This window comes from Macaca nemestrina, chromosome 5 (genome assembly GCF_043159975.1).
Source record: "Macaca nemestrina isolate mMacNem1 chromosome 5, mMacNem.hap1, whole genome shotgun sequence".
NCBI lineage: Eukaryota > Metazoa > Chordata > Mammalia > Primates > Cercopithecidae > Macaca > Macaca nemestrina.
In genome coordinates this window covers 171,732,480-171,804,568 of record NC_092129.1, presented here as the reverse complement: position 1 = coordinate 171,804,568, position 72,089 = coordinate 171,732,480, and the positions used below count along the sequence as shown (strand labels likewise).

The following is a 72,089-nucleotide window of genomic DNA, read 5'->3' as shown; positions in this document are numbered from 1 at the left end:
CTACGGGAAGCATATATCCTGGAGTGACACCAAAAGCAACGTGTCCCAGGTGCTGAACAGAACTTGGAGAGACGAGCTCCCCACCCTCAAGAAGTTTCCATTCTCCATGGAACACTGATAACTCCCTCCTGAGACTGTTGCAGGCAATTTAATTGACAAAACAAGAGGAGGCTCAATGAGTGGTGCAAACTACCCAAGGATGAACGGGAAGAAGGAGGAGAAGGAGAAAGGTGAGTGTTTATTACCATCTCAATCAAGACCTATTGATAGTTAAGTTTCTATGCTCTACTTAGAAATCCTGAGTTCTTAATGATACAGGGGCTAGAAAGAAACAATTTAGGCAGTTAGTGAAGGAAAGAGAGTCCTCAGCAAAGTTTCCCTTTTAATAAAAAGCAGCACCCAAATGATTTCTTTTCTAACAAAGAGCAGCCTGAAAAATCAAGCTGCAGACACAGATAAGCAAGCTAGAAGCTTGCACAGGTTAATGCCTGCAGCTGTGCCAATAGAAAATGGCTACCTAGGAGCCAGGCGTATCCAACATGGAGGCTTCATCTTCCCTTTCCTTTGTCACCACTTGTGCAATAAGGGAATAGGTAACGTGGCACTGGTCAGGTAGAGAAGACGCTTGCAAAATAAAAGATTAGGGTGGGATGGCCAGTTTCTTTGCGTGTTATGTAAATGGCACACCTGGTCCAACCAATCTCTTGCACGCTATGTAAGTCAGACACCACCTCCTCAAGCTCATGTATAAAACCAACCGCATCTTGCTGTGAACCTGGACCCCTTCCTCTGCACAAGGGAGCTTTCCTCTTTCTTTCGCCTATTAAACTTCCTGTCTTAAACTCACTCCTTGTGTGTCCACATCCTCGATTTCCTTGGTGTAAGATGATGAACCTCGGGTATTTACCTCAGACAATGCCGCCGCTTCACTAGTTTGTGTGCAATTTTACAAAGCTCTGCAAAAAAAAAAAAAAAAAAAAAAAAATTCAACTGATTAGAACCAAATCTAGGAATTGTAGTTCATCAGACAATAGTAAGAAAAAGATTTCTGTCTGTTTGGTTCTATTCTACCAAGATTGATTAAGTGACAGATTCTGTACCAATGTTGAAGGTATGGAAATAAATGAGACTGCCTATTTTTAGGAAGTTTAAGTCTATTGGAGAACATTATCATGAACAAACAGAATTACTAACAGACTAAAAGAGATACATGCTAAATATAGGTATGATGAGATAAAAATTTCAACCAGCAGAATTCTTTTTGGAAAAATACTTTTGTAAAGCAAAATATAAAAAATATCAGGATCGGTTGGGCACGGTGGCTCACGCCTATAATCCCAGCACTTTGGGAGTCTGAGGCAGGTGGATCACGAGGTCAGGAGTTCAAGACCAGTCTGGCCAATATGGTGAAACCCTGTCTCTATTAAAAATACAAAAATTAGCCTGGCGTGGTGGCGTGTGCCTGTAGTCCCAGCTACTCAGGAGGCTGAGGCAGGAGAATCGTTTGAACCCGGGAGGCAGAGGTTGTGGTGAGCCAAGATCATGCCATTACACTCCAGCCTGGGCAACAAGAGTGGGGGAAAAAAAAAAAGAAAATCTCAGGATCTCCAAACTCCTTAAGCAAAAGGAAGGTTTAGCCTGGAGGTTGAGTCATACAAGAGTTCAAATAAATAGCTGTTACTAGCATTCCTCATTAGCCAGGTCTCTGACATCTGCAAAGGACTGCCCCTGCAGATCATTCATAGGGAAATTCTTTTCTGGCCTCCCATAAACAAGGGCATGCCAATTGTAACTTTAGGTCTGCAATCTAAGTCTAGCTCCTAAAACTAACATATGATAATATAGAATACAGGCCTGTCTTCCCAGGTGCAGAACAAAGAGAAGACAAGAAACCTCCTGATTCCTCCTTTACTCCCTTTTTTCTCTGCAAACATTCACCTTATCTTACACAAAATGTAGATTTATTGGGCACTGACTAAAATCTCCATAGAATGTAATCATTCCCCTTACTGCCTGCTTGCCCCCACTTCCTACATGCCTTCTTCCCTTTAAAATAAATGTATAAATACTATACCTCCTAAAAACCCCTTTGGAAAAATAGCCACAGATGTGTCTGTGGCCTGAGTTTTTTTCCAGATGTGCTATAAAGTTGGCTTAATAAACCTCATCTGATTGAGACTTTTGCCTCAGTCTCACTGAGGTTCTCACCTTGTTCAGACGAATGGTGTGAAGCAGGAAGGGAGAAGGCAAAACCACACTCAAGTAACAATGGATGTCTCCTACATTGCCTTAAGGGGAGAATAGATCTTGTTAATGAAAGGGAACTTCATTTTCTGAATACGATGGGGGATTTGATGCCGTGCTTTTTGAAAGCAGAAGCTGGGGCAGAGATGAACATCTTTGCGTAGCCGAGAGGAAAGCAATCTTAAGTTGATAAGAAGCAGGCATGCAGGAAGAAGAGAGATGTCTACCAAAGAGAGGATAAGGAGAGCATGACGGTCAAATGATGCCTCCGACAAGGTGTGCTGCCCTGATTGTGATATAGTCTCTCCCTCCTGTCCACATGAAGACATCTTCATAAAATAGGCAATGGTTGCTGTGGCTTTTGCGTATCTTTTTGAGGAATTGGAAGTTCTCTCTGGGTTGGTGGGAGGAGAGATTGAGCAAAACAGCCTGCATGGACTCCACACCACTAATTATTGCCAATATCATCAACTGTGTGCTGTGCAAACAAGCTCCTAGCAGGACTCTGCTCTTTCGCCCTGCTTCTCCAATGGTCTTTTCTCCACTGAGTAGCCTAAACAAGTTAAACCCTAAGTTGAATTGCATACACCTGCTCAAAACTCTTCAGTAGCGCTCCTTTCATTAAAAAAAAATTCACTTTCCTAGCCATGGTCAATAAGCCCCTACTTGATAGGTCCCTGGCTTCCTCTCTGAGCTCATCCCCTGCCACTCCCCTATTTCTTACTCTGCTGCAATCTCATTTTTCTCCTCTTTGTTGTTGAACACTTGAAGCCGTTTCTCATGACAGACATTTGCTTGCATTTACCGTTTGCTCTGCTGGGATGCTTTTCCTCCGGACGCCCACCTGACTCACTTTTCTTTCTAGCAAGTCTCTTCTCGAGTGGCATCTTCTTGGTGATCACATACCTGCTTCCCTCTTTCTTAAAGAGCACCCTCCACTCTCACTCCCTACTCCCTGACCGGTCCCTTTTCACAGCATTCATATGTTTGTTCGTCATCTGATTTTCCCATGCTGGAATGTAAATCCCATTGGAGCATGGGCTTTGCCAGTTGTGTCATGTTATATCTCCAGAGCCTACATTGGTCCCTGACACAAGGTAGGTAATTAATAAACACATATTGAATGAATGAGGTTGCCTAGGGAGTCTCACTCTTGTCGCCCAGGCTGGAGTGCAGTGGCATGATCTCGGCCCACTGCAACCTCCGCCTCCCGGGTTCAAGCTTTTCTCCTGCCTCAGCCTCCCAAGTAGCTGGGATTACAGGCGCCTGCCACTACGCCCAGGCTAATATTTTGTATTTTTAGTAGGGACAGGGTTTCACCATGTTGGACAGACTGGCCTCGAACTCCTAACCTCAGGTGATCCACCTACCTCGGCCTCCCAAAGTGCTGGGATTACAGGCATGAGCCACTGCCCCCAGCCTGATGTGTTTTGTTTTATTCAAGAATTCTTCATAAGGGAGGCAGTATGGAGAGAGTGGTTCTGGCCACTTCCCTGGGTCTGTATAATTGGACTCTGGAAAATGGAATTCCAAGTCAAGGGCATCCTGGGAAGGCTTGTGTGTGCACAGTCACCCATAAGGCCTGCCCGTCCTCCTGTGCTGTGGTGCTCAGATGGCTTCCTGTGCAGGTGACTGATTCAGGGCTCTTTTCGCTGGGGACCTAGAGAACAAATTGTTCTTGTGACAACTTAGGGAGCAGAGCAGAGAAGAGAGTGAGAAGACAGAGGAGAAAAGTAGTAGAGCTAAGAAAGGAGTATGAAACACATAAGTTTTTTTTTTGTTTTTTTGTTTTTTTGTTTTTTTTAAGCAGCCAGATGGAATAGAAATGGGGGAGGGTGGTGGGTGCAATGGCTCACGCCTGTAATCCCAGCACTTTGGGAGGCTGAGGAGGGCGGATCACCAGGTCAGGAGTTCAAGACCAGCCTGGTCAACATGGTGAAATCTGGTCTCTGCTAAAAAATAGGAAATATTAGCCAGGTGTGGTGGTGGACGCCTGTAATCTCGGCCACTCAGGAGGCTGAATCAGGAGAATTGCTTGAACCTAGGAGGCGGAGGTTGCAGTGAACCAAGATCACACCACTGCACTCCAGCCTGGGTGACAGAGCGAGACTCCGTCCCAAAAATAAAAAAAGAAAATGGGAGTTGGGGTAATTTTCACTCACTTCTCCACTAGAGGGATCCCCCTAACCCCCTTCTCTCTTGTTTCTTTTACTTGTGTCACCAATTATGAGAAGAAACAGAGCAGTTGCTTGGACCTTCTTGCTGGGTCAGAGATGCTTGGGCCACAACTTTAAATGTAGACATTGATGTATGTGACAATGATAATGCACATAGCTACTAACTGTTGAGTGCCTCCACTTCTAAAGCTCAGCCGAATGCCCTTATGTTATCTCCAGTCCTTACAACAGTGTCAGAAGTGGGGGATTATCCCATGTTAGGTATAAATAAATTGAGTCTTGGGAAGCACTAAATGAATCTGGATCTCTGTTGCTTGGAAACATTCATCTTTGGTATTTTCCCTCTCCCAGAAGCTCACGTACAGCCTTGAGCAGAGTCAATAGTTACTGTAAGCGATGAAGAATTGAAGGGAAGGTAGAAAAGCTTCAAGGACAAGATTTGAATTATCTTTGCCAATGTAGTAGTGTGCGACCCTGTACTTTAATCTGCCTGGCAGATTGAAGTTGAGGAAGAGGCGTCAGATAGCAACAAGATGGAGTCGTAGACATACATCATCCCCTACCTCACCTCGACCCCCATGTTAGAAGCACAATACTATGTGGTTAAAATGTGTGAACTATCAGACACAAGAGGACTTATTTCTCTGGGGGAATGAGGTTGGGGTGTTAGAGCTACATAGGAGGCCATGCAGCCAGCGCTGACGTCAGTTGATGGGAAACAAAGAGGGTTGAAGAAAATATCTCAAAATAAGGGGTTGGCAAGAAGCAAAGATCTGTTCTAAAACCAATTATTGATTATTCATCATGCTGTGGCCCAGAACAAAAAAAGGCAGGGGCTATAAAACTGCAAAAGAAATCTTAAAATCTCATTTTAATTTTGAATTTCCTCCAGAAAATGTGCTTGGATGGTTACTAAAAAGCAGCTACATGCATAAGTTCTATTTCACCCTCCTGTATTTTTCCTTTCCCTTCCTTAATGCAAAAATGGACAATCCTCACCACAACACTTTTTTCCCCATCAACTGACTAGAGGGAGCTGAGATTATTCTGAGCTTTATCTGTAGAATAATCAAGGATTGGTTGCAGTTTGGGGTGAGGGGAGCAGCCTACTCTCCAGTGTTTTGTGCAAGGCTGAAGGTGGTCTGCTAACAGGTGAGCACATAAAGAGCTTGCTAATTTGTCCATTAAAAGATTTGTCAACCAAACAGCCGCCACACAAGAACTGCCCTAGGCTTCAGAACCAAGAAGTCAAAACAAACATCGGCGGGGCCCATGGATTTGGGTCACTGAGATAAAAGGGAAAAAATTTATTTTGGTACTTGGCTTGTGTTATCCCATCCCAGGCTGTGGCTGTTGGCTTTGACTGCTAGGAAACCAAGCAGCCAGTCACAGTTCCTGGGCAAGTGGACCCAATCGTTTACTCGTCCCTTACTTCTTTTAAATCTCTGAACCATTCATCATTCGCCCCAACTGATTTCCTCTGTAACTCTAAAAGTTGGGTCTGAAAGGAGTTTAGAGTGACGCTGAAGAATCTCAGGTGCACTAGATTACCACTGACTTTGCTCTTACTTTGAATGTAAAAGAAATGCTGTTGTTAATGCAGCTGATAAACCCCTGGCAGGCTGGACTGAATAACCCAGAAACTCCTAACATCTAAGGTCTAACACTTTCACCTACTTGGGCTCTTATCTTACTGTCCCCACCTATTTATCCTCCATTCAGCAACAAGCTCCTTGAGACCTGGTATTCCAGCATCTAGCACAGTTCTTGGCAAACAGCAGGAGCTCAACAAATATTTAGTGAGTAAATGGAATGAGATTGGGTAGATTCCCATGATGTCACCCCATGAGGTTGCTCAAGTAGGCAGATTCTCTGAAGCATTCTAGAAGGGCGAATGAGAACCTTGGTGCAGGGACTGTATCTCATTCATCCCTGTATCCTGGAGCACACCGTTTGCTTAAGAATGAATGAAGGCCTGTCATTGCTCAAGGGATGGGAGTGGGTGGGTGATATCTTTTGGGATAGTCCCACCCCATCCTCAGTTTGCAAGGTACTCAGGATATCCTGCATCGGAATGTGTCAGAGAGGCCCAGCTGTTGCTAAAATCCTCCAGAGGGATCCGAATGGGGGCACTTTCCACAGACCATGCTCTTATTTCTAAGCTGCTGGCAACACAAGCAGACTTGAGGAGGTAGCCAGTGGGGCAAAAGTCCTAGGCTGTGTTAGCCAGTTGGGGGACAGAAATAACAGGAACAGGAGGAATGGCTTTAACAATCATACTTTATTATGACTGCAAGAAAACCACCCAGGAAACACATGCCCGACTGTTCATAACTCAAAAATAGGAAATGGACAAAACTTCCAGTAAGAGGAAGGATAAACGATTGGCTTAAAGGGAAACATAGGCCCAAGGCTCATAAACATGCCACGAGTTTACCTTACGTAAGATCATTTTATTTTATTTTTTTCGAGACAGAGTTTTGCTCTTGTCGCCCAGGCTGGAGTGCAATGGCACGATCTTGGCTCACTGCAACCTCTGCCTCCCGGGTTCAAGCGATTCTCCTGCCTCAGCCTCCAGAGTAACTGGGATTACAGGCTTGTGCCACCACGCCCGGCTTATTTTGTATTTTTGGTAGAGATGGGGTTTCTCCATGTTGATCAGGCTGGTCTCAAACTCCCGACCTCAGGTGATCCATTCATTAAAAACAAAATCAGTATGAACTTGAGAGTTAGATATGAAAACTAAAAACATATAAGAATTACAACAAAATATAAGATAATCTTTTCTTTCTGATCTCTTCAATGAGAAACCATTTGGAAGCACAAAAGCAAAAGCAGAAAGCTAATTAAAAACAGCATCTCCTATGTTTTATGTATAAAATATACAGAGAAAGTTTCATTTCCTTCTTTAAGCCTCCATCTCCATATTTTGAATCATAACATGTATGCCTCTTGAAATCAAGAATACAACAAAAACATCCTTTTAATAATTAAACCAAAGTGGAAAAAAAAGGTGTGTACCTATTCCATAACATCTCACATCATCACCCAGGCAATCATTGGAGTCACTAGGGTGCCGCTTTAGGTGCACTTTTTTTTTTTTAACATTGTTGTTTTTGCTTGCTATGAAATTTGCACCCTACCTTCAGAAGTTTACACACAAGACAGGGCATGGTGGCTTACGCCTGTGATCCCAGCACTTTGGGAGGCAAAGGCGGGTGGATCATGAGGTCAGGAGATCGAGACCATCCTGGCCAACATGATAAAACCCCGTCTCTACTAAAAATACAAAAATTAGCCGGGCGTGGTGGCACGCGCCTGTAATCCTAGCTACTCAGGAGGCTGATGCAGGAGAATTGCTTGAATCCAGGAGGCAGAGGTTGCAGTGAGCTGAGATCACGCCACTGCATTCCAGCCTGGGTGACAGAGCGAGACTCCGTCTCAAAAAAAAAAAAAAAAAGTTTGCATACAGCTGTAGGTAGAGGACTAAGGAAGGCCGAGCAGGTACACAGCACAATTTATTACCAATTTGCCACAATCTACCCCAGTTTGTCTGGTCCTGGGGTTCATCAAGGAATGATCTGCATTCTGAGATACTCCTTCTCCTCATGTTCACGTATTTGTGTCTTGAAAGAAATTCCTGCCTTTGTTGGACTCATCTGCCTCTTACATTTTACACTTGTGTATTTCTCTTTTTTCATTTGTTCTAAACTCGCAATGGATTCTGTCTACCCATATTCTCAACCCTGTGCCCCAACCCTGCGCGCGAGCACACACACACACACAATGCTTCATCTACCATTGTTACACCTGGTCCACCTATTGTACTTTTATACCTTCATTCTGTTTTCTCTGCTTGGATTTTTAATTTTTTTTTCTCTTTTCTTTATAGCAAACTCTGTTCCTTCTTTAAGCACCAACTCAAAAGCTCTTTTGTGCATGATCAAGCCTTTCCTGATGCCCTTGGTGAGAGGGGAGCTCCCCTCCCCTCAGCTCTGGCCACAGTGTATCCAGACACCCACTGTCCCATTGCAACATATGGGCTTGTTAGCTGTGCTGGCTCCTGGAGGGCTGAGGCCACGTCCAATGGCATGTCTAACTCAGCTTTGTATCCCCAACATCTTACACAGTACATAAAACAGAATAAACACTTTTTAAAATAAATGACTCAATGAATGACATTGTGAATGGTGAAACAAAAATCGGTTACTACATTTTTCCGTGAAATAGTCTTTAACTCTTCGAGGCAGAGTATTAAAACATCATTCCTTAGCAATTCTGTCTTTGAGAGAAATAATCCCCGCCCCAAATCATATTTGTTTTATGTCTCATTTTTCAACTTGTTGAATACTAGAATCTGATATGCTTAGCATCTGAAGCATAAGATTTACCATAGGAAAGGTCAGGGAAAATTCTAGCCTGTGGATTCTACTTCTTGTTTTTGTATATTTAAAGTTGCAGGTACATCAAGTTATTTGGAAGTGAATAATAAAACTTGAGAGGTTTCACTTATTTGCCTGAATTAGTGTATTTATTCCTATGATAATTATTATATTACTCCTTCAATTCCAAACAGCAACCAGAAAGCTCCCAGGCAAATATTATGCTTTTAGTAACTTATTTACTTCACCACAGAAATTGGCCCACTGTACGCCAATAGGCTGCTAGGTTTGCTTCCTTTCTAGAAGGCCCCATGTGAAGTCCCAACCAAGAATTTTTTGCAAGTTGAGGGCCATCGGAGGTGAAGGGCCAGTCTGAAAGGGTCAGTTTACCAGCTGGTGATCAATGTGTAACTTTGATCAAGGGTTATCCTGGACCACTCTGCTGAGTATATGTCATCTATTATCTCAGATTCATTTTTCACAGTAGCCTTGTAATACACTTATTATTATTTTTAATACATTAGTATTATTTCCAGGTAATGAATGAGAGCCTAAGAGAAGTTAAATCATGTGCTGTAGCCCACCTAAACTAGTACATGGAGAGACGGAACCAAAGCTTTGCGGAGTCCAAAGCCCTCGTTCTCTTCATTAGACCCTCTTATCTCATGAGAGTAGAAATTTGACAAGCCACAGGGAGTGATACTGGGTTTTCATCAGACCTTCAAGGCTCTTTAAAACACTGTACTTTACAATGAGAAAGCAAATCTTCTGGACTTCCAGGGTTTCCCTTTGGTAGACTGCTCAACTGAGCTTCTTAAGGGTTCCTCATTCTGACACCTGTCGGTAGGGACACATCTCAAAGGCTGGCCGAGCACATGAAGGAAGAGGTTTGAGCTGGTGCCCGTCTCATCCAAGGTCGCCTGCACTGGGAGGGGGGTGCAGACCTGTCCTATTCTCAGGGCTTTTGTTTCCTTTTCAACAGCCCAGATTTTTCAACCGACCCATTTTCAGAGCAGCAAAGACGGGAAGGCCAATTCTTCCTGTCTTTGCTGCTCTGAAAAGTACCTTATTTGTAGGTTTCTTTTTTTGTTTGCTTATCTGAGATAGAATAAAGAAAGGCCTCAGTTCAGACTTACCACCCAGTGAGTCAAAGGAGGTAAAGTGACCCCTTTCCTTGCAGAGCCTGGCTGAGGGCTGACTTCATCTCACATACCTACTGACAAACAAATAAACAAAGGAGGAGTTTTAAACTAGTAGCCATAACAAAAGTGCAAATAGAGAATTAGCTGGAAGCCAAGAAATCACTGGAAGCTGCTTCTGCTGTCACGCAACACTGCTGGCCTTAAACCTAGAAGACTCTAGAAACAGTCCTTGAAGCCACAGCAGGCAACTAAATCCCATCCACTCAGCACCAGGCCTGAAAGATGACCCTCAATACAGTGGGGAAGACGTCAGGGTTTACCTCCACACCTTCATCCCACGCCACTCACCTAAGCAGTGTTTTGGTATCAGTTGCCAGCTGATAAGGGCTTTCCCTTATTTCATTCCTCAAGGAAAATTGGCCTTTTGACAGGTGAAATAGGGAACTCCCCCAGTACCAATTTACTGCTGAATGTTTATTTCCTCTTGTGTAGTTCTATTTCATATTTTTTCTCCTCTTAATTATAATTGATGAATTACGTAAGCAAGCACTGATGAGGTGCTTTGCGTTCCAGACACTCAAATGGCAACTCTGGCTAACCATGCTGGTTTCACTTAACTTCTTCACCCAGGTAGCTCCTGGTTTGAGTCAAACAACACTCAGAGATTTGTAGGCTATTCAAGCTCAAAGAAACAGTAAAGAATTACAATATTAATAATAACCAACATTTATCAGATGCTTGCTATGGGCCAAGACTTTTGCTACGATTTTGTATTTTATGATTTTATTTAAACCTCATAATATTCCTGATTATTTCTATTTAATGATGGAGTGGGCTGGAACTAAAGGAGTTAAAAACTCTCCCAAGCCCGTTCTTCCAACCCATTGTGGCAGAACCATTGCTTGACACTTCTTTACCCTCTCAATGTAATAGAAGCCTAGGGAAGATGGATGACTGCCTAAGGTCACATAGGGAGTTACCACCACTTGCTTCTGGTGCTAACTGACTGACTGAGGTCTGAAATCTCTGAGTTGAAAGCAATGGAAGTACATAGATTCATGTGTCACTTAAGGATAGAGACAGGTTCTGAGAAATTTGTCCAGGGGTGATTTCATTGTCATGCAGTCAACATAGAATGTACCTACTATTTACATTTACATTACTACGTATATAGGCAATACTGTAGGCAATTAGAACACAATGTTAAGGATTTGTGTATCTAGACACAGAAAATGTACGGTAAAAATACAGTATTAGGATCTTACAGGACTCTCGTGTATGCGGTTCCTTGACTGAAATGTCATGTGGCATCTGACAGTATTTAGAATAATGGATCTTAGGTTGATAGTAAGAGGCCGTGGACACTGTATAACTCCTGAAATCAGATCACCTAGGTGGCTGCTTCAAAACTGTGGATGTGTGGGAAACTGGCCTGCAAAACTGATGATGCAGACAGCATTCCAACATGCATTCATGCACGCAGCACTTACTCATGATAGGGTTAATAAATAGGGCTTCGTTCTCTTTCCTCTTGTGGTGTTCCTCCCTTTAGCCATGGTCTGCTGAGAACAATTTTGTCTTTGCTCCTACTTCCCATGCCTGTGAGGGAAATATAGTCTTTTGCTGGTTCACACCTGGCTTTTGTGACATAAAATTGGGAAAAGTAAGTTGAGAATGGATGTTTAAAGGGTAAGAGGTTCCTGAACAGCAGGCGGAAGATAGCTGGAGAAAAGAGGGCAGGGATTTTAAGAAGGGCTTCTGAGGTATGTACATATTCCTTAGAAGTTTCTCAAGACACACCATAATAATTGCAATGAGGTTTAGATATTTGTTCGTGGATACCCAGTGTTTCTCTGAATAAGAGAGCAAGTCAGGAATAGGACAAATGAAGCCCTGGTTTTCATATGATTTGCACTTTAATGTTACAAGAATTTACTGAACACCTATTTTGTCCTAACGATGCAAAGATACATAAGGAAAGAGCTCTACCATTAAGAATCTTACAAACAGGCATCTGCCTTCCTACCTGGAATGATTGCTAGATCTTTGCCCATCTCGGCTGTATGCCCAGTGGATCTGCCTCCAATAGGAAATAAAATATATCAAAACAAATTCAAGATTCTTGGTTTGGGAGGGGTAGACTGCAACCCATAATGTTGGGAGTGAACTGAAAGACAACTTAATTTGACCCCTGCATTTTACAAATGAGGAAACCAAAGCCCAGAGATTAAAGTGGCTTAGCCAGACTCCTGGGGGCAGCAGAATTCCAACAGAATCGAGAGAGGGTCCCTAATGCTCTTGAGACTTCATCTGCCTCCTCTCCCATGAGCCCCTCAGGCATTATTGGGGAAATCTGGGGACCCCTGCATGGAATCCCATCTCACTAATTCATATTAGGAGTGACAGACATTGTCAGGGGCTGTGAGAGCAGCCAGGTAGAGGCTTGAGGCTGATGGACCCCTGCATGTTGCCATGGTGGATACCTGTCATTCAAGCCATAGCCCTCACCTGGGGCAGGGGGAAGGTCCTCTTGCCTGCTCTGAAGTCCTGTCTTCCCTTGGATTCTGGTGTTGATGTCCTTCTAAGCTGGCCAGTGGGCTCTGGTCATCCAATGCTGTCTTCTGTGGAGGGGACAGGGACAGAGGGCTAAAGAGACTCCACGCTTTTCTGAACACACTGACTTTCTGCCTCACTCTGCAGCCTCCTCAACGGGAGCCTCACACATTGGCTGGACATTGACACTCGGGTTCAACCAGTGTGTGAGGTTCGTCAGGTTCACACACTGATCAAAGGTTCATCAGGACAGCAGCTCATTCTGATAATTTATCAACTGTTTGGGTTTGTCTGGGTGGGGAAAGAAAGGACAGTTCTGCTTGAGGTGCCACCAAAACACTGCTTGAATGGCAGCGGAGCCGGGGAGGCTGGGCGGCTGGATGCGGTCCCACCTGGACTGTTCGCCAGTAGTGTCGCTCTGATGCCTGATTTATTTGTGCATTTGGCAGATGGGAAGGAGGAATTCCACTGGGTGATAAATCGTCTGCACTGACCTATCTCTGTCAGTGGTAAGCCTGCCTGCCACCCACCCCGCCGACACCAACCAAAGCAGTTCAGTCTCTTAGAGTACATTGTCAAGAGGAGAAGAATTAGGACAGGGCAGATTATAATGTCACCAGTGAATCCTCAGGGCTGTGGGTCTGTGGAGGCCTGAACACTGGAGGGGATAAGCAGTGCTTTCCTTTCTTGCTTTCCATCAGATGCAGAGTCCCTTCCCTATGCGGCCTCCAGAACTGTCCAGCAGGACGAGGTGAGGGAGGCAGCTGAGGCCTGGGTCTGGCCCTGGGTTCTGGTCACCTCTACTAACAACTCAGGGGCAAATAGTTTTCTGGGCTGTCGTGGATGACTGTGATCCCAACCTTTCCTACTGCCCTCCCAGAAATGCAAGCCACACCATGAATTTCCTGTGTGGCCTTGAACAAGCCACTATACTTCTCTGGCACTCCATTTCCCCATCGATCAGTGATTATCTCTGTCCAGTCGTAACAGATTCTTTTGGTCTCCACACCAGCAGTGCGGTTGGTGTCACCCCCTGCCCCTACTCCACATTGGCATTCCTGGGGACTTTTATTGAAAATATGTATTCCTGGATGCCATGTCAAGAAATTCTGACTTAATGGTACTGGGGTGGGCTCACGTATCCAAATTTTTAACAACACCCCAGATGACATTTTAATGCATTTCTTTTCTCTAAATCCATGTCATCATGGTAAAACATTTAGTACTGGATCAAGTAATTTATTGTATTGATTTATAATGATTTCACTCACATAAGGCCAGTCTGCTTTGACCAGTATGCAAACAACATAGCAGCCAACACTTCGATTTTTAACTTTTACAAAATTATCTTACAGTGGAGATAGGGAGGGGGCACGAGGGAACTTTCTGGGGTGACAGATATATTAGGGGTGTAAGTTGACACTGGTGTATGCATTTGTCAAAATGCGTTGAATTATAACACTAAGATCTGTGCATTTCATAGTATCTAACTTACGCCTTAATTAAATGAACTAAATTTAAAAAGAAAAATGGCAAAAACACCAACTCAAAATTCCCCTACAGATAACACAAAGAACACACGCATTCAGCATGAAGAAGAAATGCTTCATTTGAGGGACGCTGTCAGTGGCGTTAGAAAAGGCTCTGTCACTAACAACCTGTTTCTAAACTGAAATCTTTCCCACCCTTTCTGCCAAGGTGGAGGGCAAAGCCAGTTGTAGGGTTAGCAAGTGGAGCGGGACAGGCAGAGATGCTGGAAAGACTTGGGGAAGCCGGCCTGGTGAAGCTGTATCTGCCCCGTTTTAGTGCAGCAGGCACTGAAAAAGCCTGAGGCTTAAACATGTGGTCTGTAAACAAGCAGCCCAGAGCACCTCTCTCCCCTTCGCCCCTCCCTCCACTGTCACTGGGATGAAGCTGTGAAGACTGCTTGTCTTCATTCCAGACCTTTCCCTAAGTCTTCTTTCATAAATTAAAATGTGCATTCATTCATTCATTCATTCATTCATTTATTCCACATTAATTAAGCGTCTCTGTAGCAGGCACTGCAATGGCTGAGATGAACGACCTGCCATTTCTGTCCCCAGACCCTCACAGTCAAATAAGGGGCCAGCTAAATCCATGTACGATCTCGGGACAGGATGCGAATCGTCTCTCCCAGGTCCAGTGAGCCTGTGACCCGGAAGAGGAACACATCACTCCCTGCGGGGTGTGGGAGGGGTACCTGAGATACGGAGGAGAGGCAGTTGATGGGGAAGGAGAACATTCCAGGAAGAGGGAGTGGCATTGTTTTATTTGGGGAAGTGGTGAAAAGAGAAGCTTGGAAATGGGCTAGACCAGGAATTATATTACATGTTGAGGAGTTTGGACTTTATCCTAAAATAAAATGTCCCGGGTTTTGTGTGTGTGTGTGTGTGCGCGCGTGTGTGTGTGTGCGTGTGTGTGTGTGTGTGTGTTTTCTTTTCTTTTTTTAAATACAGGAGTGACAAGCTTTGTATTTTGTCTTCCTCTCTTTTTTTTTTTTTTTTTTTTTTGACCTAAGGAAGTGCATGGCAATTTCTACCATCCCTGTCCCCACCCCACAGTGCAGATGGCCCCAAGTCTGGGGCTGGACATCCCTGGGTGCCACCTCCTTCTCCACTCCTTCTCCAGCAATGGGGAAGCTGGAGGCTCTGCATGTGGACCTCAGATTCTTCAAGGGTCAGCTGAATATCTGAGTCCTTATCTTCCTAATTATACCTGGAACTCTTAAACTTCTCACCACTCCTAATGACTTCCATGCAGCCTTGTAAAATAACAGGTTCTGCCTATTAACCAGCTGCAAAGCACAGTAGCCTCGCACCCATCCTGAGGTGGTTTGTCTCTCAGCTGCACCAAAGAGAGCTGAGAATAAGAATATTCCCAAATGTATAAAGGCAATGTTACTAAATTAATGCACTAAACAGTGCTGTGATGTACTCAGTTATTCAATCCTTTACTTGAAGGCTGAGTAAAACTTATGTGAAACACAATTTATTTATTTATTTATTTATTTATTTATTTATTTATTTATTTTTGAGACGGAGTCTCGCTCTGTCGCCCAGGCTGGAGTGCAGTGGCCAGATCTCAGCTCACTGCAAGCTCCGCCTCCCGGGTTCACGCCATTCTCCTGCCTCAGCCTCCCGAGTAGCTGGGACTACAGGTGCCCACCACCTCGTCCAGCTAGTTTTTTTTTTTTGTATTTTTTAGCAGAGACGGGGTTTCACTGTGTTAGCCAGGATGGTCTCGATCTCCTGACTTCATGATCCGCCTGTCTCGGCCTCCCAAATTGCTGGGATTACAGGCTTGAGTCACCGCGCTCGGCCCCATGAAACACAATCTGAACAAGTATTTTCCATTTTCCATTTTCCACTCATTCAGGAGGATTAGAAGTGACAGCTGAAAGTGAGGGAAAGAGCCACTCCAAGTGAGCAGGCAGGCAAATTCAGAAGGCACAGCACCTGCAGCCGCTGAAGACAGAGACAAAGGTCTCAGTACCTCCCTTTGGCCCTGGGGGCATTTCTCCCCAGTGGACCAAAAGTTTTAATTGTTCCAATGAAATAACCATTTTAATAGTCATCATGTAAAGGCTACACATATTTGGTTCTCTGTTTAGTTAATAAGGGAGGAACCCATGCAATACTGCTCAGAGAAACAAATATCAAAATGATTATAATGAAAACATGTTCGTGCTTTGCGGGGTACATGGCAGTTGTCTGGAAATTTTATTTTCAATGAACAAAACATATTTGCTTGTAAATTACACTGTATGAGGTGATGTAGCCAGAATGATCTCTCCAGCTAGCTACTTAGGATAACCAAAGGCAATTTTAAACCTTTCCATTTCTACACTATCAACTTTCCTCCATGGATAACAAAGTGTTTAGAGACAGCTCCTTTTTAAACCCTTTGGACACTAAGGGTGAGTGACGGTCAATAAGGTTGAAACTCACAGGTCTCTCCCAAGACCTGAAAGAAGACACCCGTTTCCTCCCTGCCCTTCAGGACTGCATTAGGAATGATTGTGTCTCTGGGTTGGTTGTCCAGTAACTCTTCTTAAATCCAGGGTATATGACCAATGAATCCTGTATGCATTAGCATCCGGGGAAGTGAGACAGCCAGCATTTCTCATGGGAATTCCTGTGCAGATTGTTGCAATCAGTCCCGTTGTGTAAAAAATATATGGTTAGTTACAGTTCTTGCTGGTGTGCAAATTTGTAGGGCTAACGCATTTCCAAGGGGAGAAAGCAAGACCGCAGGAATGTCCGTGACATGAATGCAATGCTCCTGGCATGCGCAACCTCAGCAGTCTGCAAATTGGGGTGGATGCTTTACTTTGCCCTACTTGCCATTCACCTGCTTTGCTAACCTCCCAGCCAGCTGGCATTTCCACAGCCTCCCTGTTGTCACCTGGAACTGGGGATGTGTTTGGCTTATAACCGATCGTAACTAATTATTAACTCTGCAGGGTAGATTATGGTTTTATGTTAATAGCATTGCAGGAGGCTTTGAGATACCGCAGCTTGATAGGACCTTCTGAGGCTGTTCTGTAGACTCCCAGGAATGCAAGACCTGCACGGTGGCCCCAGACTGGGACTGACGCGATTTCCTGTGGAGGAAAGACCTTTGCAATGGAGGGCAGGGAGGGCACCCTGCCCCCAGTCTGGCTCCTGATCTAACACCAGGAACCTCAAGCAGCCACAATCCTTTAGGCGACAAGGTTCAGGTTTCACATAGGCTGTCCTGTTTAGAGCAAACAAGCAGCCCATTCGTGTATATTTTGGACCACGCCTCTGGACTGCCCGGGGGCACCTTGCCACCTATTGTGTAACCTGCTTGTTGTGGAGAATTAGGGAAGAACAATTCTAGAAAGGTGTCCAAAGTCAGTTAGCTGAGACTGGGGATTGAGAGTCCTTTTGGGATGCACTCCACAAGGGCTCCGGGAGGTAGGCAGGAGGCTGGGGATAGAAGGTAGGGAGAGATGTGGACGAGAGGGCCTAAAGTAAGACAGCTGCCTGCTCTTTGCCCTTGAGCAATGAGTATTCCAGCACAGGGGACAGTACCCAGGCCCATGGCACCTCTCTAGAGGTCTAAAGGACATGCTTCGTCCTTAACTGTTGCCATCAGAAACAGCCTGAGTGAGGCAAGCAGGATTGAACTGTTTCCTAGGAAGCTGGATGCCCTTGAGTGCACATGCCACTTGGGGCATGCAGCAAAGGTCACTGTCTAGGAATTTTCAACTCGTTCAAAATTTCTGTGCATCCCATGTTAATTAATATGAAAGGCCCCACGTTGGTGGTAAGCATTATCGTGAAACTGGTGCATCTTTCAGTAGCCTCGGCCCCAGGTTTTGTCCATCTGTCTACCCTCCTGACCACTTCTCCATCCCCTGTCTCTGTTGCTCAGGGTTGCTTCTTCATCTCTTCCAGTAATGCCCCACCTCCAATCAGAGCAAAGCCTGCCCACAAGAAAAAAGCCTAAGCTAAATCCACTCGCATTAATAAGGCCAGTATGTTATCCCTTCCAATAATGTGCGCATGATGATTGTATTCATCAAGGGAAAAAACATTTTTTGTTGTTGTTTGAGACAGGGTTTCACTCTGTTACCCAGACTGGAGTGCGGTGGTGCCATCACGGCTCCTGCAGCTTTCACCTCCCAGGCCCAGGTGATCCTCCTGCCTCAGCCTCCAGAGTAGCTGGAACCATGCCCGGCTAATTTTTAGATTTATTGTATTAGAGACCGGATCCCACTATGTTGCCCAGGCTGATCTCCAACTCCTGGACTCCTGGACCCTATGGGTCACCAGAATCCAGGATTATATGGAGGTATCTCAAAGCTAGTACCAGCAAACAGGGCTTGCTGAGCAAGTAAGAGTCGATAAAGAACCCAGGCATTTCCCCTCAGCTTTGGCCAGAACAGGGCTGCTTGTGTACATTTTCAACATTGGATTCCAGGAAAGCTTCTGTATTAAGAGTTCAACTTGGCCGGGTGTGGTGTCTCATGCCTGTAATCCCAGCACTTTGGGAGGCTGAGGTGGAGGAGATCACTTTAGCCCGGGAGTTTGAGACCAGTCTGGACAGCCTAGGGAAATCCCCGTCTCTATTATTATTATTATTATTGTTATCTTTATTGTTATTATTGTTTTCAAGTTCAGCTTAAAAAAATAAAATTATTTTGTTTCAAAATAACTTCCTTGGCAAACAGGATCTTTGGAAGGGATTTAAGCAGGGTATAACACATCATACTCACTTTTTGAAATATTGCCCAGAGACTGCATAGAAAATAGATTGAGCCTGGAAACAATTCTCCAGAGGAGAGTCATAGAGGACCTGAACTAGGCAGTAGCAGAGGGATGGAGACAAGAAGACAGCTGTGAGACACGCTGGGGAAGACGGCCTTCTAGACCCCAGTGACTCTAAGCATGGTCTCTGGGCCAACACCCTCAGCATCTCTCGGGAGATTGTGAGAAATGCAAATTCTCAGGCTCCAACCCAGATCTACTGAATAAAAATCTGTGCTTGGACAAGATCCCCAGGGGATCCATATGCTCCTTAAACTTCAGAAGCACTGCTTTCAGACCGCTTGCCTGGGAGAGGGATGGAGGAAGGAATGGACGATGACTCTCAGCCTGTGTTCAAGCATAATAAAATGGGTGAGACCTTCTAGAACAACATGGATGAGACCTTTCTTTGAGAAGAGCGCTTTCCCTTCAACAGCTCAGTGGGTATGGTGAGGGCATCCTGGTGCCATGACCTCTCCCTAAACAGCTGGCAATCATGGCATAGTTTGTTGTTAAAGTGCCATTTGCTATCTCTTATAATACAGCCGGTCTTCAAACAATGTTACAATGTTGATGAGGAAAAGAAAATTCATTCCCAGCCAAGGCCACTATCTGTGTGGAGTTTGCAAGCTCTCCCCACATCTGGGTGGGTTTTCTCCAGGTGATCCGGTTTCCTCCCACTTCCCAAATCTGTGCCTGTTAGGTGAATTGGCATGTCCACACTGCCCCAGTGTGAGTGAGTGTGGGAGTGTGTGTGAGGTGTGAGTGTGCCCTGTGATGGGATGGCGCCTTATCCAGGGCTGGTTCCTGCCTTTTGCTATGAGCTGCTGGCACAGGCCCCAGCCACCTGCAACCCTGAACTGGATGAAGCAGGTAAATAATTATCTTACTTAATTTTATCAATCTTTCTTGAATGTATGTGTAGCCCACACTTATTTCCATGTTTAATATAAAAAGTGTTTTGTTCTAAACATAACTCTGTTTTATAACAATTAGCCTAAGTTCAAATTGGTTTCGTTGTACCTTCTTTGTCATTGTACCTTCTATGTCATTTCACATAGTCACAGTTTCCAAGAACCTATCGTTAAGGGAGGACTTACTGTACTCTCCTTTTCTCTGTTGGTGTGGATTTCTTCAAGGATCCAGGACCACCTTCCCCACTTTTAACTGTCCTAATGAACTGTAAACCTTTTATGCCTGGGCTATTCTTGACTTTGTTTTTCTCTTCCCCAACACTTTCTTGTCTAATGTTGTATTCTTTCTGGATTTTCTAATTTAAGCTAAAATACTGGTGGCTAATAAGGCTCATATATTTTATCTCTTCAAAGAAATATTTTAGTATTAAAAGGGACTGTTCCTGGGCCAGGCGCAGTGGCCCACACCTGTAATCCCAGCACTTTGGAGGCCAAGACAGGCAGATGATTTGAGGTCAGAAGTTCAAGACCAGCCTGGCCTACATGGTGAAACCCTATCTCTACTAAAATACAAAAATTAGCCGGGCGTGATGGTGCATGCCTGTAATTCCAGCTACTCTGGAGGCTGAGGCAGGAGAATTACTTGAACCCGGGAGATGGAGGTTGCAGTGAGCCAAGATTGCACCACTGTGCTCCAGCCTGGGCAACAGAGTGAGACTCCAACTCAAAAAAAAGAAAAAAAAAAAAAAAAGAGAGAGACTGTTCCTTAACTTAAGGACATCAGGGATAGGACTGTTTTAAGCATCCAGTCAATGAGGAAACATTCAGAGGCACAGGGTCTTTAAGATCCTCTCAACTAGATGACATTTTCTCCTGTTCTCTTCTGCATCAGAAACGATGTTCACTCCTATCTGCTTGTGTTTTCTTTCTTTCTGTTTTTCTTTCTTTTTCTGTTTTTCTTTCTTTCTTTCTCTTTCTTTCTTTCTCTTTCTTTCTTTCTTTCTTTCTTTCTTTCTTTCTTTCTTTCTTTCTTTCTTTTCTTTTCTTTTCTTTTCTTTTCTTTTCTCTCTCTCTCTCTTTTTTTTTTTCTGAGATAGAGTTTCACTTTGTTACCCAGGCTGGATTGCAGTGGTGCAATCTAAGCTCACTGCAAACTTTGCCTCCATGGGGCTCAAGCAATTCTCCTGCCTTAGCTTCCTGAGTAGCTTGGACTACAGACATGAGACACCAAGCTCAGCTAATATTTGCTCTGTTTTGTTTTGTTTTTGGTAGAGATGAAGTCTCGCTATTTGCCCAGGCTGGTCTAGAACTCCTGGGCTCAGGCAATCAGCCTACCTTGGCTCCCCAAAGAGCTGGGATTATAGGCATGAACCACCACACCCAGCCCTGCTTGTGTTTTTGCCTCTAGTGCTCTCTCTCTGCCTGGAATGCAATTCCCCAGCTCTCCTGCCACCTCAGGCTGAGTTAGGTACCCCCACCTGTGTGGTCTCCTTGGGCTTTCCCCCATAGCCTGTTATCATGCTGCACTCTAGTTGTTGGTTTACATGCCCCTCCTACACTTGATTCAGTGTCTTTTCATCTTTACACCCTCAAAGTATATCAGAGTGCCTTGCTCATACCAGAGGCATAATAAATATTTGTTAAATGAGTCAATGAAAGACTGTGGGACTGTGGATGAGGCTGGCTTTGAGTGTAGGCTGGGATGGGGGAGTTGGAACAGTAGTGTCTGTAGCAGTAAGAGGTGGAATTAGAACTCATGAACATCTAGATATATAATGAGGTCAGGAGCTGCTCTGCATTCTGCATGAGTCTTTGCATGTCTCTGAATTACTTATAATATACTACCGGGCCCTTCTGATGAAGTGTAAGCTAGAAAATTCCTCCCCACCTTAACTTTATGGGCAAGCATTGAAACTTGCCCAGTGTTATTCTCACTGAAAGGCTCATACAGCAGTGACTGTAAAGTGGGTTTGGTGACTTATTTTTACTTTTATGAGTGTTTTAGTTTCACTTGTAATGGTAGTCTTAGTAAGCTTTTACTTAGTGTACACTAAGAGCCCAAGGAACAATAGACTTGCCCTTAGCCTATGTCCACTCCCCAACCTCTGTTTGCTGAGGGATTCTCAGCCTTAAGAAAGGATGCACTCCTACACAGTCTACCTATCCTCTAATAAATGCCAAGAGAATACAAGGGATGTCCAAAATACCAAAGTGAGAAATTACTGCTATTGTAGCTTGAAGCTTAGAGGGTACATTCCTCCCTGCCTTAACTTAAATACTCTTTCTACAGAAGCGAGAAACAAAGACAGATCCCTGCAAACCAAGAGTAGTAGAGAAAGTGTTTACATGAATGGACACAGGGGCACGTTTTGTTCTTTCTCAGCAATCCTTTGTTGTTGCAAACAGAGACTATATACGATCCTGATGGGCAAGAGGGCCTAGTGATTTGTCTTTTCATTCTCCTCCGCTAATGATCCTCTGAACAGTCTACTGATCACATTTCCTTGCCCTTCATTCTTTTTAAAATGACCTTCGAAATTTAGAAAGGTCTTTTTAAATTTCCATACTCTCCATACTCTCCACCACTCTCCATACTCTCAATCTACCCATGGCCATTGTTCTTCCTTACATCAGCTCTCTGCTTTCCCACATCACCATCTAAAAGGCCATTTCTATATTTTGTCCTGAGAAAGCTATACTTGTATCTAATAGTTATGAAGTTGTGTGTAATTATACTTTTATCTTTTCTGGTCATTATCACCTATATATACCATATAAGAACATTGAGAGAAGCCACTCTGAAAATGAACCTCAAATTTATTTCCATGCCATGGAAACCAACATTTCCAGAAATCATAAGTAAGTCACCCATATGGATCAGGATTATGTTTTTTACTCCCCCACAGAAGGCCTATAGTTGGTCCCTCTTACAACATTGGGGAGTGGTGCCCCAATTTCATGCTCTAATCACCAGAATTTGATAGGATGCACATGGCTAAGACAGAGACAATCTGAAGATACATGGAGATCCTGGAAATGATGCTTGCTAAAAGAAAGGAGGCATCTAGACACGCTTTGCCTCATTCATAACATTTCTTTTTTTTTTAATTAATATTTTAACTTTTATTTTAGGTTCAGGGGTACATGTGCAGGTTTGTTATATGGGTAAACTTGTAACTTGGAGATTTGGTATACAGATTATTTGATCACCTGGGTACTAAGCATAGTACCTAGCAGTTTATTTTTTTCCTTTTCCCTCACCCTCCTCCCACAAGCAGGCCCCAGTGTCTGTTGTTCACCTCGTTCTGTCCACGAGTATTAGTTCATTCTTACATTGCTATAAAAAACTACCTGAGACTGGGTAATTTATAAAGAAAAGAGGTTTAATTGGCTCCCAGTTCTGCCGGCTGAACAGGAAGCATGGTTGTGGAGGCCTCAGGAAACTTGTAATCATGGTGGAAGGTGAAGGGGAAGCAGGTGCATCTTACATGGTTGGAGCAGGAGGAAGAGAATGAAGAGGGAGGTCCTCTACACTTTTAAACCACCAGATCTCGTGAGAACGCACTCACTATCATGAAAACAGAAAGGAGGAAATCCACCCCCATGATTCAGTTACCTCCCACCAGGGTCCTCCTCCAACACTGGGGAGTACACTTTGATATGAGATTTGGGCGGAGACAAAAATCCAAAACATATCATTCTGCCTCTACCCCTCCCAAATCTCCTATTCTTCTCACATTGCAAAATACAATTATTCCTTCTCAACAGTCCCCCAAGTCTTAACTCATTCTAGCATTAACTCAAAAGTCCATAGTCCAAAGTCTCACCTGAAACGAGGCAAGTTCCTTCTGACTATGAGCCTGTAAAATCAAAAGAAAATTAGTTACTTCCAAGACACAATGATGGTACAGCCATTCGGTAAATATACAATTCCAAGAGAGAGAAATCAGGCAAAACAAAGGGGCAACAGGCCCTATGCAAGTCTGAAATTCAGCAGGACAGTCATTAAATCTTAAAGCTCCAAAACAATCTCCTTTTACTCCATGTCTCACATCCAGGCAACTCTGATGCAAGGAGTGGGCTCCCAAGGCCTTGGGCATCTCTGGCCCTGTGGCTCTGCAGGTTACAGCCCCCTTGGCTGCTTTCATGGGCTGGTGTTGTGTGCCTATGGCTCTTCCAGGTACATGGTGCAAGCTGTTGATGGAGCTACCATTCCAGGGTCTGGAAGATGGTGACTCTCTTCTCACAGCTCCACTAGGCAGTGCCCTAGTGAGCACTCTGTGTGGGAGCTCCAACCCCACATTTCCCCTCCACACTGCCCTAGTAGAGGTTCTCTATGAGGGCTCTGCCCCTGCAGCAGATGTCTGCCTGAACATCCAGGTTTTTCATACATCCTTTGAAATCTAGGCAGTGGCTACCAAGCCTCAACACTTGTCCTCTGCACACATGCAGCCTTAACACCATGTGGAAGCTGCCAAGGCTTATGGCTTATGTCTTCTGGGGCAGAGACACATATGGGGCCCTTTTAGGCATGGCTGGAGCTGGAGTGGCTGGGACACAGGGAGCAGTGTTCTGAGGTAATGCAGGGCATTAGGGCCCTGGGCCCAACCTGCAAAACCATTCTTCCCTCCTAGGCCTCCAGGCCTGTGATGGGAGGGTCTGCTGTGAAGGTTTCTGAAATGCCTTCAAGGCATTTCCCCATTGTCGTGGCTATTAACATTTGGCTTCTCTTTGCCTATGCAAATTTCTGCAGCTGGCTTGAATTCCTCCCCAGAAAATGGGTTTTTCTTTTCTACCACATGGCTGGGATGCAAATTTACCAAATTTTCATGCTCTGCTTCCCTTTTAAACGTAAGTTCCAGTTTCAGATCATTTCTTTTTTGCTCACAAATAAAAGCATGTGCTGTTAGAAGCAGCCAGGCCACATCTTGAAGGCCACATCTTGAATGCTTTGCTACTTAGAAATTTCTTCTACCAGATACCCTAAATCATCATTCTCAAGTTCAAAGTTCCACAGATCTCTAGGGCAGGGGCGCAATGTCTCCAGTCTCTGCTAAAGCATAGCAAGAGTGACCTTTACTCCAGTTCCCAATACAATCCTCATCTCCATCTGAGACCACCTCAGCCTAGACTTCATTGTTCATATCACTATCAGCATTTTGGTCACAGTAATTTAACAAGTCTCTAGGAATTCCAAACTGTCCCTCATCTTCTTGTCTTTTTCTGAGCCCCTCAAACAGTTCCAATCTCTGCTCACTACCCAGTTTCAAAGCTGCGTCTACATTTTCAGGTATCTTTATGGCAATATCCCACTCCCAGCACCATTTTTCTGTATTAGTCCATTCTCTCATTGTTATAAAGAACCACATGAGACTGGGTAATTTATAAAGAAAAAAGGTTTAATTGGCTCATGTTTCTGCAAACTGTACAGGAAGTATGGCTAGAGAGGCCTCAGGAAACTTACAATCACGGTGGGTGGTGAAGGATGAAAGGGAAGCCACCATGTCCTACATGGCTGGAGCAGGAGGAAGAGAGTGAAGGAGGAAGTGCTACATACTTTTAAATGATGAGATCTTGTGAGACCTCACTCACTACTCACTACCATGAGAACAGCAAGGGGGAATCACCCCCACAGTTCAATTGCCTCTCATCAGGCCCCTCCTCCAATACTAGAGATTAAAATTTAACATTAGATTTGGGTGGGGATGCAAATCCAAACCATAGCACCATATGTTCTTATTATTTAGTTCCCACTTGTAAGTGAGAATATTTGGTGTTTGATTTTCAGTTCCTGTGTTAGATTGCTAAGGATAATGGCCTCCAGCTTCATCCATGTTCCTGCAAAGGACATGATTTCATTCTTTTTTGTGGCTGCATAGTATTCCATGGTGTATATGTACCATATTTTTGTTATCCAGCATACCATGGATGGGCATTTAGGTTGATTCCATGTATTTGCTATTGTAAATAGTACTGTGATGAACATATGAGTGTATGTGTCTTTATGTTAGAATGACTTATATTCCTTTGGGTATATACCCAGTAATGGGATTTCTGGGTTGAATGGTGTTTTGTTTTTGGTTTTTGAGGAATTGCCACACTGTTTCCCACAACACTGAACTAATTTAAACTACCACCAGCAATGTATAAGGGTTCCCTTTTCTCTGCAACCTTGTCAGCATCTGTTGTTGTTTGACTTTTTAGTAATAGCCATTCTGATTGGTGTTAGATGGTATTTCATTGTGGTTGATTTGCATTTTTCTAATTATTAGTGATGAACACTTTTCCATATGCTTGTTGGCTGCATGTATGTCTTCTTTTGAAAAGTGTCTGTTCACATTCTTTGTCCACTTTGTTTGTTTGTTTTTGTTTTCATTTTTGGTTTTTTTTGGTCTTGCTCTGATACCCAGGTTGGAGTACAGTGATGTGATCTTGGCTCACTGTAACCTCCTGGATTGAAGTGATTCTCCTGCCTCATCCTCCCGAGTAGCTGGCATTACAGGTGTGCCACATGCCTGGCTAATTTTTTGTATTTTTAGCAGAGACAGGGTTTTACCATGTTGCCCAGGCTGGTCTCAAACTCCTGGCCTCATGTGATCCACCTGCCTCAGCCTCTCAAAGTGCTGGGATTACAGGTGTGAGCCATTGTGCTTGACCCTTTGTCCACTTTTTAATGTGGTTGTGCAACATTTCTTAGGGCCAGTTCCAACTACAGTTATGCAACCTTTGAGTCAAGAGCCTTCACAGGATTTCCTTTAGTGTTTGATGCATTTTTGCCAATTCCCACAATATTGTTTGAACTGTAACAGTTTTTCCTTCTTTCTTCTTTTTTTTTTTTCACCAACTGGAATCTAAGATTGACTTACAGAAGCAAAGTATGTCTGAAATGATTAATATTCCTCTGAGTCTCTATGGCATCAAGGTTTGTAACCTATTGTGAACTTGTGTGACTATGATTTAATCAGTGCAATTGATCTAAATAGTTTCCACACAAAAGCAGTTGACTGACTATAATGTAATCATGAAAAAGCAACAACTCTGAATTTTATTATATTATATTTATGTGCTCCATTTATTATGGTGGTGTCCTCCACCTCCAAAATGAAATGGCATACCCAAATTAAAAATGCACTAAGATATTTTAGTGACAAGAAAACATTTTTATTTTTTAATATCTGCAGAAGGGGCACAAATATATTATACTGGGAATATTTCGTTTCATTTTTAAAAAATCATAGTGGCAACATTATGCATTTAGAGTCATACTGCAGAGAGCATTATTACTTGCTCTATTTTGACTCCTTCATATTTTCCTTTCTTTTTAAAAGAATATGTGTGTGTGTATGTGTTGTTTTACTGTCTGGAAGATGACAAATTATGTACTTTAGTGACATAAATTACCTGAACAATTTACTGTAGATGCTCCTGGCAGAAAAGGCCACGTCATTCTTGTGTTTCCTTCTTTGCTGCTGTGAGAACACTATGTTCCCTGGAGAGCCTGGTGAGGCCTGGCTGGGCTAAATTCTTTTCACATACATGGTTCACTGCTTGAATACCCAAGAGGCAGAGCTTACTCTCTCACTCTCTCTCTGAGAATGGGTTTACCATTCTTGTGATGGCCCCTTGCATTCTGCTTTTCTGCCTCCAGTAATGTTTGGTATTTGATAATTTGGGAAAAAGGGACCACCAGCTATGCATTTGGATAATTATGAAATAAATGCTGTTTAGGGCAGGCAAAGGTTTCATAAATTCTAGCCTGTGATCAGCTCCCAACCCAAAGAATGCATTTCAATTGTGTTTATCTTTGCTTGCATATCTACAAATAAGACATAAACATAGTTATCAATCATTTGGCACCTTTTAAATGGACACAATCATCCACTGTCTAACTTGCAGTGCTATAAAAGTTTGATGTGCAGTTGTAAGAAGCTCTTTTGTTTTCCTTTAATGGCACCAAATCAGGGATAGTCAAGTGTTTGCAGTCACGATGTCAGTCAAACCTTCAAGTTGCAAAGGTTCAATCTACCTGACCAGAAAGTGGTGGTCCCACGTGTTTCTCTATAAGCATCCTAATTGTCTCTTTCATTAGTCTCCTGGAGGGCATGTGTATGAATACATTAAACATGTCTAGAAGATAATAAATGGCATTTAAATAGTCTCAACTTTAGGCTTTTTGATTCAAAATATCCCAGGCCTGGCAATGGAGTGAGCAGGATTATCTGCCTTTTTGTCTCACTGCAGTACAGTCATTCTGAATGTTACCTTTGGTGTTGCTCAAACACCAGGCAGTTCACGTGCCCTCAGCTAAGAGAATAGCTGAGAATGACTGTCAGTTTCTCCCTTAGGTGGCCACTCAGTCCCAAATTTCCCATTTCTATGACTAATACCAGCATCTTTAATGTGACATTGAACACCTCGACCTCCTTCATCTTCTCTTTCTCATGTTCATTACTACCATTACTAATTGTACCTGCTTACTGCCACCCACAATTGGGTACATGTCTGGATTGGGAAAGCAGCCTCCCAATCATTTACCTACATCCAGTCTTCCTCTCTGCTTTCTGCACAGCTGCCAGAAAAAGCTCCGGCATATGCTGTTTGCAGCACATCCAGCGATTCATCACCAAAAACTAAAGCCTATTACTTAAGGTCTCCAACAACTGGCTTACTTTTTAACTTCTCTCTTTCCCCTGTTATTTTCACCTTTCTGTATCCAACTCAATATGCTTTCATCTCACTTGGTAAGTGTTGCTAGATGTTTGCCCTTACATTTTTGCACGAATCTTTGCACCTATCTGGAATGTTCTCTTCCCTTTTCTCTCTGCATCTCTCAAGATCTGAACTCATGATCCATGAAACCATTCTCCTTTAATTAGGCTACCATTCTGATTACTTCTTCATTTTGCTTTCCCTGTCCCCAGTACGTTTTTAGTCTATTGAAATTTGAGTCAAAATTAAGTAATTTTGAGCCCAACGATGTTTTGTTTTATAATTATTCACAACATGCTTCCAGTGCATTTGGAATGTACCTCAATCAAACTTTACAATGTACCTCCATCATCTACATGATAAAGAAACCTCTTAAAGTCAGAGAATATGTCATCTACTGTTTTTTTACACTACCCATATACCATTCTTCTATTCAGCCTTCATTCAACAAATGTTCATGAGCACATAGGGGCTGCAGATACAGCAGGAGTGAGAAAGATAGGCCCAGTTCTTGCCCTCAAGAGCCAGTGTGGAGCGGGCACATCCAATCAATATCCCTGAGACCCAAAGGGAATATTCGGCACATGATTTTCAAAGGAACAAAAAGAGTATGTGTGATAACTTCACAAGTAGGAGCCAAAACAAATTCTGAATCATACCTAATGGCAAGAGAAATGAGAAAATTGCATCCAATTATTTATTTTGAAAAGCTATGGGATGCAACAATACAATTAGAAAATCACGTGTCAGTCACTGGACACAGGCATCTGCCAGATTCTGCTGACCTCCTATAGCCTCACAAAATAGTAGGACCAGTGTCCGAGGGGTGTGGGGGCTGAAAATACTCTACATTTGATCTGGGTTATGGCTACGTGGGTGTGTATATATGCAAAAATTCAAGCCAGGTGCCATGGCATGCACCTGTAGTTCCAGCTATGTTGCCCAGGCTGGTCTTGAACTCTTAGGCTCAAGGATCCTCGAGGATCGCTTGAACCCAAGAGTTCAAGACCAATCAAGACCAGCCTGGGCAGTATAGTAAGATCTCATCTCAAAAACCAGCAAACCAACAAATTCATCAAATTGTACCAATGTTATACCTCAACAAATACTTTTTTTAATTGAAAAATAAATGGTAAGAAGGGGAAAAAAGCACACACGTGGCTTTGGCCAAGTCTTCTTATTTATTGTTATTTTTATTTTGTGGGCATGAAGTGAGCATGAAGCCATCTGAATGAATTCTTCCTTCCTCCTGGGCATGTGAGCCTTGGGGTGAGTCAGCGAGTCTTAGAATGCTGAAGGGTTGGTATAAAGCAACCTTCAACCTGAAGATCAATAAACTCTGGCTATACCGTAGAACCACTTGGATGGAGCATCTCAAAAGAAATACCAATGCATGAGCCCCCACCCTCAGAGATCAGATTAACTGGTCTGGGATGGGGCCCTGTATCAGTATTTAGAAAAGATACCACCACACCTGGCTTTTTTTCTTTTAAGATACAGCCTCACTCTGTCACTCAGGCTGAAGTGCAGTGGTACAATGTCAGCTCACTGCAACCTCCAACTCCCGGTTCAAGTGGTTCTCATGCCTCAGCCTCCTGAGTAGCTGGGATTACAGGCATGTATCACCACACCCAACTAATTTTTTCTATTTTTAGTAGAGACAGGGTTTCACTATGTTGGCCAGGCTGGTCTCAAACTCCTGTCCTCAAGTAATCTGCCCACCTTGGTCCCTCAAAGTGCTGAGATTGCAAGTGTGAACCACTGCACCTGGCCTCACACCTGGCTTAAAAAGAAATCTGTAGAGACGAGATCTCACTATATTGCCCAGGCTGGTCTCAAACTCCTGAGCTCAAGTGGTCCTCCCACTTTGGTTTCCCAAATTGTTGGGATTATGGACATTAGCCACTGCCCCTGGCCAGTTTTTTCTTGATATGAATAAACAATGTTGATGACCCTCCTGGGCCCCATTCCCTATTCCCTATTCTCCTCTTCCCCGGTGTGTCCCTATCTCCCCGTAGAGAAGATCTGTCACTTGCGTTAATACTTCTGACTCAACCGACTTCACTCTGGCACACTTCCACATTAAAATATAATAATTCAAGACTCCAGAAAAATGAGAAAAAAAATAGTCAGAAAAAGACTATTGAAGAAACTGATTGTATCTTGAAGCATCCATTTGAGAAAAGGCATTCATCAGATCTTTGAAAGCTGGCTTAAGACTTTAAGACTACTAAGCAATATATGCACTGTCCAATTGACTTGCCCTTAGGCTTCTCTATAATGGTAACTTGAAACCTACGTGAAACTTGTAAGACATTGAATAAATGTCTGTTTTAATGGCTTCTTTTCTGTCCACAGGAAATTTATTAGTGAGATCACCATTTAAAAGCAAGTGTGAATGACCTTCTCAGAAATCTATCACTCAGATGCACTGACCATCGTTCTTTGCTTACTGTTTTTTATCATTTTCTTTTCTTTCTTCTTCTTCTTTTTTTTTTTTAAGTAATCAGGGACATTCCTGCATTCATGTGTGATGACTTTTTAAAACATACCACTTTCAGTCTGGAGAGTCATATAAGTTTTAGCTGGATGATCATGCTGTTTTTAAAAAGAGTACACAGCTTATTCACATAAAAAAAGAAGGTACATCTATAAGGCTCTGTGCCAATATGGTTGGATAAAAGTACGTAGATGAGAGATTCATTTAAATTAGACCAACCTTATTTCAGGGTTGGCCAACATGGAAATTAAGTTACAGTAGAGCCCTGGTGCTGAGTAATACTCCAAATACAGCTCTGTTCTGTTGTGGAGAAGGGATAGCATGGAGAATATTTCTCTATATGCCCTAATCCTTCCTTTCTGACTTAGAGGAACAGTTGTTTCACTTACCTTTCCAAAGCTAGACTCCTTATTTTTATTCTCTGCCTTCTGCCATCTTACCTCCTCCAGGAACTTGCTGTCTCATTCAGCCCTTTCTTTATCCTCTTCAATTTTTTTACCTCCATTGAGACTTTAATCTCTGCTGAAGACCTGAACAATCTACTTTTCTTTGAAGAAAAAGAAAACAAACACAAACACATACCAAACAGATAAGCTGATGACTGATCATGGGGACCCTTCAAGCTTTCATTTATTTAATCCCTTTCATTTGGTACCAAACATCTGAACCAACTTGTCCAAGCTCTCTGAGTTCTCCACATCATTTCCTATCAGTGACTGCTCTTTTATTAAAATTCTCTTTTCTCTTAGTCTCTGGATCATGTCGCAATTCTGGTTCTTATCTTTCCCTTGACTACTTTCACATTTTCTTTATTGGCATTTTCTTCTCTTCCCACCTCCTAAATGCAAGGATCACTCTTTTGTCTCTTTTAATAGAGATGAGATCTCATTCTGTCACCCAGGCTGCAATGCAATGGCACAATCAGAGTTCATTGCAGCCTTGGACTCCTGGGCTCAAGTTATCCTCTTGCCTCAGCGTCTGGAGTAGCTGGGACTATAGGCACATGCCACATGCTAGCTAAGTTTTCTTTTAATTTGTAGAGATGAGATCTCACTCTGTTGCCCAGTCTGGTCTCAAACTCTTGGCCTCAAGTAATCCTCCTGCCTTGGCTTCCCAAAATGCTGGGATAACAGCTGTGAGCCACCACCTCTGGCCAAGGAATCTAGATTTCACTTTTACTTTTGTCTTTTTACATACTCTTCACCCAAGAGCTCATTCATTCTCATAATTTCTACTGTCCTCTCTTAGTGGAATTACTTTCAAGACTGTCTCTAGTCCTGACAGCCCTTCGCAAGAGCTAATCTCACTTCTTCAATCATCTTTTAAATAGCTTTATTTAAATGATCCTCTGCTTCCTACCAGAATTCACAAACTCCTGCCTCATACAGTAGCTCCTTAAAGTCTTCATTTTGGCAAATGGTGCTATCTGTCTTCCCAGCAGCCAGGTTCAGAACCTTTGAGGCAACTTGCTCTCTAGTCTTGCTTGACTTCTGTGACCAATTAATTGTGTGTCAATTACTCATTTTTCTAAAACCTTGCTCTCATTTTCCTTTTATTTCAACTTTCATTGTGCGACCAAATTCTGACCCTTATCACATCTGGTCATTACTATTGCAGTGACCTCCTTGCTGATCCTATCGTCTACTGCTCTTACCTATTCATACATTTTAGACAACACAGCTGAGTTGTTCTTGAACATTGTCATTTGTATACTGTCCCTTAAGTTGAATTGTGAACACAGTAAAGCTTTAAACCAAATGCACACATTTTAGATATTCAACAAATGTTTGTTCATCCACTTATTCATTCATCCAAGCAATATTTGTAAAGTTGCCAACTGTTTGACAAGCTCTGTTAGGTGACGGAGTATACATGTGAATAAAATGTGGTCCATAAGCATAAATGTTCTTGTGTTTTCCTTGCTGAATAAATGAACATAAGGAGGAAGGCAAAGCAAGTGTCCAGGGATATGGTACTATTTGAGTAGTGTTGGGAAAGCATGAGTTTTGCATGCTTTCCCAACACCATGAGGTATTAGTTTGAATCTAAGGATTGTATTGTACCAGTTCCATGACTGCAGTCTACCAAGCAGGAATGTTTATTAGCTGGGGTTGTTTAAGAAGCAGAAGCCAAGATAACAGATTTATTGGAAGAAACACCCATGAAGTTTAAAGGAAAAAGGAGGAGTAAGTAGGGAGCCCCTTAGGCCATGATGTTGGTCTGACCCCTATGAAGGGAAGAAGGAAGGAAGAAGTGCTGGTTAGGGGAACTCTAAGATTCCAGAGCAGTTGCAGGAAAGTTTTGGCCAGGTTGATGGGAGTCCTCTAGCCAAAGTGGCAAGAAGACCTGCATCTCACAAAAATAGCATCTGTGCTCAGCCACTGGGTAAGAGCAGTTTGGAGGAAGTGTGGTTCTGAGAATGAGGTTGGGAATCCAGAAGTCAGTGACTGGGCCAGCATTCAGGTGAGCTCCCTGCAGCAGGACACCTGAGAAGCACACCATGCATTTGACTGATACCAACAGAAACTTCAGCTGACACTTGCCACAATAAAGAGTTAACAAAGTTTCTCTGTAAAGGTACAGATAGTAAATCTTCTAGGCTTTCTGGGCTGTATAACTCTTGCAGTCCAAGAGCTGCCATTGACATGAATGAATAGGCCTGACTGTATTCCAATAAAACTTTATTTACAAAACCAGGCAGGGTGCCAGAATTTGTCTGTGGGGCATAGTTTGCTGACACCTAGTTTAAGAAAATAAGGTGCTGTTTTCCTTACACAGTGGGATGTCTGGAGGTAAGAGAATGCAGGTGAAACTTCAGTGGCTCTATATGACATAAGACTTCCTTCTATAATTTTGCTCATGTATTCTCATCCTTTTTAAAGACAGGAATGACTCCTCTGATGCCTGTCTCTTATTTAAGAAGCCAAATTATTTCCCTCAAATCTCCTAACATTAAAGAACTAATTAATTAATTAGTGAAATATTTATTGAGAAGCTACTACAGGCCAGGTATTTTTCTAAATGCTCTGGCAGTTAACAGAACAGAACAAAATCTTTGCTGAAATGAAAGTGACACTCTAGTGGGAAGTGGAGAAAGACAGTAAACAAGATAAATTGTGAAATATGTAGTAGTAGATGATGATAGATGCTATAGACAAAATAAATCCAGGAAGAAGGGAGGCTGTTCCAGGTGGTGGTAGTGGGGAGAGGTTGCATTTTTAATAGAATGAAAAGCTGTTACCGAGAAGGTGACATTGGAATAAAGACAAGAAGGTGTTAAGAGTAAACCATGCAAATAAATTGGGCAAATATTTTCCTGGGAGGAGGACAGTGTATCAAATGCAAAGGTCTGATGCAAGGAGATTAGCGTAGCTGAAGCAGAGGGAGTTGGGGGCATGGGGGAGGAGAAAGTGAGGGGGCCATGTCCTGTAGAGCCTTCTGAGCTTCTGAATGACTTTGGCTTCTACTCTGAGTGAGATAAGAAGCCATGAGACTGTTGTGAGCAGAGGAGGGACACCATCTGATTTACATTTAACAGACTCACTCTGGGTACTGTGTTGAGACCACATGGGAGGGAGTGGCAGGATGGAAACGTGGAGACCCATTAGGAGGCTTCTAAGCTAGAAATGCTGGTGACTTGGACCAGTATGGCAGCAGTAGAGCTAGCAGAGACCAAGGATTGATTGATGATATAGGACAAGCTGTTGCTTGGTCTCAAACAGTGGCCCACAGGCTGCATGTGGCCCAGGATAACTTTGAATACAGCCCAACATAAATTAATAAGCTTTCTTAAAATATTATGAGATGTTTTTGTGATTTTTAAAAACTCATCAGCCATTGTTAGTGTATTTATGAGTGACCGAAGGCAATGCTTCTTCCATTGTGGCCCAGGGAAGCCAAAAGATTGGTTACTCTTGATGTAGAGTGTGACAGAAAGAGGGGCAAGGGTGGCTGAGTTTGCAGTCCTGTGCACCTGGAACAATGAGTTGCCCTTTACTTGCATGACAAGAACAAACAGAGGCAGCTATAGCCAGGAAGTACAGGAGAACAGAAGTGGATATGTTAGGCTGAGATTCTTAGTAGCTACCCAAATAGGGATGTTGAGTAAGTAGTTGGATACTTAAGTTCTGATATAGACTAGAAGTCCAGGCCGTAGATGTAAATTTAGCAGTCTTCTGCATACATATATATGTCATGAGTTAGAATTCTGTCATGTAGTCAGGCCATCTATAGCTGCAAAGAAGGTAGAGAAGGTGAATATGCACCATCTCCAACTTCCATGGAGAAAGGCAGCAGAGAGAAAAGGATGGGAAGGTCTGCTGGGTCATTCAACCAACAATGTCTGTATTACCTAACATCTCAGCTCTTCCTGTACAAAATAAGAATAATAAAGTCTACTTTATATGATTATGGTCAAAATGACATGAGATAAACTATAGAAACAGGCCAGGAGCCATGGCTCACGCCTGTAATCCCAACACTTTGGGAGGCCGAGGCAGGCAGATCACCTGAGGTTAGGAGTTCGAGACCAGTCTGACCAACATGGTGAAACCCCATCTCTACTAAAAATACAAAATTAGCTGGGCATGTAATCCCAGCTACTCTGGAGGCTGAGGCAGGAGAATTGCTTGAACCCAGGAGGTGGAGGTTGCAGTGAATGGAGATCATGCCATTGCACTCCAGCCTGGGCAACAAGAGTGAAACTCCATCTCAAAAAAAAAAAAAAAAGAAAAGAAACATAGCTCCTCGCATAATAGGACCTTTAAATATAGAAGTTCCCCTTTCTTTCCTTTCTGTGACCTGAGATATGTCATGGAAAGTCCTTCGTTAGCTTGCCCCAAATACTTATTTTTGGACTTCCTCATTGAACGAAGTGGTGACATTGTTATTTTTATAATCACTACTGTCACAAAAAACAGGAACTTTTTCTTGTTCCCCAAAACCACAGCTTTTCCAGAGCCTCACTGATTAAACTGGGCTCTTGCCTCTCAGTCCCACTTTCTTTTTATCTCAGGGGTTTTGTTTTTAATTTGATGTTTCAGTTTCTGTGCATAACCATGGTAGAAGGATTTCCAGATTCTTGGTAATCATTAACCAACCCAAGACAGGCATGGCCCTGCCCTGCCTCCCCCTCAGTTGAGGCCTTGCTGGAGAATGTCTGGGAAGGGCATTCACAGAGCACGGAGACGTCCAAAGCCACATGGAGGGCACCTGGTGAGAGGCCAAGTGAGGGCCGAGTGTGGCCACGCCATGGGACAAGGTTGAAGAGAGCCTAATGCCATCTGAGGAAAAGGAACTCTAAAGAAGCTATTCTCGGAGAAATGGAACGTTCACCCCCAAATCTGGCTGAGCACTGTGCAGTAGCCTTCTTAGGCTCCTTCTCAGCCTTATCGGTTAACTTGATATTTACTTTACCCTCCCTCCTCCCTGTGCAGGGAGAAGGCCAAGAAGTTAATGCCTGTAGAGGTGGCCATAAAATCTTAACTCTTAGATAATATCATTTTAACATGCTTTGTAGTGGGAAAACAATAAATATTTTAAAATGTGTTTGTCTGTGTTTCCAGACTTAGTGGCCAACCCGCGTGGGTGGTGTGTGTGTGTGTGTGCGCATTTCTGTGTGAAAGAGAGAGAGAGAGAGTCTGCTAGGCCTGCTATAACAAAATACCATACTGGGTGTCCTATATAACAGAAATTTATCTTATAGTTCTGGAGGCTGGAAGTTCAAGATCAAGGTGTTGGCAGGTTTGTTTTTTCCTGGGGCCTCTCTCCTTGACTTGTAGATGCCATCTTCTCCTGTGTCCTCACAAGGTCTTCCCTCTGTGTATGTCTGTGTCTTACATTTCCCGTTTGTATAAGGAGACCAGTTGTCATGGATTTGGACCCACACATACAGCCTCATTTTACCTTAATTACCTCTTAACAGGTTCTGTCTCCAAATGCAGTCACCTTCTGAGGTACTGAGCATTAGAACTTTAATATATGAATCTTAGAGGGACACAGTTTAGCCCACAACAGTGTGTGTAACAGTATATATACACACACATACATATACACATAACATATACACAGACATATATACAGACACACATGTATGCAGACACACACACACTGTTATGTGTATGTATACATACTGTCATATATAGTATGTAAAAATACATATTGTATATAATAAACATATAATATATATTATGTAGATTTTTATGTATACTTCTTATACACACACATCCACACAATTCTGAGATGCTGTCCAATTGTGCTTGAAACTTCCTCCTGTCTATAGAAATACCAAGCCCCTTCCTGGCTTGGGTAGCTTTCCCCATAAAGTAGACCTCACATTTCTCTGCTCTTCCAGAGGCTTGTTGTCTGCATTAGTTAATCTTTGCAAAATTCTCTGAAGGGCAGGCTCCCTTAACTTTCTAACCTCGCCATGCCTGTTAAGTAGGAACGGAATGGAGGCACTCTGCTCTGGGGAAACTTCACCAGTGGAGCCTGTAGGTGGAATCTCAAAGCAAAAATGCCTCCCGGGTGGGGGCTGGAAGGGGTGAGCGGACTCCCTGCTTTTGTTTCTCTGGAATTCCTTTAGCAGAAAGCAGGAAAAGTGCCCACAGCAGGGGACTCTCACAGGGTAGATTTCTGTTTAGGCTGAGGAAGCAGGGATCCAGCCAAAGACCAGGAAAACACCATGCTTCTGGGTTAAAGATAAACCAAGAAGGTATTTTAAAAGCGAGCTGCTGGTCCAGTGGGAACAATAGATAAGTTAAAGGCCTGGGGATGAAGCCAATTTCATCTCTGACTACTGTTGTTAGAAAACTATAAATGACATAAAAATTGGCCACAGTGGTCCACTTGAAAAGTTTTTCCAGACAATCTTAACTTTTCCCTTGGTTTATGGTCAAAATGGACAGAGAGAACTTATCTTTCCCAACAGTCCACTCTTCACTCATTTGAGGTGACTTCTCTACTTGTCGTTTACAAACTGGTCAACGTGTGTGGGTGTGTGTGTGTGTGTGTGAGAGAGAGAGTGTCTGTGTGTGTGTGTTTTGAGATGGAGTCTCATTCTGTCATCCAGGCTAGAGTGCAGTGGCACAATCTTGACTCACTGCAACCTCTGTCTCCCAGGCTTGAGAGATCCTCCTGCCTCAGCCTCCTGAGTAGCTGGGACCACAGCCACGTGGCTCCACATCCTGATAATTTTTGTATTTTTGATAAAGACAGGGTTTCACCATGTTGCCCAGGCTGGTCTCAAACTCCTGAGCTCAAGTGATCCACCCGCCTTGGCCTCTCCAAGTGCTGGGATGATAGGCATGAGACACCACACCCGTCCTATTTTTTTACTCAGATGTGGGTACTAATTTGTTTGCATTCTTGCTACTCAGGGTAGCAAGCATGGGCCTCTAGCAGAAGCACCTCCTGGGAGTTTGTGACAAATGCAGAATCTCAGGTCCTACTCAGACCTAATCTGAATTTTACCAGGATCCCCAGTTGACCCCTATTTTTATTAAACATTGAGAATCAGTGTTGTAAGGCCCTAATGCCCCGATAGCAACTCTTCTGAAAAGGGGAGACCACCTCCAAAATTGCAATACTCTTACTATATGGGATTGTTTTCATATGGTACCCGATGTTGAGTACATGATAAGCAAATAAATGCGCTTTGATCATTGATAGGTCCACTTTCTTCCTGCTTTTCAGTCTGCACACTTGTGGTTTTAGTATTTATCTAATTACATTTTTTTAATGTGCTGCTATCATGGGTCACTAACTTGAGTTTCTGTGCTTTAATTTTGTCTTCTATAAAATGGAATTTAAAATAATATGTGTCTCATAATATTCTTGAAAGCTGTGTATGAGTTAATACCTGTGAAGCCCTTCATGTCCTGCCTGGCACATTACAAGAGTTCAATAAATGTTAGCTAAAAGCACACAACAGGACCTCCATAAATGCTTATGCTATAATACTCCTATCAGCTGAGAATTGCTATGTTTTCCTTGAATGTGTTATCTCATTTCTCCCCACCCATTTGCATGTTACCTTCCTTATTGCTGTTTAGTTTTCTTGAAGAAACCGTAAAAGACAACCATTGTTTTCTCGTTACATTGCATAACACAATGCTTAGCATATAGGGGATTCTTGGTCAGTATTGTGGAATTATCTTTGTTCATGCACACAACTGCTTTGATAGCAGAGACTGATTTTACTTGTTTGATATTTTTTCCACTGCTGCAATGACTAAATTGGCTATACTTCTTCATTCACTCATTTGACAAATTTTGAGGTGCATACTACATGACAAATTCTGTTCTAGGTGCTATAAATATGGCAAGAAGAAATCAAAATCTCTGCTCTTAAACAGATAATTTCTTTATTTTTTATTTTTTATTTTTATTTTTATTTTTATTTATTTATTTATTTATTTATTTATTTATTTATTTATTTTTATTTTTTTTTTTGAGACGGAGTCTCGCTCTGCCACCCAGGCTGGAGTGCAGTGGCAGGATCTCAGCTCACTGCAAGCTCCGCCTCCCAGGTTCACGCCATTCTCCTGCCTCAGCCTCCCGAGTAGCTGGGACTACAGGCGCCCGCCACCGCGCCCAGCTAGTTTTTTGTATTTTTTAGTAGAGACGGGGTTTCACTGTGTTAGCCAGGATGGTCTCGATCTCCTGACCTCGTGATCCGCCCGTCTCGGCCTCCCAAAGTGCTGGGATTACAGGCTTGAGCCACCGCGCCCGGCCTTAAACAGATAATTTCTAATGAAAGGAGGCAGATAGTAAGGAAGTTCATATGATATATAATGTGATCACGTGCTACAGGTATAAAATCAAGCATGATTAAAGGGGAAAGGAGATGCTGGATGGAAATTGATATTTTACAAAAAGTGATTGGGAAGGTTTTGCTGATCAGGGAGCACTTGAGAAGACACCACTAGGCAAGAGGTAGCAAACTATTTAGCTAACGGCAGGGTAAGAGCTTGCTTGGCATGTCTAGGAGTCGCTAGGAGGCCGCTGTGGCTGAAGCAGAGTGAGAAAATAGAAGCATGGCAGTAGATGGGGGAGGGGATGGAGTTACACAGGTACAGGGTGGGGCATGGCTGCCAAGGTTGTGTGGGAACTTGTTGGTCATTAAAAGGCTTTGGCCACTAGAAGATTTTAAGCAGAGGAGGGACGTATATTTTAAAATGATCACTCTTATTGTCCTATGGAGAAATAAGGGGGCAAATATTGAAGCAAGTAGATCACATTGGATGTGACTAAAATAATCAAGGGGAGAGATGTTGATGGCTTGACATAGGACAGCAGAGGTAAAAGTGCCAATAAATCATCAGTTACATTCAGGATATATTTTAAAGATAGAGCCTATGAAGTTGACTGCTTAATTAAATGTTGTGATGTTGGGGAATAAGGGAAAGAGAGGAGCCAAAGATGATTCTAAGGTCTTTGGCCCAAGCCACTGCAAAAATTGAGTTGTTGTTTAATGGGATTGGGGAAAAGAAAAGAGTAGGTTTGAGAGGAAAATTGAGCATCTGGATTTGGACACAGTAAGTTCAATTTGCTCAGTTGACATCCAAGTGGAGATGTCAAGTAAGGAGGAGGATGTACAGGTTAAAGTTCAGAGGAGATGGTTAGAGCCATGAAATTGTATGAGATCACCTAGGGGCTGAGGGTAGGCAGAGAGAGAAGAGTGTGGGGGTATTTGCAAATTGAAAGTTAGAGCTGATGAAGAGGAAGCAGCAAAAGAGATGGGGAAGCTGTCCAAAATCTAGAAGAAGACCTAAGAGTCCAATAAGCCAAATAGTGTTTTGACTTTTGCTAGTTTGCACATGATGAATATTGAGAATTGATCATTAGATTTAGTGATGAAGAAGTCTCTTGTAACCTTGATACACATAGTTAACGTGAGTGGTGGGGACAAAAACCAGATTAGGTTTGGGTCAAAAAGGAATAAAGAAGAAAAGTAGAGATAAGGTGAATAAACAAATCTTTTGAAAGTCCTTTGAAAAGTTTTGCTCTAAAGAGAAGCAGAGAAATTAGGTGGTCATGGAGAGAGATGAGGAGGGCAAAGGAGCATTAAAAAGATGGGAGGCTTTATAATGTGTTGACATATTGATGGGAATTCTCTAACAGGGAGGAGAGACAATGATGCAGGAGAGAGGGCTCACTCCTCGAGATGATAGGAGGGGGTGGGATCTAACGCCTAAGTGTCATCGTTGCTGTTGGTTAGCAGTAATGACAGCGTATCTGTGGCAAAACAGAAAAAAAGCAGAATGTATGGATTGGCACAGATATCAGTTGTTGGGTAAAGGTGATGGTGGCAGAATGGGGGGTTTCTCTTTAATTTCTACTTAAGAAAATTGAAATAGGGAGATAAGGAAGAGAGATGAGGCGTTTTAGAAGAAAGAAGATGGGAAATAAACATCAAAGATGGTGGGAGAGAGTGGGGTGTGAACACACGGTAACTCTGATGGGCAGTATTCAGGTCCACGTGAGGCTTGTGGTCATGAATTTAAAGTGGAACCAGGGAGCATCTTAGTGTGTTTTTCTTTGGTCTCTTGCCCCAGTCCACGTGCAGGTGTGGAACTCATCAAGAGTTGTAACTTACACAGCTGTACTCATGGGTGGGCACCATGTACACACAACCATTGCAGGGACCGCATTTCCAGCTCTTTAGGAAGCCCACAGAAGAAGTACACTAAATACAAGTTATTGAGGAAAATCATTTACCCCCAAAGAATATGCTGTTTCCTTGATATTCAGTTATTCAGTTCACATTGATTTTTGACATTCTTATTTTCAAAGACATTTATATGTGAGAAAGTGATATGTATTTGTGCGTTCTTCAGCCCATGTAATTCTTCAGTTCTGCTTAGGCGCATTTAGCCAAGCCATCTTCGTGACCCTTAAAACACGATAACTTTGTTTAGTGCCTACACTTCAGAATGGGCAGCTTCCAACTAGAAAGTTGTTCATTCTACTGAGTCGGTAGTGTGTTGAAGAGCCAGAAAGGGTTAATGCAGCTATTTTGGGGGTTCATGGTATCTCTCCCATGCCAGGATATTGCTTATTTTATTACGAAAAATAAAAATCTTTTGTTTTTCCCACAAGGTTGAGGAAGCCCTTAAAGATTGATTTGTGTCATCCAAATTTCCCTTCTTGCCCCTTCCTCCAGTGTCAATTTACGTTATTACCCAACTTGCATGACTGTTTCTTACCTTGTATAGCAGTATTTCGAAGAGGCCTTGAAAGCTGAGGGCCCTGGCAAGGAGGAAATGAATGAACCTTATTCTCCTAAAAATCTTTTGCAACCTCCTGTGGTGAGTGCAGGGGTTGCTCTGCGCTTCTCCGTTCTCCTCGGGCCACTCTTGGGCAATGGGAAGCTGACTGTGCCCATGGTCACTAATGGTCCTTGACACAGTGTTTGTGTTGAACTCTCCAATGTACGCACGCATTGTTGGCTGTTATTGCTTGCGACGCACAGGTGCAGGAAGTACCCAGGGGCCTTCCCCTCAGATCTGTGCTATGCACATCTTCCATTCGATCACACCCTGTACTCTTTCACACACCCCCCACCCCACCCCCCAAGTCTTCCCTGATAATGCCAGGGCAGGGACATTCTGTTCTGAGCTCATTAGTCAAGAATGTCACCAGACTGTCCTGAAGAGGGTTTTCTCTGGTGTGGGCTCTCTGTGGTTGGGAAAGAAAATCTGAAAATCATGCCATCTTTCCATGAGTCCAACTCAGGGTTGCTTTCCCTCACCTGTGTCCAGTCACTAGCGAGATCTCCTTTCAACTCCAGGGAATTCACAAAAATGCCCAAATTAGTGGCTCCCTGACAGACAGAAGAATTTAATTGGTCCCTGGAATAGTGATCCTTGAATTCATTTCTCCGAATGGTTCATGAATTTGCTTCATTTTTCTGGGAAACATAGCCCTTCCAGTGCACTCATTTGGAGGAGGGTAGCATTCGTGCCTGCCTGCAGCCTGTTTGCAGGAATCTCTGGGAAATCTACAGCGTCAAGCGTTTGATTCACAAATACTCATCAAGTGTTTACCCTTTGCCAGGCGCTGTTCTTCAGATAAGTGATTCTCAAATTTTACTGCATTTTAGAATCCCCTGGGAGCTTAACAAAAATCCTGATGTCCAAGTTACATTCCATACCAAATAAGCCTCTGGGGATGGGACCCAGGCATCAGGATTCTTTGAAGCTCTCCGGGTGATTTCAATGTGCACCCACAGTTGGAACCTATGCTTTTTGACAGTGCTCCTCAACTATAATATGAAAACAAGTTACCTGGGGATCTTGTTAAAATGCAAATTTTGATTCATTTGGTCTGGGGTGGGGCCTGGGATTCAGCATTTCTCTAAAGCTCCCAGGGAATCCTGATGTTGCTGCTCTACAGACCACATTTTGAGTAACAAGCAACAAAGTTCCTTTATTCCCATATGTGTCCAACTTTTCCGGCTCAGAGCCTCCACACATGCCATTCCTTTTTCCCTGGAACTACCTCCCTGGAACTCCCAGCCAAGATACCTCTCCATCCTTTGGTCCTCCAGGTTTACCTCGCCACCCAATATAATCTCCACCTTCTTTCTCTGTAATTCTATATCACTGTGTGCTTACTTGTTAGAATTATCACAACTCATAATTATTTATTCATTTTCTTGTTTCCTTGTTTTCTCAATGATCTCTCCACTAGTGCAAGTGTCAAGAAGCCAGGAACCATGTCTATTTTCTTCTCTACGAGTTCTATTCAGTACCTAATTCAATGACTAATGCAGAGCAGGAATTTGACAGATGCCTGTTGAATGGATGACAATAGGGGATTTTGGACAGTTGGATTAATTTTTCCATTTAAGGTAAGACAAGTAAGGTAAGACAATAAATCACCTGGAGAGCTTCAAAAAATCCTGATGCCTGGGTCCCATCCCCAGAGACTTATTTGGTATGGACTGTAATTTGGTAATAAAAGTAACAAAAGTAACAGAAGAGAGAATCTTTGAGCATGTCTTACCGGGCCCTTTTCCTGACATGATTGTTGACAGAAGTATGGTATAGCTCAAGAAGCTCAGATCCCTTTCTAAGAGAGCTTCAAGAAGAACACTAGTAAAATCTACTGCATTGCCTAGGCAAGGTGCCCTGTTCTTACGAAAGGATGAATCATCGGTTTCCCAGTGTTGTCTTTTCAGGTCATTGCAGCTCACTAAAATAGCACCCAAGGTAAATAATCAACAGAGAAGTACCATAAATGTCTCAGCAATTGAGTTAACCTTGGAGCTGCTTCTTTACTAACCTGATACTATATCTGAGGCCTTAGCTCCCAAGGGCAGGATCTTATCGTTTGCCAAATCTGGGACTTAGATGTCAAGCACACCAAGAATCTTGTTTAACACCTCATTTTAAATTTAATTGGTGAAAATACACATGCACAAAAAGTCGTATTGATTTTCCATGGTCGGTGCAGAGGTCAGATGTGATAGTCTAAAGGCTTTGTGCATTACTGGCAAGGGACCACGACGAAGCCAACTGAAGTAATCTAGTGGGATTAAGAGAAGAGATACAACCTTTGTCAAGTCTCACAAAAGCCCAGAATGGAAGACAAGGTGCTATTCATGTGTGCCTTATTTTCGAGAAAACAAAGGCACAGAAGGACAGACCCATTGCCTAAAGTCACCCAGCGAGTTCAGGCTGGGAAACTAGGAAGAAGAATAGCACCAGAGCATCTCTGTCCCCATCAGAGGCTTCAAGCCACTCAGCCATACAGTTTCTCTCTTCCTAAATTCAGAAAGGCATTTATGTATTATATTGTTTTAAATTTTTCTAAATGGGATGTGATAGAATAACAGGTCTGTTTCAAGCATATACATCCTGAAGATAATGAATGTTTGTGCTTGCCTTGTGTATTTATTTAGTTTTCATTTAGAAAAATCAGCTGTTACCATTGACCTTCTCCTTGGTGCTGGGATGCCCACGGGCTGTGGATACTGGTGTGTGCATGTTAGTGACACCTCCCTTTACATGTTGTAGTACAGTAAACAGAAAAATGGCCAGAAGGCACTGGGGTGGTATTTAGGGACAGGACACATGCCATCTATGTGTTTGGAGATTCCATGTGTATTAGTGCCACAGCATTATTTAATATGATCCACACATGTCTAGGTAAACTTTTGGTGAGATTATCCATCTCTCGCTCACATTCCAGGGTCTGGAAGTCTCTATAATGTCTAGGGTGTAGATATTCTGTGTGGTTAAAAACCTCTAAGCAAAAATATACATCAGTAAGAGTAGATGAGTGCTGGAGAAAGTTTCATTTTGGCCAATCAGTTCTAACCTTAAGAAACAGGGATAAAATCCATTCTGTTGTGGGCTCCTGAAGAATCTGTGAGGAACAGGAGTTTCATCAGGGTATAATATCTCACAAAGCTGGCAGAACTGAAGAAGCTGCCTTGAGAAATCACAGAAGTCATAGGATCTCAGCTTTGGATACCACACGGGGGTTCTTCTCACCTAACACAGGTGTCCTTGGAGAGCATTCCTGCAGCACTGTGATTGAGGAAGAGCTCAGATCTCTGGGAAGAGTTGTCCTTTGTTGGTTCTAATTTTAAAGTAGGTATTCTTTAATTTAAGCCTATGTCAGTATCACTGTAAGCTCCACACATTTGTCTTAGTTCTCACCTCTAAAGCTATATATATATATATATATACACACACACACACACACACACATATATATATGTTATGTAAGAACAATCCTTCTTCTGGCCATTGCATGTCCCTTACAGCAGTAGAGCTGAATTAATAAGTTTAAAAAGAAAAGGCTCCTTCTTCCCAACAACAGTCCTCTGGAAGCTTAGACATAGATATTAAGAATCGGTTTATTTAGTATTCTTTTCAACACTTGGAATATGAACACAACTGCTTGTTTCTTGTATGATATGTTTCTAGACCCCTCATGCTAGCTGTCCTTCATTCATTCACTTATTCATCAGGAATTCACTGATTCACACAAAGCTCAGCGGATTTTCTGAAATACACAGAACATGGGAGGACTGTTACCTTCCTTGTGCCATCAACAAAGCAGGCCCATTGTGAGTTAGCTTCTTCATTAACAGCTGCATCACACAGTCCTGATCTATTTCTAGCTGAGCCTACCTTTTGCTGGCTGTGAGCAGGAAAACATCTGCCAAAAGGTTCATTATAGTTATCTCCAAATACAGTTTAAGACTGTCTTGAAAGAGAGTGGCAGTACATCCAATAGAAGCTGCTGGAAAGAAGCAGAATTAACTCTGAGGAAACAGGCAAGGAGCTAGAGTTTGAAACAGGCAGTGGATTGTGCTGTGAGGTAGCAGGTTTCCCTTCACTGGAATTTTTCAGATGTTCAGGGTCTTCCCCCCACTGGCAGCATGAACTACAAGATTTGATTCAATTCTTAAGAGTTTGTTCAAGACCATCCTGGCTAACACGGTGAAACCCCGTCTCTACTAAAAAGTACACAAAACTAGCCGGGCGAGGTGGCGGGCGCCTGTAGTCCCAGCTACTCAGGAGGCTGAGGCAGGAGAATGGCGGGAACCCGGAAGGCGGAGCTTGCAGTGAGCTGAGATCTGGCCACTGCACCCCAGCCTGGGCGACAGAGCGAGACTCGGTCTCAAAAAAAAAAAAAAAAAAAAGAGTTTGTGATTTTAGTGGTCCTTCTGTCTTTAGACTTGTACATTTTTTTTCGCCTGATAATTTGGTCTTGTTTTCACTAGGTGTAGGGAATAAGCCCTCTATCTGCCACACCTCTAGGTAAAGTAAGCAGCCCTTTCTTTGCCCCATGGAGCCATCCATGTATGACTGAGGCAGGGGTTTTACTCAGTTCCAGGTTCTAAGAGCTTCACATGCTTTTAGTCTTGCTGTTCTTCTAAGAGTTTTAGAGCTTTGTGTCTTACGTTTACTTATTCTTTAAGAGACAAGATCTCACTCTCTCACCCAGACTGCAGTGCAGTGGCATGATGATGGCTCACTGCAGCATCAACCTTCTGAGCTCAAGCAATCCTCCCACTTCAGCCTCCTGAGTAGCTGGGACTGTAGGTGCATTACACCTGGCTTATTTTTGTACGTTTTGTGGAGACGGGGTCCCACTATGTTGCCTAGGCTGGTCTCCAACTCCTGGGCTCAAGGGATCCTCTCACCTTGGCCTCCCAAAGTGCTGGGATTATAGATATGAGCCACTGCATGCAGCCCATCTCTTATATTTAGGTCTTTGGTGCATTTGAGTTAATTTTTGCATTTGGTGTAAGGTAAGGGTCTTACTTCATTCTTTTGCACATGGATATCGAGTTTTTCTGATATTAATTGCTAGAGAGACTGTCCTTTACTGAATGGCCTTGGCATCCTTGTTAAAAATCATTCAACCCAATAGGCAAAGGTTTATTTCTGGGCCCTCTATTCCATTCCATTGGTCTATACATCTACCTTTATGCCAGTGACACACTGTTTTTATTACTGTAGCTTTGAGGTAAAATTTGAAATCAGGACGTATGAGATTGCCAGTATTGTTCTTTCTCAACATTGGTTTGGCTACTCAAAGTCTCTTGAGATTCCATATGAATTTTAGAATGAATTTTTCTAATTTTGCAAAAAAAAAAATGCTATTGGGATTTTGTTAAGGTTTGCACTGAATCTGTAGATTGCTTTGGGTGGTATGGAGACTTTAACAATGTTAAACCTTTCAATCCATGAATATGGTATCTTTCCAATCTGTTTGTGTCTTTAATTTCTTTCAGCATTTTAAAAAAATGTTTTTATTTTTTATAGAGATGGGATCTCACTATGTTGCCTAGGCTGGTCTTGAACTTCTGGCCTCAAGCAATCTTCCCACTTTGGCCTCCCAAAGTGCTAGGATCACAGGAGTGAACTACTGTGCCCGGCCCTCACCAATATGTTGGAGAGTTCAGTGTCCTAGTCTTTTATCTCCTTGGTTAAGTTTATTCCTATTTTATTATTTTTGATGTTATTGTAATTAGAAAATTTTTCTAATATTGCTATTAATCTTCTGTTTTATAGATGAGCATACTGAGGCACAGTGACATTAAGTAACTACGCTGATTAGTAGTGATAGTGATGTTGCCACCAAACTGGAAAGCCAGGATTTGGACTCAGGCACGTGACCCCACAGTTGTGTTCTTGAGTGCTCCACTGCACCATCACTACAGGAAGTGGACTAGATTCTCATGGGCCTTCAGGATGATGAAGAATTCTCGACGATTTACAGTGGAAAATCAGGATTGCTGTGGTTTTCGCCTGCGCCTCCCTGTTCTTCCTTCTTTGTCGTTTAGACAAATTCTAAACGACAGACCTTCAGCTCTCACATGCTAGAACCTTGACGAAGATTTATAGCCTATTCTCTTTAGAGTGCCCCTTTTCCTTCCTTTCTTAACTGGACTATGAATGGCTCTTATCTACTTTTGTTCTTTTATTTTTTTCACATTTTACTCCAATTTCCTAGAATAATTTCATAAATAATTAGAAGCTGGTTTGGAGACACAGCAATAAATTTTTTTTAAATGATGCTTTGTAGTAGCGACTTAGGCATTTTCCTTATTATGGATATGTCTGGACTGTACAAGGATCCCTTTGTATAACCAACCTCAATAAACTGATGGATGGAACAGAGGCTTCATTTGTCTTTGGCACAGTGGCACTAACCTGCTTCAGAATTTTGACATGAATTTTTAGACATTAAGTAACTTGCCTCTTTCTCATGAGCCCAGTCATCAAAAAGGGACATGGAAATATCCTAATGTTTCACCTGTTTTATTACAGGGTTTTAATAACTTAGAGAACCTCCAAATGAGAGTACTGAAAAAATATCGTGTAACACCCTCTGTGCAACCAGATGAGGAAACAATGGAGGAAAAGATGTTGCTTCATCTCTCTCTTTCTCCATCCATCCACCCATCCATCTGAATAATGACTAAACTCTACTCATCCTTATTCCTACATGTCCCTACAATCCGTTCACTTTTCATCTCCACTGCATTGCCTCCATTCAGGCATCATTATCATTTGTCTACGTTGCTACTGCAGCCTCCCACCTGGACCCTCTTCCTCCAGTCTTTCCCTTTCTATTCCATTCAACACACTGCTACTAGGGTCATCCTTCTGAAAAAATGCTCATCAATGGATGTACTCACCTGAAAACACTTGATTTTGAATCATTTTGTTTCCCCTTTCTGTCACCTCCTTCCACTATATTTCCTCTAGGTAGACTTACTTTTAGGACGTTCTGTTTTCCCTTCTTGGAGCACTAATCTTTTTTATCTGGTATATTAGTCTGCTCAAGTTTACTCCAAAAAATTGAAACAACTGTAGTTTCAGACAGGAAGAAATTTAATACAGGGAACTGGTCACATAGATAATAGAAAAACTGAGAAGGCAAGCAAGGGAACTGATGTAACTCAGAGATTGCCAAGAACAATAAATCATTGCTACCCTTAGTCCTGGAGGGAGGTAGGGAAGAGATGATGTTATTTGATCCCAGGAACCAGATAGACATTAAAATCAGAGCAGGAGCCATGGACCAATGAGAAAGGGGCTATCCTGTGAGTTCTGGAACCATGGAGGAGATTCAAACATTGCTTGGGATCCTCTTGAAACAAAAAGGAATGAGGGAGTGAAATATCCAGCTTTTCTCCTTCCCTTACCAACCATTCTCCCACCGTGCTTTCCTTTGGCTGAATTGCATTGAAACTGGAGGATAAGGGGCCCATGAAATGCAGTCCCCTCTGAGCAAGGTAGGGCAGAGCAAGTTAGGTAAGCATAACCAACTAATTCCCTCTTTTCAGTATTCAGCTTAAATGATACTTCTGGAAAGCTTTTCCTGATGTTGCCATAGTATCCAGTAACAGCCCTCACTTTAAATTTATCACCTTTTGTCACAGATGCTCATTGAATTGTTGTGTTTTCAGCTCACCAGTAAGGTTCCGCAGAACATCGTGGCCTCTATCACATAGTGACATGACAATAAATATTTGTTGAATGGGGAACTGACCTTGGTAACTGTCCCTTATAGAAAGTGTATCACTTTACACTTGCTGAAGTGAGAGAAGTGCTTATTTCTCGACATCTTCACCATTGTTTTTGAGTAAACTGCCTAATTCTTGTGAATCTGATAGTTGCAATTGGTATCTCAGGGAAATTTTTATTTGCATTCCTCTTATTGTGAGTGAGGATAAGTGTCTTTTCATATGTTTAAGAATCTGCAGTGACTAATTATATAATTTGTCCATTTTTTCCATTTGGTTGTTGATCTTGGTCATACCGATTTATAGGAACTTGTTGTATATCAAGAAAATTAACTCTTTGCCGGGTGTGAGTTACAAATACTTTTTCTTAATTTGTTGTTCATTTGAGACTTAGATTATCATGCTTTACCAGGCAAAATTTTTCAGATTTGTCAATATTTTCTTTTATGATTTCTAATTCAATATGGGCTTTGATTTATTCTTAGGCATTTATCACTCTAGTGATCGTATATATAAAAAATCTCCTGCTTTCTTTTGAGTATTTTATAATTTTCTTTTTTTGTGTTTAGATCTGTGTCAGTCAACAATGTATTTTGATAACAAAGAAAAAGACATGGATGATACTTTTCTTTTTTTTTGAGATAGAGTTTCGCTCTTGTCACCCAGGCTGGAGTGCAACGGCGCAATCTCAGCTCACTGCAACCTGTGCTGCCTGGGTTCAAGAGACTGTCCTGCCTCAGGTTGCCAAGCAGCTAGGATTACAGGCGTCCACCGCTATGCCCAGCGAATTTTTGTGTTTTTTAGTAGAGATGAGGTTTTGCCATGTTGTTCAGGCTGGTCTCGAACTCCTGACCTCAGGTGATCCGCCTGCCTCAGCCGCCCAAAGTGCTGGGATTACAGGCATTAGCCACCATACTTGACCAGATGATACTTTTTTGTTTCCCTAATGAGATCCTCAGTTTCCCTGGTACTATTTACTTATATGCATATTTTTTCTACAAATTAAAAATGCTAATTTTATTATGTACTAAGTGTGGATATCTCTTTGGGTTTATTTCTGGAATTCTGCTATGTTCCACTGATCTGCTCCTTGATGCAGCAGTTCCTTAATGATTTAATGCTTATAATGATGAATTTTGATTGCAGTGTTCAGATTTTCTGGTTTAATGCCTATTGAAAATAGATGACAAATGATAAATAGAAATAATAGCAGTAACAAAGTTTCATATTAGTGACTCCAAACTAAACCATGAAGACATCTATAAAATTAAGTAAGATTGCTGCTTCCAGGCTGCCTATGGTAGGTGGTTACAGGCTAATACTTTCACCAAAAATTAAAACCTGAATAAATTATAAAAACCACGTTTTTAAAAATGCCAGGGATTGTGTAAATAAGGATAATTGAAAATACTACTTTCCAGTGAGGGGAGGGGAAATATTTCTGAGGACCACTTATGATGTCCAGCCATTTTTCTGTTTTACTCTAGGGACATTTTGTTAATTCTGGGCATAGGTTAAAGATTGGGCTTAGATAGGCAGAGAGACTCTACTGAGAGAAAGAAAACCAGCAAAACTGTAGCAACCATGCCGAGCTGGTGTGACAGGGTGGGAAGTCAGAGGGACATAAATACACCACTGGATGTCCCCCATGGGCTTTTGTTGGGTTCTGATGCTATGTAGAAGACTGATGAACTAAGATGAAAGATTCTAAAAGGCAGAGTAAAATTTCTCACAGGCTTGTGCTTAGGAAACAAAGCGAGCAACTGATCTCACTGCAAAACCACTCTTCTCAAGATCTCTATCAGATTTTGAAGACACATAGGAAGGAAAGCTAGAGATCTAGGATGGAACCAGTATGGGGCAGAGATAGGTCTCAAATCTTTTGGTACCAAGGACATAGAGACTCTTCAGGCTTTCAGTCAAAAAGCCAGAGGTCAATGCTCTAGGGGAACAGGCAAACCAGAGAGGAACTGGTTCTCACTACACTGCGACTCAGCAGCAATCCAGCTCAACTTCTGACTAAATTGAATTGATCAAAACCTTGGTTTGTCTTCTTAACAGGACAGGAGGAATACTTTCTGTTGGAAGGCAACATATTTTAGAGTGACTACAGTTTTTTAGTACACACTATCTGGAAAACATTTTTAAAATTATTGGTCATGTAAGGAAGCAATACAACTAATAAGCAACAGAAAAATCATAAAATAGAGGCAGACCAACAGATTATCAACAGTTTGGGGTTACCAAACCAGGGCTTTAGTAAAACTATGATTATACTGCTCAAGTAAATAGAACAAGAAGAACAAAGTAGATGAAAGCATGGATAATTTTAATAGGTAATTCAAATCCATAAAGAGAAATTAGGTGGATATTTTGAAATGGAAAAACGTAGCAAATCCCAAACTGGATAAACACAAAGAGGCGAATTGTCAAATTGCTTAAAATCAAAACTTAAATTCTTTAAAGCAGCTAGTGGTGGGGGGAGGGGCATCTATTACTTATAAAGAAACAATGGTAAGTAAAACTGAGAGGTATATCTCATCTGAAGTGACAAAAGCTAAAGGCAACTGAATATTTTTCAATGGTTGAAAGAAAACAACTGCCAATCTACAATTCTATATCCAATAAATATATCCTTCAAAAATGGAGAAACACGCATGTTTTCAAACAAAGGCAGAGTGAAAGAATTAATTAAAAACAAACTACACTAAATAAAAAGCTAAATAACATTGAGTCCAACCCTTCAGACCTAAGGAAAATGATTCCAGATGGAAACATGGAAATGTTGGAGGAAATAATGAATAGTATAATAAGAAAATATATGGAAATTTCAACAAATGCCAACTGCACAAAACAATAATTTTAATGTCTGGTGGAGTTTAAATTATATGCAGAAATGAAAATGTATGACAATAATAATGCAGCAGTGACTGTGAGTAAATGGAATGTAAAGATTTCTGGCAATGTAAGTAAACTGGTAAAAGCAATCGTTTATATTAGTACTATAAGAAGTCAAGAATGCCTATTATAATCACTAAGGGAACAATAAAATAATTTAAAACTAACCATAGAAGAAAAAATTAAATAAAACATTGATTACTTCCAAAAATGATAAGAAAAAAGGAGAACCGCAGTAGGTCAAATAGAAAACAAACAAAAAGGGAGTCAAAATTAATTCAAACTTATCCATAATTATATAAAATATAAATGAACTAAATACTCTGTCTTAGTTTGTTTTCTGCTTCTACGAAAGAATACCACCAATTGGGTAATTCATGAAGAAAAAAAAATTACTTCTCACAGTTCTAGAGTCTGGGAAGTCCAAGAGCATAGCTCTGGCACCTGGCAGGGGCTTTCAGGCTCCATCATGAAATGGCAGGAGGGCAAGCCAGCACATGCCAGATAGAGAGAGGAAATCAGGCCAAACTCTTATTTTGTTTGTGTAATCAGAAACCCACTCCCATGATAATGACATTAATCCACTCATGAATACAGAGTTCTCATGACCTAATCATCTCTTAAAGATCCAGCTCCCATTACCATTACATTGGTAGTTAAATTTCAACATCAGTTTCCGTGGGAGCATTCAAACCATACCATACTCTCAATAAAATAATACTATTGTCAGACTCCATAAGAAAATCGAAATAAAGTATATAATACTTACAAGAGCATAAAATTTCAACATAAAAGGATAGGAAAAGATATACTGTGCAAACATCAATCAAAAGGAAGCTGGGGGCCAGGTGCAATGGCTCACATCTATAATTCCAGCACTTTGGGAGGCCCAGGCAGGTGGACCACTTGAGGTCAGGAGCTCAAGACCAGCCTGGACAGCGTGGTGAAACTCCATCTCTACTAAAAATACAAAAAAAATTAACCAGGTGTGGTGACACGTGCCTGTAATCTCAACTACTAGGGAGGCTGAGGTAGGAGAATTACTTGAACCCAGGAGGTGGAGGCTGTAGTGAGCTGAGATCACCCCACTGCACTCCAGCCTGGGCAATAGAGCAAGACTCCATTTCGTAAAAATAAACAAACAAAAAATGGAAGCTGAGGAGTCTATACTATTATCAGAAAAATAATTTAAAAACATTTTTCCATGATAAAATGGTAAGTCTAGCAAGAAGAAATTTTAACTGTGAATATTTATGTGTACCAAAAATGCAATTTAAAATACATAAAGAAAAAAGTAAATGGTAAAACAGACAAATCCAAAATCATAATAAAGACACTAACACTTCTTTCTTAATACCTTTGGTGCCATTATGCTAATTAGGCCTCTTTGTCAGAAAGTAGCAAGAGCAAGGTTATTATGAAGCAGGTTCATGCCATGTATTGCAAACTGTCCTGACACTTGAGTCGTATGTCCCACCAGATCCAATAGTATTGGGAATAGCTGTGGTTCTTAGAAGTTTCTGGAAAACCCCATGAGGATATTCACAGACAAGTTCTAGATTTTAGAGTAAGGGCATGTCCTCTTCAGCCAACCATTCTTTCTTTGAAAAGCAGCTCCAGATTATGCCTGATTGTGGGATACTAAATGACTGTGCAACGCCAACTTCTCTTGAACTGGGTATTACCTGATCCACTGAATCGTAGCATTTCATTGTAAAATAAAAATGAACACAAAAAGCTGGACCTGAGCAGATAAGGAGGCACAAGTATACTTATAAGCTGGCATCTCAGACTCCTAGGATACCTGTTCCTACTGCTATGTAGGAACCCATACCCATGACCCATGGGAATTCCTTAAAACCAGCCAATGGATGAGGAAACCATGCAGGCTAGGTTTATAGATGAAGCTGCCTGTTATCTGCATAGAATTTGCCTTATAGTCCCATGTGGGGTGATCCCTGAATGATAATAACGAATGGAAAAGCTCCCAGAGGGTCTAACTTCATGCACTATATATAGTTGTCCACATCATGTGGAAAGAGTGATGATTACAATTATGGATCTATATTAATATCATTGGAGGTAGCTGATGAGTTGACCTGCTGAATAAAGACTTGGAAAGTTGCAAAAAGTTCTGGGGGAAATAGTAGATGGGCAACTCTTGGAATGGGCAAAGAGTATATAGATATTTGTATCCCCCATAAATGCCCAGACAGTATTGATGTCAGAGAATCTGCTTAATAATCCAGTCATCAGGATAAGTCACCCTTATCCTGGATCTTAGTCAGTCTCCTTCTTTCACCCACCCTGTGTTACTACACAATGGGGCATGAAGGACCATGCTTAGGACTTAGCAGATTCCCTGGAATATCTCTGAGTACGTCTCTTTTGCCCAACAATTATGGTAAAATAACTGTAGCAGTCCAATAATCACAGGATGACTAAGCACTCAGATCCCACAAAAATGAAGGTTTAGTTACACCCTTATAGAGAACACAGGCCAAGATGAATGTCAGGGAACATGAGATGGGAAAAAGAAGGCAGGTATGATGATCAACTTGGTCTCATGACCAACTATGAAGGTAGAGCCATGTTTTATATTATTTCTTTTCCCCCTGCTACATTATAGCTTATAGCAAGAACACTGACAATAATGTTTTAAGTTTTCAATGGGAATATGACTGAATACATCCTGAGTGGATACCACTGAAAGAGTTTTGTGTGTCCCCTGTGTGGAAATCACAATATTTTCATCAAAACAACAAGTGTAGATGCTGAGGGGCAAAAGAGGAGGACTGAATCTTTTATATTGTTCATTGAATCAACTCTCTACATTTTCCCGTCTCATTCTGTACCTAAAGTGGCCTATTTTTATGGACTCTATTAATGTGTTAATCTCCTTCTGCCTTCTCCTTGGGTTTGACTAATAGGAGGCCGAGGTGGGAGTCAGGAAGGCATGAAGAGAGAGTGATATCAGGGTATTTATGCCCATAGACACCCCCCAAGAGGTTGGTGGTGGTGTTCTTAGATAAGGTCCTATTAGGAGACCCTCTGGCTTCCAGTGAGGACCCTCTCTCTATCTCCTTCAGGCCCAGGAATGGTAATGGCCCTGTGCTGTTTCCCTGGGGTAATGCACTACCCCTTGCTGGTTTCCCTAAACTCTGCACCACCTTTGTAATTAGTCTGTCCACTAAATCCCCCTTAATTACTCATTCGGGTGCTCAAGTGAGAGATAGGTCTCAAATCAAGGGTTCTTAACACAATAAAATAATTGGAGGGGATCATTGTCCAGAAAAGATAACGTAAGACTCAACTCTGCTGCTAAAATGCTGGAGAAGTCACTACTTTGCAAAGCAGGTTGCTAGCATTCAGCACAGTGGCGTGGGCACCCTGATCACCAAATGAATGAGATGACATTGTAGGGCCATGATTGGTGATTTCTGTCCTCACATTTTCAGTTGCCATTTCTGGGGCAGGGTCTTGAATAGGACCCATTAACTACTTGCTGAGTTACACTTCCAAAATGTGAAGCTGATGTCATTGTTCTCCTCTTGAGTACAGCTAGAGGATACTTTTACTCTAGAGATACCAGCTGGTCTCGCTGTTCTTCTCTCCTGCCCAACCCAAAGCAACTTGGCATGTCTTTCATCAGCATTTTCCCTCTGTTTTTAGCATGGAACCCTGTAAAAGAGGTTGGTGTGGCACCATGGCCTCCGTTCTTCTCTCGGAGACTTATCTTCTCTGGAACTAACATACAGAGTATTTTCAGTTTCTCTTAAATTTGCTATAGTGCCTAAAAACAGACTTTAAAGGAGCTGTTTGGATCATTTACAAGCTGAAGAGCCACAACATAGTGTCTGCATAGGACATGAAGAATTAAGTGTTAAAATGTCCAAGTCTTCCTCTCTCTCTCTGAGGGATCTTCATGAGTGTTTTTACTCCTTCCCGTGAGAAGACACAAAGAGGTCTATGTGTGAAGTGTACCCAGCCTTCCACGCATCTGGACTGCTTCCACAATCTGTTTGCACAGGCAGCTGGAGGAGATCTGATGTACCTTGGCTCTGCACTACCCCAACGCGGCACTTCACAGGAACTTCCCCAGGAGAAGTGCTGAGCTACCCATGCCTGTGGCTGCAGCTTCTATCTATTCAGCTGATGGAGATTTGTATAGGACTGAAGCATCCTTCTCCTCAGGCTGCTAACCAGGCTGTGAACTGGGCAGGTGGCAGCTGGGTCGTCCTGGGAGTTAGGGCTGTAATTAGACCAGTGGCTATCCACCCAGCTTCCAGTTTCCTTTCTGTCTCCAGTTTCCATGTCCAAATTTGGCAGCTGAACTGCAAGTCTGAATTATGTCATCTTCCTGGTCATCAGTGTCACCGTCCTGTCTGACAGTTCCCTTGCAGGCTCCTTTTACCAGTTTATTCAGATCAGAGTCATTTCTCAGGTGTTGAGCTAAAATGAGCAGCCTAATTAGGAAATCTCTGCACTTTCACAAAAGGCCTTCAATCAATTATACCTTCTCTTGAAGAAGAGTGGTGGCTGGGGTCAGACTTGTAATGGTGTTCATTATAAGGTATCCTCAGTAGATACACAAGCAGTTTTGGTTGGGATGGCCTAGGCTATTTCTCCTGTGGACATTATCAGATGTGATCTGTACCTCTACAAACCACTCTTCACTTAAACCAGATAGCATGAAGCATGGTGTGGCCGTTTCCATTGTTGCAGTGCGTTCAAATTCCCCGAAGGTTGAGGATGGGTTGACTGTTTTTTATTTTCCTTATCTGTATGATCACCTTATGCATTTGTTATTCTCATAGGATTAATGGCAACCTCAAAAAAAAAAAAAAAAAAAAAAAAAGAGTCAACCCCATGGAAGCTTGTGGTCTCCAATTCCCACAGAATTGTTTGGTCATTACACCAACACCTGCAGCTTATTTGGGCTTTTGTAATTAAGTAGTCTCTGTGTTCACAAGTAAGCACTTGGTCTTGGTGGAGATTTGTATAATCACTGGATGTAAGAGCATTGCTTTTAGGGAATGGCCTGTATCTGGAATCTTGAGCACTAATCACCCCTCTACTCCAGCATAAAGTGTTTTAGCATTATGGATGTCTCTCTATTCTTAGCAAAACTCAAGTTTAACAAAAACAAGTCAGGTTTATGCTACAACTTAATTCCAGCTAAAAACCTTATCAGTATGTTTTTTAAATGTTACAATTTCTTAAGAAAATATCTGCCAGTCTTCTCTTGTGTGTTTTCTTTTCCGATCAAGAGATTACATCAGCATCTATATTAAGTGAACATTCCAGCCCACTTTTTTTTTTTCTTTGACTGGAGTTTTCATCTCTGACAACTGCGGGATTTGTTTTCCTAGTCCATACTTACCTTTTACTTCAAAAACTCTGAACCATTTCTTTTTTCTGCCAAAACATCAGTAGCTACCATTGGTAAGAGTGGCAAATCAATACCATTATAAACAGAGCTGATATGATTTACTAATAAGAATTAATTGTTGATCTTAAGACTTCTGAAATATTTTTCATTGGTTTTACATTTTTAATATGAATATTAATTAAGAATCATTTAGAAAGAAAGACCTGCGTGAAAGTACCATGATATATTATTTTACTGAATATCAGAAAAACAAGATAAGAAGAGTTGGGTTAGAAATATACAATGACTATTTCTTCTTGAAGTTTTCTCTGGTGAGTTAATTTTCTATTTAACAAAAAGTTTTCTACTTTCTAGATGTCCATTTTCCTCTTGGATATAGTTGTTTTTCATGGGCAGAATTCAGTTGTCCAAAATGATGACACATATTGATTTATTTGGTTGTTCTTCTCTTTCTTCTCTGATATGGTAACTTTAATAGTTAGTATAGCAGCCACAAAGGCAAAATTATGCAATTTCCTATTCCTTAAAATACTTTCTTCTAATTATTAAGACATTTATCTTGGATTTCTGTGTAGAATAGTATTTGGACAAGTTGTATATTATATCATAACCTGTGATATAATAGCTAATACTTATATAGCATTGTGGTAGGTAGAATAATCGTTTCCCAAAAGATGTCCACATCCTAATCCCTGAAACTTGTAAGTATGTTATCTTATATGGCGAAAAGAGCTCTGCATATGTGACTAAGCAAAGTATCTTGATGGGAAGATGATCCTGGATTACCCCACTGTGCTCAGTGTAATCACAAGGGTCCTTACTCCTGCAAGAGTGGCTGTAATTAAAAAGTCAAAAAACAATAGATGTTGGCGTGGATGTGGTGAAAAGGGAACACTTTTGCACTGCTGGTCCTTGTAAAAGAGCCATCTGTGAATGTTTCAGTTACAGGGGTTGAAAAGAGGAGAGGTATTTTAGAGGTTTCCCTTGAAGATGATTAGGATAGACTGCTTAGTAGGCACAGTAGAAGATCTTGTGTTGTGTTCAGCAGATACGCAATCTTAGACTTCCAAAGTTCCTAACTCATTCTGTCTGCTTCATTCACTCTCTGGGGTTGCCCTTATTAACTCTGAATAGAATCTGATTGTCAATATTTGGAAATTTGCTCCTTATTTGGGCTGCTCCCTTTTATTTTTTAAAGTTTGATTTGTTTTTTGAGATAAGGTCTCTCTCTGTTACCCAGGTTGGAGTGCAGTGGCATGTTCCTGGCTCACCGCAGCCTCCACCTCCTGGGTTCAAGCAATCCTCCCACCTCAGCCTCCCAAGTAGCTGGACCACAGGTGCATGCCACCAAGCCTGGCTAACTTTTGTATTATTTGAACAGAAGGGCTTTTGCCATGTTGTCCAAGCTGGTCTCGAACTCTTAGGCTCAAGTGATTCACCCACTTTTGCCTCCCAAAGTGCTGAAATTATAGGTGCGAGCTGCAGCCCCAGGCCTGGGCTGCTCTTTTTAAATTACCAGCTCTCTGTGTGCTTCACAGGGCTGATATAGTAGGTATTCTGGAGGCATATTATCTTTCATTACTCCCAATTATTCTAAGAGGTATATAATGTTATGATTTCCTTTCTACTGTTGAAGAAATTAAGGATTAGAGAGGTTACCTTGGCCACAGTCTTAGGGTTAGTGAATAGGTTTGATCTTATATCTGTTGGACCTAAGGTACATTCTTCTAACCATTAATCAAGGTTTTGAAACTGAGTGTGGACTGCAGGTGCTATCTGTTCTCATAAAATTTAAATTAATAAAGGAAAGGAGAGCCACTTACCTATTTATTAAGTTTGTCCACAAGCCTATCTTCCAGAGTAACCACAGCAACCTCCCCAACAGAATACTTTTACTCTAGAAGTTTCCTGAATCACAACAGCCTGAGGTGCAATGGGATCATGATAAATAACAGTAATAAAACATGCATCCATGGTTTGGCACACAGCAGAAGAACCACTGGAATCCCAAGTTTCTTAGTGAACCTTCCTTGTGTGTGTGTCAGGCAAGGGGGCAGGTGAGGGGACACTTCTGTGTCTTCCCACCTCTCAAGATGGCGCTTTCCCTCTACCTCTCAAGATGGCACTCTTCTTCTTCCATTTCCGGGAGGGGTCTGGCTTTTCTGCTTTCCCCAGCACTCCATGCCAACTTCCACCCCCTTAGTTGGCATTTCCATGCACTTTCCACACTGGTGATGACATCATTGTAGTCCTAGCTGCCTTTCCGTTCTGCTCTCTGAAGGGGATGGATAATACCCTCATACTTTTGTTACTAGGTCATTGGTTTCTCTGCATTTTATTTCCCATTTCTTCATGATCCCCTAGTTCCCATTCACCAGGCTCATTCTGCTAAGGACATTCTTAAAGATAACACCATGCCCTGACTCACACTGAATGTAGAGCTCCAAGGAAGCTCACTCATCCTTGCCTTTCTCTTGCCATTAGGAGCCAGGCCTGGCATGTCAAGGAGTGTCCTCTGTACCATTGCTGTGTTCTGTTTCTGGGCTGCAGCCCTCGGCCTTCATGTTTCTAGCCACTGCGTCTTTCCTGAGACCACTTGGTCCTTCAGACATGCACAGACATGCCTGAATTCTTGATGCTCACATGATTTAGGCCCTGGGAACTTTGCCTCCTACTTTTCATGACTTTTCCTGCTGTGTTTTCCCTTCAACAATCATCTGTTAGATCTTTTTCACACTCTGAAAGCCCTTCCCTTCACTCACCCAACTCCCAACCAATATGGTACCCTTATTTTTTTCTCTCTCATGACTAGTGTTTCTACACTACTATCCTTTCCTCAGTCACAGTCCCATATCATGATGTCCAATAAAGTCGTCTACATTCCTGAAACGAAGTCAAGCCAGCCTTCTGCCTCTGGAAGCTCTTTTGCTCTTATCCAAAGGGTTCTAAATTGGGCTATTCATAGCCTCGTGGATAAGCGGGCAGTCTTTTGGTGGTAGAGGAAGAAACTGTTGAGCTTCTGTTTATATTGATTTTTCACTGAACGGTGGTAAAGAGTGCACTGGATAGGTCTTTCCTCTGTGTCTTAACACCATTGCTCTGGGTCTGAATGACAAAAGGTGCTGCATCACAGATGGTCCCTGAGGGATTCTGAGGAAAAGGTGTGCTGGGGGCTTGGCAATCACTTGGCCGCTGGTTAGCAGAGTAGCACATATTGTCATGTGTGTTTGCCTGGTTACGTGGATTACAGATTATACTATCTGGCATTACTAAGTTAAATCTCATAAAATGTTTAAGTGGCATATAAAAATGGTTGCAAAGAGATCACTAAGGTGACGCTAATAATGATGACAAAGGAAAAGGGAAACAATGGTTCTCCTGTGCCCTGTAGAAACTCTCATCAACCAAGTTGGGAGCTAAAAACAATGGATATTTAATCCCATATGAGACAAGAAGTCCAGATAATCAAACAAAACTATTTAACATATGGATTTAAAGTCATTATGGTTGAGAATGAATTTCATTTAAAGATATATACATATCTGTACTTTCAGATAGCAGCTATCACACAATTAGCAAGACATTTAAAAATTAAGAATCCAAAACATTAATAATATTTAAGTGGGTTCTAAAAACTATTTTGCTACTAGTAATAAATAGAAAATAAAACCATTAACAAAATGGTATCAATAAATAAAAATTAACTTTAAAAATATGTTTTACTTTTCTCATCCTTTTACACTTCAATCTTTTCTGTGGATATCTTATATATATGATATAAGTGTAAATGTATTATTTATAAATAATGAACTGTTTTTATATATATTTCTGGAATATTTTTGAACACATGACCAAAAAAGAAACTGGAGTTAGTGTCTTTGAAAGGAAAAAGAAAGGCAACACATTCTTGGATAAATGTGTACTTAGAATATTTTTAAATCATTACACGTGAATAAGACAGAATTGATTTTCTTTGTATTTCCTCTCATTCTTTTCTAATTTCAATATCTGTATTCTGATGTTCTCCTTTAAAATTGAAATGCCAAGCTGGGCATGGTAGCTCATGCCTGTAATCCCAGCACTTTGGGAGGCCACGGCAGGAGGATCACTTGAACCCAGGAGTTCAAGACCAGCCAGGGCAACATAGCGAGACTCTATCTCTGAACAAACAAACACAAATTAGCTGTGGTTCCAGCTACTCAGGAGGCTGAGGTGGGAGGATCACTTGAGGTTTAGGCTATAGTGAGCCATGATCTAAAAAAATTAAGAAAAAAAATATATAAACCAAGCCAACTTCATCCTAACATTGTAATTCTGTGAAGTCCAACCATATCACACCTCCCTGTCTCACCTTGTGCTTTCTTCCCATCTCAACATCCTTACCACGGCCTTCAGACCCCTGCAGGCTCTTCCTCTTCCACCCCCTCCCAACCTCCTCTCCTCCTCCTCCTCCTCTGGCCTCCTCTTCCCAGCCTCCTCCTGCTTCATGGACTCTACTTCCTCTGCCTGTGCCCTTTGCTTTTCCAATATGTCAGGCCCCTCCTCTCTCAGGTTCCTGGATTTCCACAGGGTTGAAGCTCTGACCTACTAAAACCTTTTCTTAACAACTATTACATTCTTGGTGAGGGCTTCATTGGCCACCAAAACCACGTCTATCCTTTTCCCTTGCTTTATTTATCTTATAGGCACTCATCCCCATCTAATACACTCTCTATTTCTTGTCTGGTTTATGTCTGTCACCTTTCAGTAGAACATGAGTTCTATGAGGGCAGGCAATTTTGTTTATTTTCATTTCTAGTGCCTAAACACTGTCTGGTACGTTACTCAGGCTTAATAAATAGTTGTTAAATAAATGAACAAATGAAGGCTCCGATATTATACCGTTATACAATTTAACTATTACAGTTTTATAACATATGAAAAGGGAGGTTTGGTTTACCCAAAGCCTGGGACTTTTTGGAAGTGTTCAATATCATCATCTTGATGCACCTACATCAAAGGCAAAAGACTTCAGCAGAAGAGAAGAGGGCAAAAGACTTCAGGAGAAATATTTTGGGCTTTCAACATGTAAAGTATTTCATTTTGAAGATCTATGCATCTTTAAATTCCTAGGAAATGTATTTAGAGGAATTCTCTTTTGATAAATTTCTTTCTTAGATTATTAAAATAACTCTATATAGAAAATGCATAGAAATGGTAAGTTCAAGGATGTGGAATTAAAAATAGCATATTGAAGGAAGTGATTTCATTGACTCTACTGCATAGAAAAGTCACTAAAAGGGTCTATGGCCATACTACCCTGAATGTGCCCAATCTTGTCTGATCTTGGAAAACTCACTAAAAGGAAATTTACCCATGGGATCCTCAAGGCTACAGATCTTTGGAAAAATTAAGAGTCCATGGAATAATCCAGGGAGCAACATGACTGGGAGAGTTCATAGAGGAAAGAAGACGATTTTACGGGTAAGAGTGGAGAGGAGAAACAGCATCAGAATAACATCCACTTCAGAAAGCAGTGAGCATTGGGAATAATTTCCTTCTTACAAAACAGTCTGTCCATCTTTTGGAAGGGGAGCAAAAACAAACTGAGAGAATGACTGAAGAGCAGGGTTTAATTGGTAGAAGATATAACTTTTACAGAATTGTAATCAGAGTAATTACCAAACATCACAGAAATTTCTCACACTGAAGGGAATTGATGGCACAGGTCATTTTCTTTCTTATGAATCTAAGTAATTCTGGCCCAAGGGTCATGGGGGAAATAAAAACTCATGGTGCCTCTACGTTATTTTATCCATTCCATTAGTAACACTCTTATCAGCAGGGCGGGCCTTCAGAAAAGGGGTCGTGCACCAATTATCATCTGTTGCACACACAACTTGCAGGACATTCCTGACGTTCCACATTTCCAGGACACAACTGAGATACTGCAAAAAACAAACCAGTTACTTTCCCTCTGCCATAAGAAGACCCCTCGCTTGCATCTTACTCTTCAGCAGCTCCTATAGAGAATCAAGTTATCAATGAGCTACTAAATAATTGATATCACTTTTTATTGTTTCTGATTTTTCTCAGGTAAAGACACTAGTTATATCATATACAATCTTTATTTGGATAGCATTGTTGGATTGACAGAAATTCAACTTGGTATGATATCATGCATGTATTTAAATTTTTTCCATTAAGAAAATTCTTAAATGTAATGATACTTTCATAATTCTGATGCAAGAGTCCTTTAAATTCTGTGCTAATGGAGAAGTATGACTGCCTTCTATGGTAACCCATCAATAATCAGTTATTCAGTTATTACATATTGAAATTTGTTATGTGGAAAGAGCTTTCTTGCTAATTTTAAGATCCTTGAAAGTAAGAGCTATGTTTAATTTCTCTTTCCTCCCTTACAACTTTGTGTTTGTACATGATAGATACTCAATAAATGTCTCTTAGTTAAATGATAGACTCAATCAGTAAATGAAAGATTGAATTAGAGATGAGTATTAAAGACATAGACTCTCTCTAAGAACTTTAGAATGTAAATGGGGAGACAAGGCATAGTTTAATAAAGACGTAAACACAGAATAGTAAGTGTTAAGCAAGTGGTACAGATGATAACTTTTAATGAAGTCCAGCCAAGGAAAGACCTCAGGGTAAAAGCTGAACTTGAACTATACATTAACAAATTAGTAGGAATTCAGTAACTGGAAAAGATGCTAGGATATTACTCACAGGTACTCCTAGTGATAGAAGAAAAAACCTAGAGAAGAAGGAACATTAGATGTGTTCCTGGGATTGCGAAGAGATCGGTTTAGCAGAGGAAAAAAAATAAAGGACATGGATGAGAAATAAGAATGGAAGAATAGACTGGAGTCAGACTGGGAAGTCTGCAATGCCAAAGGAGTCTGGACTTTATCCTACAGTCAAGGTTGAACTGTGTACAATTAAAGAATTCATTCCATCATCAACAGATACTTACGAATTCCAGGCAAGATGCTAGAGACACAAGTTAAGGACATACATAGACACAGTGCATGACATGGAAGTGATAGGTCCAATGAATGTGTGATGAGAGTGTGGTAGTTGAATCTATCTATGCTGACTTAGCACACAGGGCTGCTGGGACCAAGCCCTGCCTTTTGCTTTGGACATTTTCCACTGTGCCCAGATAAAGAAAATGATGGCAGCATGTAGCAGAGCCTCAAGCGCTCAGCTCCAGGGGCCACTTCCAGGCAATTACCTCATTTTAACTACCCACCTTTTCCCCATCGGAGCTGAACTTCTACCAGAAAACCTTAGCAATGCCAATTATTACTGTTTACGAAGGCTTCTAAATCTATCATAAGACAAGTAGGAAATTTCTTAATAATTTTCAAGTTCCTCAAAAATCACAGGGAAAAATTACCATATACTCCTTAATACTTGACATATAGAACATGAATATTATTTCTCCTTCAATCAGAACCTATGATAGAAAATAATTAAGGTTTCTTTATATTTTAGTGACTTAAAATGAAAATGAAAGTTTAAATGTTAAAATGAAAACATATACAGAAATTTCACCATTTTTACCCCATGTATGGCATGGCAAGAGCCAAAAAGTAACCAATTTAATTTTTGGCAATGTAGAGAATTATCATGGTATTTTAGTATATGTGCTGTGGAGGTGAGTACCATCATGGTATTTTAAATACACATAAAGACACACGCTTCTTCATAAGTGTATGACCACAGTCTTTTAACTTTCAAGTAAGAGGAGACTAAATTCTACCATGGTTGCAGAGGAGGTACCTTGGCCCTCACTAGAAATTTAACTTGCTTTAAACACGAACTTCAAGCAAATGAATCTATTCAGAATTTTAATTTGGGTGGGTGGGGGGGTGCTTTGCTTTTGTAAGAGAGCTTGATAATCTTTCCCTGTTGAGCTCCTCAGTCTCCCAGGCTCCATGGAGCTGCAGGATGTCATGCACTTGGACAGCAGCCACCTTGGAAAAATCTAAGCAGGCATAACTTGGTGTTAATGACTTTGGTAGCTTAGAGAAATAAAAACCGAGGAACAGGTCCTCATGCGAGGCCTCCGGGGGCGAGGTGGTTTTCCTCTTTGCAATAAGGTTTACTCTTTGTAAGTGTGCTCAAAGTTAGATTCCTGGCCCTGCTCCAACTGGTTCAGGCTGACAATTCTGAAATGCCTCCCTTCCTGTCCTAATCAAAGGCCCACAACCAGGACCACAGAAGCAACCTCTGTTTATGATGGACCCTTGTCTAAGGATCAGGTTTCAAGCATCATTTTCTACTTGCAGGCAGTTTTACCTGACTTTCTTCTTAGCTTTCCAGCATTTCCCCTTCCTGGGCCTCAGACACTTATCTTCCCAATAACCTATGACTGGCCTCCTTGGATCCCTGGTTTCTCCCTTGCTCTTACCTCTACTAAATCCATATGCTGCGGATCTTTTACCTTGACCACTGGGCTCCTGTCGGCTAGTTCATGCTTGCCTCAGCCAGCAGTACAGTCTCATACAGTTGTCAGATTTGCTAGCCAGGACCTAGACTTTGATTTCCTTGCTGAGCTGCTCTCCACAGACACCATACAGCTGTAAGACCTTATTCAGAAGGTTATGGAGTCACTTCCTTGGGAAGTTTTCATAAGAAAGGCTGAACAAACTTGCTTAGATAGTATGAGTCTAGCCTTAGACACAACAGCAGCCTTATAATTTTATGATAATTACCAACGCTCAGGCTACAAACCATACCATGCCATTCTACAAACAATTTCTGTGAGTTGCAAACATTTCTGACAACCTTATCTCTGGTTCAATTCCAGGTCTCCCTCACATGAGATGTGTCATGTATGTGTGGATACAGGTCTCACAAACACAAAAAGAAATGTCGATTTGGGATAATATATAGAAGTCAAAGCAAAAGACACACAAAAAATGGAAGACTTGTATTCTTCTCTGTCAATATTTCTATTAGAAATCCCAATTGACAACTCTTATCATTCATTTTACCTTTGGAGATATTTCTGAGTACTTCCAGTCACTTTTATTTAAATTATTTTGGCTTGCTTTTTATTTAAGGGATTAAAAATGGGGGGGGGGCATTCTGAAGTAAGCCTTCCCACATACATCTGTGTGAGGGAGACAGTTATCAAACCTCCCATAGGTGATTCTGTGGCCAAAAAGCTTCAAGAGGGGAATGTCTTGAAAACACAGACAAGATGAGTCAATATCAGACATGAGAGACCAGGAGGCCCTTGCTCATGAGCCCCAAGGCACCCCATGGTGGGATGTACAGAAGCCCTCCCAGGTGAGGAGAGGCAGGTAGTGGGATTTGGCTGAAGGAAGCCTTTCTCTGTCTCCCAGTATGCTGACTTAGTGCACAGGGCTGCTGGGCGCAAGCCCTGCCTTTCATGTTGGACGTTTTCCATTGTGTCCAGATAGAGAAAACAAACAATGGCGGCATGAAGAGGGGCCATCTCCAGGTAATTCATCTCACTTCCAGCTGTCCGGGGTTCTCCCATCAGAGCTGAAATCCTACCCGGCAGACTGGCCACCAGACAGCTGGACCTGGACATTTCCTTCAGCAGTGCTCATTCCTAGTGTCTTTACAGGAATCCTGACCCAGAAAGTCACCTCAATAGGTAAGAGGTTAAAAAAGCACAAATAGGGGAAACAAACTGGGTGATAAAAATTCTTGAGCCCTGGGGAGCTCAGAAAGGGGATTTGGAGCACAATTCACACTTGGGCCAGCCAGCTCTGTTCATGCTGATAAGTCGTTTTTTGAGAAAAACAAATGAATTCATATCTGATAAACCAGCACATTGATAATACCGAATTCCTTTTGCCTTTCTAAGGCTCTGTCAGGGGGGAGGGATAGATTAGTTTTTGCTGTGCAGGGGCAGAGGGTGGTGAGATTTACTGTAGATGTTACACAATGAAATATTTTCTGGTTTAATCAGTTTTGCAGGGATTGTACTGTGAAATGTCCCTTATGAAGAAATACCTTCATGTCCCGTAAGACTATTAGAATGACAGTTGATAAAATCTGTTTTAAAAGTGTTCATTGTTCCTACCACAAGTAAGGGCAGCTTGGTTGATCCCAGGAGAGTTCTGATAAATGTTTATGTTTTTGAGGGGGTAGACCATGTGCTGTTCCTCCAGATGGTATTTTCTACTGTATACACATGTACATAAAACTTATTCTCCATGTCACCATCCTCAGACACCTAGCAACCAGTGACCCCCTCTCAAAAAACAAAACAAAACAAATTAAACAAACAAACAAAAAACAGAGTAAATAAATTAGCCTGGGGCTGCATTCTGAATGGTAGCTCTCTAGGTTCTAGAACAACTTCTTCCGAAATCTGCATCTAGACTTAGTACCACCTTACACCCATCAGTACTTTGCTGCATTTGTTAAAAGGTAGAACACAAGTCAAAAATTCCAGAATAATCTACTGGCTGTAAGCAGGACATACGAAGCAGGAAGAGAGCCCAGTAGAATAACTTTTTCTTCTCTCTGGGTAATTTGAAAATTAGGTTCTATAAAAGATGATGTTTAAGCTGGGTCTTAAAAAGTGGATAGGAAATAGGCAAGTGGAGGTACTTTTCCAAATACACCTAGTACAGTCTGGCATGCTCAATTATTTAGTCATGCATTTATTCAGTCACTCATTCATTCATTCAGCGGAAAAGCTTAATACACACTGAAGATAAAATTCTTAGGCAGAATTTTTCGTCACACAAGATGACGTAGTCACTTGAGGGCTACAGAGAAGTAGACAATTATAATACAGCGATCAATACTATAGAGATCAAGGAAAGAGGGGCAGATCCTTCAGTAACAGAGAGTAGAAGGATAAAGAAAGGTAGGTCTGTCTTCCACCCTGCTCTCTTTCCAGTCCTTCCTCTCTAAAACACAGAGGAATGTTCTCTTGTCATTGTTTTCATAGCCACATATGAACTTATTCCTTGGAGTCCCTTAGGAGAGTATCTGATATGATTTTGGCCAAAAATATTCAGAATCAAGGGTATATTAATCCATCTGTTTTGTTCCCGTGAGTCGAAATTAATGGATCTTTCTTAAAATATGAATTCGATTTTGTTTCTTCCACTGAATCAAGGCCCTGGCATAGGCCCTGCTCGATTCTCATTGCTCTGGGCTGTGGGTTAGTGACAGTTTTCAGAGCCCCATGTAGAATCCTGTTGATTTGTGTTGGGATGTGGATGTCATCCCTCTCTCACCTGCTGCCAACCCACATAGAACTGAGGCGTCAGAAGCTTCTCTGTGCCTCAGTTTCCCTTAATTTTAAATAAGAAGTTCAGATTAAAGGAACTCTAAGGTCCCTTTCAATCCTTTTACATTCAAAATTTTCCCTTTCATTCGTTTATTAAAAGATGAGTCTCTGAAATCAATGGTGCTTTTGCATCATTAGAGGGCAGACTTCCCTTGGAGTAGGAAATGAAGGAGAGTTTTGAGAAATTAAAATATTTGATATGAAGCATTGGATTCCTCTTTTGAAGGGAGAGCACCAGAGAGGGGAGGAATAGAGGAGCGAATGAAGATGATGAAGCAATTACCCACTAACCCTAGAGCAAATGTCCTCTACTAATCAAATTCTTATAGTATAGTGTGTTGAGCTACAAGTCCCATTGGAAGGTCATGAAATCAGCATTAAAAAATGAAACAAATTACACAGAATAGAAAATAGGCTACATTTTACATCAGAAGAAGAGATACTGTTCCGTGAAATTATTTTTCTTATCCACTATATGTGTGGGGGTGTGTTTACTAAATCACACTATAAAATTTGTTTTTAAATGTATGTAGAGGTAACACACTTTAAAAATATTGAGCTAAGGGATTAAATGTTACTTTTAGGTTAAATGTTCAAAATATTTACACATTAATATGGAAATGGGAGCTTTTTATCTTCTTGAAGCAAAGCAAGAATGCATAGATAAACCAGAGTAATAAGTATTGAAAACCTAGTAATCTTGAGTGAATAAAATACATTCTGTGTCATTGGAGACACCAACATCTACCGGCGAACTCCTAGCATGTTTCCTTAAAAGTCCTTTTTTTAAAAAATGAATCTCATTAAACTGAATATTGGCTTTGAAGACAGACAAGCCTGCATTTAGAGCCCAATTTCACCGTTCCCTAGAGGTTTGACTTCGGGGAAAATTACTTCACCTCCTTCTACGCCTATCAGTTGATTTATCTTTAAAACTATGGTAATCAGACTGGACACGGTGGCTCACACCTGTAATCTCAGCACTTTGGGAGACTGAGGTGGGCGGATCACGAGGTCAGGAGTTCGAGACCAGCCTGGCCTACAAGGTAAAACCCCATCTCTACTAAAAATACAGGCGTGGTGGTGCACACCTGTAATCCCAGCTACTCGAGAGATTGAGGCAGGAGAGTCCCTTGAACCTGGGAGGTGAAGGTTGCAGTGAGCCAATATCGTGCCATTGCACTCCAGCCTGGAAAATAGAGTGAGACTCCGTCTCACAAAACAAACAAACAAACAACAACAACAACAACAAAAACTTTATGGTAATCACACTTGGCACACAGAGCTTTTTGTTTTTGTTTTTGTTTTTTAAGGGGAACTGCTTCATGAAATTGGTCTGAGCAAAGATTTTTTGGATAAGAGATGAAAAGCTCAGGCAAGAAAGCAAAAATAGACAAATGGGTTTATGTCAAACTAAAAAGCTACACAACAAAGAAAATAATCAACAGAGTGAAGAGACAACCTATAGAATGGGAGAAAATATTTGCAGATTATGCATCTGACAAAAGGTTAACATCCAGTATATATAAGGACTTTCAACTCAATAGAAAAAATATTCGGTTTAAAAATTGGCAAAAGATCTGAATAGACATTTCTCAAAAGGAGATATACAAATTACCTACAGGTATGTATGAAAAAAATCTTCAACACCTCTAATATCAGGGAAATGTAAATCAAAACCTCAATGAGATATTACTTTACCCCAATTAGAATGGTTGTCATCAAAAAGACAAAAAATAACATATCCTGGTGAAGATGCAGAGAAAAGGGAATTCTTAAACACTGTTGTAAGAATGTAAATTAGTACAGAACGTATGGACAACAGTAAGGAGGTTCCTCAAAAAATTAAACATAGAATTAGCATGTGAGCCAACAATCACACTATTGAGTTTATAGCCAAAGGAAATAAAATCAGTGTGTTGAAGATACATCTGCACTCCCATGTTTATTGCAGCTATATACACAATAGCCAAGATATGGAATCAACCCAAGTGTCCATCCACAGATGAATGAATTTAAAAATGTAGTACATACACACAGTGGAATATTATTCACCATAAAGAACAATGAAATCCTGTCATTTACAACGACATGGATGAACCTAGAGGGACGTTTTGTTAAGTGAAATAAGCCAAGCACAGAAGGACAAGTATCTAAAAAAGTTGATCTCAAAAAATTGGAGAGTAGAACACTGGTTACTAGAGGCTGGGGAGGGGGAAGAGAGGAGGAAATGAAAAGAGGTTGGTCAATGGGTCCAAAGTTACGGTTAGAAAGGAGGAATAAATTCTGGTGTTGTATATCACAGGAGAGTCATTGTAGTTAACAATAATGTATTGTATATTTCAAAATAGCTAGAGGAGAATATTTTGAATGTTCTTACCACAAAGACATGACAAGTATTTTGAGGTGATGGATATACTAATTACTCCAATTTGATTATCACATAAGGCATACGTGTACCAAAACATCACACTGTACCCCATAAATATGTACAATTAAAAACACAATTTTACACATTTTATTTATAATTGACAGCTGATACTTGTACAAACACAAAGTTGATTTAACAACTAAATCAGCCAATGTACGTAA

The 72,089-nt window shown here is 41.6% G+C and overlaps 1 long non-coding RNA gene across 1 annotated transcript; it reads left to right on the top strand.

Annotated features, from left to right (window-relative positions):
• The first annotated feature begins 19,485 nt into the window (after positions 1 to 19,485).
• Positions 19,486 to 48,744, top strand: LOC105482434 (uncharacterized). Its single transcript, XR_987596.3, has 3 exons — positions 19,486 to 19,667; positions 43,611 to 43,770; positions 47,957 to 48,744. It is a non-coding gene; the product is annotated as an uncharacterized lncRNA (long non-coding RNA).
• The last annotated feature ends 23,345 nt before the right edge of the window (positions 48,745 to 72,089 follow it).